General features: G+C 34.0%; 1 protein-coding gene and 3 long non-coding RNA genes across 4 annotated transcripts; all 4 read left to right on the forward strand.

Annotated features, from left to right (window-relative positions):
* The first annotated feature begins 20,653 nt into the window (after positions 1–20,653).
* LOC127849598 (uncharacterized) lies at positions 20,654–23,542 on the forward strand. Its single transcript, XR_008034945.1, has 4 exons — positions 20,654–20,707; positions 22,685–22,785; positions 23,041–23,204; positions 23,361–23,542. It is a non-coding gene; the product is annotated as an uncharacterized LOC127849598 (long non-coding RNA).
* Positions 23,543–24,024: 482 nt separating this feature from the next.
* On the forward strand, positions 24,025–26,860 carry LOC127849608 (uncharacterized). The gene is made up of 3 exons (XR_008034950.1): positions 24,025–24,310; positions 24,500–24,582; positions 25,621–26,860. It is a non-coding gene; the product is annotated as an uncharacterized LOC127849608 (long non-coding RNA).
* Positions 26,861–30,784: 3,924 nt separating this feature from the next.
* Positions 30,785–49,076, forward strand: LOC127851550 (tetraspanin-9-like). The gene is made up of 6 exons (XM_052385416.1): positions 30,785–30,880; positions 31,091–31,171; positions 32,923–33,114; positions 46,665–46,739; positions 47,038–47,157; positions 48,981–49,076. Exons 2-6 carry the CDS (start codon positions 31,115–31,117, stop codon positions 49,074–49,076), a joined length of 540 nt encoding a protein of 179 aa, XP_052241376.1. The 5' UTR covers positions 30,785–30,880; positions 31,091–31,114.
* Positions 49,077–49,964: 888 nt separating this feature from the next.
* Positions 49,965–58,762, forward strand: LOC127849602 (uncharacterized). Its single transcript, XR_008034948.1, has 3 exons — positions 49,965–50,110; positions 51,836–51,919; positions 57,239–58,762. It is a non-coding gene; the product is annotated as an uncharacterized LOC127849602 (long non-coding RNA).
* Positions 58,763–72,089: the final 13,327 nt, after the last annotated feature.

Genomic DNA, 72,089 nt, shown 5'->3' on the forward strand with positions numbered 1-72,089 from the left:
CGTTCGTTATAGACAGCTCCCTCATCTTTGCCTTGTTTATAGTATTGTTTATTTATGTATTGACGTCAACAAGGTGTTATTGGACACTGCATTGTAATGTACTACCAATCCAAAGTACATTTGGACCCCAAATACAAATATAGGTTCTCGGCGTGCACATTACATGCAGTGTTTCTATATCTATTTATTTATTGATGCAATTTTCCTCTTGTCATAAGTACATAAGATAGTCATTATTAATTGGAATCTTTAAAATTACATATATCATGGATTGTTTTACGGTACAGTTTTAGAACCAAATTAATTAATAATAGTATATAAGTTCGAGCCGGGCCCAGACGAGTGGCCATATGGACAACACCGGAGTGACCATCGTCCGAGACCCACCCGTCATTAGTACATAAAGTTGCCATTATTGATCTGAGTTTTTATTTATTTATTTATTTATTTTAATTTTTCCTATAGGGCCGGGATAATATGGTTAGGTTCAGTTCGGGCCCAGACGAGTGGCCATATGGTGCACACCGAAGTGACCATCGTCCGAGTCCCGCCCGTCATTAGTACATAAGATTGCTATTATTAATTTGAATAAATGAAGCAGTATATAACTGACGGTATGTGTTGTTATTTCTATCTACCGCTAATAGTCCAACGGAATATTATATTTTATCTAAGTAGCCCGTGTCGCGCAAAAATTTAAACACGTGCAGTCGCACAACAGGAGCGATTCCGCTTGGAGGCATCAACAGTGAGTCGCGATTAATGATAAGTGGGTTTTTGAAGGCCGCTATTACCCCTGCACTTAGTTCTAGTCTCTGTTCAGCGTGTTTAGGGCATATAAAGAAAAGATGTTCAAACGTGTTATGAATGTTGCACTGGGGGCAGAGGACAGTTTTGTAATAGTCGCCGTGCAATCTGGTCACCCTTAGGCGCATGCGCGAGTAAGCCCTGTCCTCCCTTTTAATGGGACTATAGATGTTAATCTTATGGCTAGGGTTGGTTAATATCGGTAAATTATGATCGGCGCAGTAAATTGACCATTTGTGATCCTGTTCATTATACCCTTTTTGGTTAATGATTGCAATTAGTTCGCGCGCGCTAGGCTTTAAATCAGAGGGTAGACCTTCATGGGAACCTATTCTGGCAAGTTGGTCAGCGTGTTCGTTACCCGGAATGCCTACGTGACTCGGGATCCATACGAATTGGAGAGTGATATTGTTGTTTGCTAGTTTTGTGATTCCCTTTAATGTTGCACATATAAGGTCGGGACGCGTTTTCGATGATCCTGCATTAAGTGCTTGTAAGGCGCTGAGAGAGTCGGTTAATATCGCGTAGTTTGAGCGTTCGTGGGTTTCAAGTTCATTAAGCCACTTTATGGCGCTGTTTATTATAGCTAGTTCGCAAGCAAATATAGACAGTTCTTTATTGTATTTTACCTTGCACTCATGTATAATGACATTTTTGGGTTGATACACTACAAAAGCCGCGCCTGCTATTTCAAGTTCCTCATTTTTGCTACCGTCAGTGAAAATCTGGGTGTAATCCCCATATTTATTTGTTACATAGTTTTGAGCTATAGAGCCACTGTTTGGGTCGTTGTCGGATTTTTTAATTAATGTTGTCAGATGTAAGTCAATATTTGGTTTTGATAGATTTCTTAAGCTAAAGTAAGTAGGTTCCTGAGTTTTAATGTCAATAGTCTCATAATAATTTCCTAGCTCGAGCACGTTCTGCGCGTACGGGAGACCACTCTTCTTTTTCCTTTTTTGGTAGGCCGGGTCTTCAGTAACACTAAGGTTAATTGGGAGGTGTGGTCCCATAGATAGCGTGCGCGCGCGGTATTTTAGTTGGTTAATTTGCCTTTGTTGACCCAGTTCTATCATTCCACATTCAGCGTGCAACAGAACGGTGCTTGTAGATTTACGTGTACCAGTTATAATTTTAAGTGCCGTATTTTGGATTACTTGTAATTTATTGAGTAATGTTTCACTGGCTGAATTGTACGCAATGCTTCCGTAGTTTATTTTTGCCCAGATAGTGGCTTTATAGATTATTTTACCAAGTAAAATGTTCTATTTGTAGTGCCGATGACCACCCATTGACACACTCCCATGCAGGGTTGGCACCCGGCTCGTGACACGCACATGCTGTATTGATCATGCTGCATGATGTGGAGACGTTCGACCAATCCGATCGAAGCTGATGCCTGCCGGGAGCGTTCTCCTCTTCTTCTTCCGGGTCTTGGCTCCTCTGGACCATTGTCGCACACTTGTGACTATGTACATGCGACTGTGTGTTGCAATGTGCGTGAGGTAAATATTCCCGGGAGGATAAGTGGCGTGTAGCCGACGATAGCAGACGAGTGTTTTCCTCGTAGTGTGTACTGCCGAGGACGATTTCATGACAAGGTTTCCGGTTGATGACCCGATTAGTAGTCTACGTTAGTGTGGTTACTAGTTCTTGTAATAATTGTAGACGAAACCCTCGAAGAACTAACCGGTATAAACATTACAATGGTGTCAGAAGTGGGATAAGTGAAAAATGACGGTTAGGTTAGCTTTGTAACTTTTTAATTTATATTTTATAATCTATATTATTGCGACCGTCGCATCGTATTTAATTTGCAGTTTTGCTTTCCATAAAGCGGCCTTTGCTATACACTTGTAAACGCAACATTCGTCTATTTTTAGACGTGTGACATCACAGACGACCGCGTGATCTTATGCTGAAATAATCTAGACGTTTCCCTTGTTTGCATTCCAAGGTCGCGTGATATTTGGCGCGCGTTGAGAGCATCGCAGTTCATGCACAGGTGTGGTCGAATGCTACATGAAGTAACACCTGCGGCATCACTAATGTTAACTGGGTGCCAGGATATTGGTGTTTAACGTCAAGTTAAAGCCCCATTACTAATAAAAAATCAAAGAACATTTCGTACAATATTTTGTAAAATAAAGTTAAACAATTAAAAATTAGTGTTCCTTATGGCAATTGCAACGCCAGATGTAGTCGGGTAAAATAGATGTTTAAAGATACAAAATGCTAATTTTTATTGTTTTGCATATTTAATTCCATTTTAATTTCTTGCAACGATATTCATACGACACATGGACACTAACATGGTACCATTTTGTGTTCTTGTGTCGTATGTATAGATATATTCGCGGGAAATTAAAATGGAATAGATTGTGTCACAAATAAATAAAAACGACCATTTTGTATCTTCAAAAATCTATGCAATCATGCCACATCTAGCGATGACATTGTGGCTATTGCTATACGGATCACTGATTGTTTAGGTGTTATCTTTATTTAACGAAATACTTCACGAAATTTTCGTTGATTTTGAGCGTTAAAGAGTCTTTAAAGCGGCGTGTTTTTATTTGCAGTTTTTATTGATTATTTATAGGAACAACAGCGATTGCGATTTTATTTATTGTTATTATTGGGCAATATAATTTTAATTGTTTCCGCGTAGTAGGCTGATAGCCATTTTTATTTTTGTGTGGTTTTCACTTAGTTAATGGTAATTATAATGAGTAGCGTAAGCAGTAAAAATCGTTCACCGTGTCGACAATTTATTTTGGTGAACTTCGACCCACCCCAAGCCCTTAGGGAAATTTATGGTGTAGGACCCAGATTTGCGCGGGTCATTGTCCAGCTCAGGGAGAGCGTGGTGAATCCGGACATAAGAACCCTAGAGGTAGTGATTAAACGGCCGTTGAGTTACAACGAAATGGATTTCCTGAATTCTCCTGAAAATCCGAGGCTAGTGGATGATGCTCTAGCCAGTCACAGTGAAGGTGAGTATATATATGCAGGCACACCATACCTCACCCAGGACCGCGAGGCCCAGGAAAGGGTTCAGGCCGAGCTTACCGCCGAGATATCCAACTTGGAGGCGGATATCACGGCTCGCTGCGTGGAGCGCCAGGTACGGTGGCTGAAAGAAGTCGTCCGTGGCATAGGTGTTTGCATCGGCGAGAGCACTGAGGGAGGCAACGGTAAGACTAGCGGCGTCGATGATGTAGCACCGTTGGCGCTACCAACAGTTCGCGAAGGTGTCCGTGACATTGGGGTATGCATCGACATGAGCACTGTAGGAGGAAACGATGAGACTGTTGGCCGCAGTGAAGGCACGTTCACCGAAAACGTCGATGATGCAGTTCCGTTGGCGCTACCAACAGTTCGCGAAGTTGTCCGTGACATTGGGGTGTGCACCGACATGAGCACTGTAGGAGGCAACGATGAGACTGTCGGCGGCAGTGAAGGCACGTTCACCGAAAACGTCGATGACTCAGTTCCGTTGGCGCTACCAACAGTTCGCGAAGTTGTCCGTGACATTGGGGTGTGCACCGACATATGAGCACTGTAAGAGGCAACGGTGAGACTGGCGGCGTCGGCGATAGTGAAGACACGTTAATCGAAGACGTGTATGATGAAGTTCCGTTGGCGCCGCCAACAGTGCGCGAAGTTGTCCGTGACATTGGGGTGTGCACCGACATGAGCACTAAAGGAGGCAACGGTGAGACTGGCAACGTCGGTGAAGCAACAACGATGGGAGACAACAGTGGCAAGCCGTATCTTGAGTCACAGGAGTTTTCCAGCCATGCCAGCACCGCGGTAACCAACCGAGAGGTGTCTAGTTATCGGAATCCCATTGGTAAAAGCCAGCAGAGGTTGTCCAGCTATGGGAGCACCGCGGTAAACCGCCGTGAGGTGTCCCGTTACCGGAATCCCACTGGTAACAGCCAGCAGGAGTTTTTAAGCTATGAAAGCATCGCGGTAACCAACCGAGAGGTGTCTAGTCATCGTAATCCCACGGGTAAAAGCCAGCAATGGTTGTCCAGCTATGGGAGAACCTCGGCAAACCGCCGTGAGGTGTCCAGTTACAGGGTCCCCTCTGGTAACAACCAGAGGAATCTGTCCAGTTATGGCGTCCCTATGGTAAACCGCCAGAGCGGTGCGTGCGGTTACGGAGTCGCCCCAGGTAACTCCTTGGGGAACAGGAGCGCAAAGAACGGCTAGGTTTTGCCCTAAACGTCGGGAGGATTGATCTCGAAAACCTTTTAGGCGTGGCTCTGAAGGTCGGCGACCCTCAAGCTGTCGCCGTTGGGAGCGGTCCCAGCGGTGGAAATTAGGTAAATGTCTGAGCGAGCTTTGGGATCAGAGGCATTTGTCTAGAGATAATGGTGAGAGCACGAGGAATGTACTGGCCCCGACAGTGGCAGACGCCCAAAAGTTGTACCGCGACAATTGTTAAGGAGTTGGGGTGGGTACCTTTAATAATTTATCTGTTTATATTGTTCGGTTTTATTTTAGTCATGTTTCACTCCACTTAATGTCTATGAAGTGATTTTGTTATAAATTTTTATGTTAAAACGTTGATTGAACGGACTTATGTTGTTAGCCAGCGCCAAGCCCACCATGTATTTGTAATAACCACTGAGTTCGATGGTATATATGTAGACCCGCCTAATTGGGTCACTGTTGTGTTATATGTTAAATGTCAACGCCGTTCATAAGAAACTTAAAAAGACTGCCGTTTATTATGGCAGAGAACTTCTGGAAAAGTTCACATTTGTAAGTAAATAATACAGTTAGATACAAATAGATCCAAACTATTGAGTCAACTTTTAAAATAAGATTTTGTCTTTTTTATAAACAGAGAATAGGCCAATATGTGTACCTAAGTAGTATTCGGATATATTACATTCGGCCATTGCAATGCAGAGAACGGAGGCCTTCTAATATGTAGGCTGAGCAGCAGGGGTGATGTCAGTAGATGTTAGAGTGGGTGCTCATGTCCATTTATTGGTTCGACAAGCAAATGGCAGGAGTAACCGGATATTGATTAGTAAATATTGACGTGCGACCAATCCGAACGAAGCTGATGCCTGCCGGGAGCGTTCTCGATGACCCCGGTCTCTTCCTACCCAGCCCGCTGACGTGAACGAATGTGATGCCCTTAGAGAATTGGATTATAAATAAAAACAAACATGCTAAAATGTACATTATTGCATTTTTTGTATCACATAAATGTAAAACTGTGTTATAGGCGTTAGGTTTTGTTGATGTGAATAAGCATTCGAAGTTGAAAATGTCAGTTCGGTTTTAACAAGATGTATGTTAGCGCGAAGAAGACACGTGAATTTGTAACGTAAAAAATAAAGTAAATATATTACAGTTGGTTTGTTTTGATTAACTTAAGAATTATATATAACAATTTTCTTAAAAACGTTGCATCTAATTATATGTAAAGCTTGAATGAGGAATGAGGAACTGTTCCTTATTCCTTATTCTAAAAAGGTATGAACAAGGAATTAACTTACCATCCATTCAAACCACTGACCCTTGGAATAAAAGTCTTAATCGCGCTGTAATCACTCGGTTATCTGTTCTGTTATATTTCAATATGTATTTTATACTTTTTATTAGATCCAGGTATTGTTACAAAATAAGTGTCACAAAATATTACGATACTGATAACAACAGAACTCTTCAAATTATTCAATCGTTTCGCGTTTGTAACGCTTTATAATTTTTAAGATTTTAAATCGTCAAAAGAGGCATATTAAAGATATTTTTTAGCATGGAAAATGTTTAGAATTATTGTTTCCACGCAAATAACATTACTAAAACGAAATTTTGCGAATCTGCAATATTTTTTTCAATTTTGACAAGTACCAAACAGTGAACCTCTGATCGCAACTTCATTTATTTCGCCATTTAAAAACATCCGGAATATACTTCGTGAAAAGACTTTGTTTGTAAATCTCCTTCCGGGTCTCTATTGTTTCGCTTGCGCATTCGCGACACGTGTTTTGTTAATATTCGCTAATAATTATTGAAAATGTTCACTGCTAAATTCGATCGTTTATGAAAATCAACACAAAATAACTGAAAATTCCGTCCGGACAATACTCGATAACCAAACAATTAACAATAACATGTGTAGCATAATCGACAAAGTTCTCACTCTGGATCAGCAGACGATTTATTTCATAAATCAATCTCTGGGTTAATGGTCGCCATCTTTCGAACTACTTTCAAAAGAACAACAACAACAATAACAGTAGAAGACAAGTTTAATTGCGAAAAGTTGAAAAATTTAGTACATGTGTCACGGTTGTTGAGTGAAATAGTGTTATTTTCAACTGTGTATGAAGCATGTGAACTGGTAGTGGAATAACCGAATTGTTGGTGGAAATGGAATTTAGAAATATATCTAATAACTCATCATCGTGTAGAATTATCATCAGCATCATTTCTGTGGAACATTGCACTATTCAAAATACAAGTGTTTCATAGATATGGTGCTTTTGACATAGTTCACTAACCATCAAGACTGAAATGATTCATGCATACAGGTAAAGTACATAACTGAATTTGTGCAGAATTTTTATTTTTTACAAATTATTATTTAATTTGGGTGCTGGAGGTTTCGGTAAATGACAAGTTCGGTAAATTAATTTATATAGTAAAAGCCGTGGAGGTTTCGGTAAATTGATTTTATAGAGGAGGTATACCTACAACGAGGTGTTAATGACACCTATTATCGGCTTACAATAACATTAGAGGCATTTATTTGCAAACTGTGGATTAATTTTGAGTTGAGTAATTAATGCTATGCCTAAGGTAAGGAATTAAGGGAAATGAATGAGCTACCTCTGAAAAACGAATTCTGTTAGGAAATTTTTGGTTAATTTTACGATTTAAATAACGCAATACTGTTGTTTTTTTAATTGGTGCTTTTATTTAAATAACATAATAGTAACATAATAGTAATAAGAAGTAATGATTTATGGCGGAATCAATGTAAGCTCTTCAATTAAGTTAAATGCTATTTTAAAAAGTTTCTTGTAAAATATGATTTAATAAAAATGATTTCATGTTGAATTTTATATTTATTTATAGGAGGTTTTGGGGATTCCGATAATGACGTCACGTATGCGCATGCTCAAATTTTGGCCGTCAAAACTGCGGCCATTCTGCTATTGTTTGCATTGATGAAGCGCATCGTGATAAGGTTACAAACATATTCGCGACCCTTTTGAAGAACAAAAAATACTCAGAAATTGAAATTCTTTCAGATTAAATTGAATTCCAATAAACGAACACAAATAAGGACGAAAACAAACAACAAATTGATTGATTTTATGTAATCAACATATAGAAACTGATTTGAACCTATTTGTCTGTAAAAACTTACCTTGTTAAAGATTAACTAAATCCTCTTGATAAATGTTAATGTTTTTTATTTAATTGTTCACACCAATTTGACACTCTTTGTTTCAGCAAAAACTTAACTGTTGCTTTAATAAAATATTTGAACATATTTAAAAATAGACATTTGTCTGAAATGGATTAACAGCTAGGAACTATTAAGTATATATATGAGCCAGTTTAAACATAATAATAAAGTGTTATTAACTATACATTTAAAATATTGTACACATTTACTGCTACACAGTTAACGTATTTAACGGGTACCTGCTAATGTAAACTCTGCTTTAATGTGTAAAGATCGTGCGTTACTGCAGTGTTCGAAACATCATCATGAAAACAAGCAATCGCGTTTGGTCATTATAGGGATATAAAATACTTGCGTTAAATAAATTAAATGTGTAGATTAATGGTATCATAAAATGCTAGATTTGTATCGCTCATTATAACTACAGACGAGTTTTAAATACGTGTACATGCAAAGACAGTTCAATTTGCAAAATATGCAGGTGTTTTTTCGATTTGAATGCTTAAATTTATTAATATTTTCATTCAATGTTAGCGAAACGAATATTCATTCAATGTAAAAGAAAATTAAAAATACATTTCAAGATTGAAATGTATTGAGCTATTTTAGGGCTTTGTTTTATAACTGATTCAATGCACCCCTTACACTAAATTTCAATCGCGGATGAAAAATAACACTATCGCATCCACACCACTTATAATAATATTCAAATTATTATGTTTTATTATTTTTCAAATATCATTTATTAAATTCTTATTTTAAACAAGAAATATCTTTAAAAAAGATATACGGCGTTGATTGTGGTCGATGTTTATGAACGATCAAAAGTTATCTCTATGAGATAAAAAGTAGCGGATGCCTTTTTTCTGCGCAGTTCTTAGCTACATCATAAGCAAATCAATTACGGGGTGTTGCGCCAGATTTCGTGGCTTATTTTGCTTTATGTGATATTATTACTCAGATATCTATATTTACAGAATAGAAAAACACAAGAAACATGAAAATAAACGAGTGCATATAGGTCAGCCGGCAATACTCGAATCTTATTTAATTGCATAATTATAGTATAGTGAATTATTGTGCTCATGCTTAATAAACTGGTCTAAATGGATAAATATTTCTAATTAATTTTATCAAAATTGGTCCTTATCATGCAAATGTTGAAACCATATTAAAAATCGATGATTGACATACCACAATAATATCGCCGAATATCTTTATTTAGTATCTTTCTGATCAAAACAGACTTCAAGTGCACAAAGTTTACGAGACGGCGTTTATATAAAGATTTCTGCAACTGACCGCAAACTGACCTTGATACCTTGCGGATTGGAATGCAATGCATTACAGTCACTACGTTATTGTCAGTAAGACCGGTGTAACACAATGATCGCAACCCCTTCTGCGAACTCCGGTGATGAACTGTATATAAACTCTGACTTTCACAAATGGCCGCGAATTGACCCGAAACCTCGCGAGTTGAAATGCAATGCAAGTAAGTACTAAATATGACAACATAGCCTTTAATATAAACGCTTTTGCGCTGGGTAATTCTCTGAAAATAAAAGGTGAACGCACAAACTGTATTTATGTCGAACATTGATTGTAAAACTATTCTATCTATTGAGCCTTTTCCTTAGAGATAAAATTGTTTCATGCAGTAAAACAGTGTTACAAAGACGCGGATATGTTTCCAATGTTCTGGTGTTATACTCAAATCAGCCAATGGAATAAATGAAGTGTATTCATTCGTACCTAGCCGCGGGAAATTTTATTTGAGTATTATTGGACACTTACAAAGGTCAAGTCAGGGTGAAAAGCTGGCTTAATACAGCTTACGCCGAAAAAGAATACGGGTATTTATAGTTTTGTTTTGTGAAATTGTAAGTATTAAGTCTTCCGACGACCTTTACTCTGATACAATGTAATTGGCCGAGATCAAGAAGTTGACGGCCAATCTATTTTTAGTAACGGAAAACCCCTCTTGTGACGTCACACAAAAACCTCCTATATGTTTTATTATTTCTTTCTGGTTGAGAAAAACACAAGAAAAAAAAACAATATATAAAATTTAATACGTGTACGTAATTAATAAAAAGTAATATAATGATACGCGTTATGTTTTATAATTATGTTAAGTGCGCGTGTCATTGAACGTTGAGTTAAGCGAAGAGATACACATAATTAAAAACTGATAAAAATGACATCTAACACAACGCCAGCAGAATGAATACACTGTGTAATAGCAAGCTGCTGTGATGATCATTATCTTATCAACTTAATACACAGGCACCTGGCTACTGTACTGGAACAATGGGTTTTACGGCCAAAATAACTGATATCATTTTTTGCCTAAACAAATCGGTTCAATAAAAAATAATAACTGATTTACTTTGTAATCCGTTTTATTTAGCAACAAGTATAACATAGATGCAATATATATATTTGAATATTTCATGTCATTTAAAACAATAATGAGGGAGTAATCACATATTAATAAGATACGTTTTTGACACACTACAATATTAATACGACACATTATTATCATTCAGATTTTCCGCATGCTGATTTAATTTAATTACATTTCTAATACAAATGAGATACATGTACGACACAATTCAATTTAATGTTACATTTCAACCATATCAGTCGTTCATCGTTCAAGACTCGTCGTCGTCGAGCATGTGGTGGACCGCTGTGGATGGTCCCAGGGCATTGATGTGGCTGATGATCATTTCTTATTTGACAATGACCATTATAATTTTATAATTACCCAATTACATAATAATGTTATTTTTACCACAAATAAACATCCTTTGATGTCACCACCAGTATTTTTGGTAAACATGATTAAAGAAGGAAAACGTTTGTTTATTTCACAGTTTGAAAGTTACTGGTCGTGTATGTAAAAACTCGGCCACCAGTGTTGAAGCATGTTCACGATCTAAACATACATATCTAGATTATTTTAAGAATAATACCTTATGTGCTGACCTGATTGTAGGAAAAAGAAGCAAGAAATTTATTTATATAAGAAACAAACATATTTGATCTTAGTATTTTAAACCACCGAAACTTAACCATTATATAAACATGAGGTAGTTTGCTAACATAATGAATATGTTGCCCAGCTCTTGCCAAGTGGAGGCCACCTCTTGTAAGAGCCACATTATTATATTTTTTTAACTGATACGCTTTAATTAAGGTTTTTATCAACTAATTGTTTAAAAACATATATAAAATGCAAAACGATCATGACCTAAAGATAAACTTTTAATATATAATTTACCTCCATCGATTAGAATATCAATAGGTTGCAAGCCTGGATAATTAATAATAACACTTTGCAAACATCTCTAATTTGATAAAATCAAGTCCGTACATTTAAACAGATAAATTAATTAGTGCCAAACAACTCAATTAATGTACATCAAAATTAATCCACAGTTTGCAAATAAATGCCCCTAATGTTATTGTAAGCCGATAATAGGTGTCATTAACACCTCGTTGTAGGTATACCTCCTCTATAAAATCAATTTACCGAAACCTCCACGGCTTTTACTATATAAATCAATTTACCGAACTTGTCATTTACCGAAACCTCCATAACCCTTTAATTTCACCAATTTATTTAAGATTGAGTGCACTGAAACTCAAAGTCTAAAGCTTAGTAAGACACTTAAGCCAGTTTTCTGAGAAGAAACAATACTTGTTCAGAGTATAGCAGGCTCATGCGGCCTCTGGTTTATTTACTTTGCCTCGGCCTTTAACCTGGGTCGCTTTGATTTCAGGTGTTTAGCCCCCATATCAACAAGGCTCTTGACCCTATATGTAGTTATTCATATTGTTTAAAGATTTTGAGAACCCTCACTCGGTGCCAGTGGGGATAAAACAGGGACCTTCTTATAGCTAGATGAATGCATCAAATATGCCAGCAACACTTTATAATCAATAACTTTATAATTGATGATTCTGCTCATTTAACTACATTACTAATTTACCAAAACAATGTGAAACACATTTTTATGCCCCCAAAGGAGGGCATATAGTGATCGCACTGTCCGTCTGTCTATCCGTCACACTTTGCATTTAGGTTTCGAAAAAATGCTCATAACTTCTATGTCGCTTCAGATGTAACATTCATATTTGGTATGCATGTGTATATGGACAAGGCCTTCCCATACACACACAAATTTTGACTCCTTTGACCTTGAACTTAGGGTCAGCGTTTAGGTTTTGAAAAATGCTCATAACTTCTATTAAAGCGTTTATCAGGGGCGTATGTCATCCTACGGAGACAGCTCTTGTTTTTGCTACTGTCCTCTGCACAAACCATGATATATCTGCATATATGCATCCAACCAAATCAGTAAAACTATTTGTCACTTAATTACAGTATACTTATTGCATGTTAACTTTTCAACAATATATATATACATGTATATATTATTATATATAACAGATCTTGAAAAAAACACACATCAAACTTCAAATTGATTTAGTAAATTATAGGCTTTACTTGGTATTGTGACATTGACACCACTCATGCATGCGACTATACAATTATACAACTATGGAACACATTATTTATGAGAAATTCCAATACATCAACATATCGTCTCAGATTTAAGGCAGATAATCTAATGCTTTTTTGCTGCCATTTTTACTATTACACATATTTTCAATTTATGTTATGATGCATTGATCTTGTTTCTAAATTAACCAAGCAATCATGTTAAACTTTTGAAGAAAGATGTTGTCTGATAAATATAGAAAATATAATCACTACAAAGTGAACAAAATTCAGTTGACTACTGTGACCAACAAAGATTTGCCAAAGAGCAATTCAGATCATGATTTAAATTAAATACAAGTAATATGAAAGTCTGCCTATTGGATCCCAGTTAAGACTTATTTGTCAAATCTGAACATTAATTTTCCCTTAGCCATGTAGAATTGGGGACTAAATACCATCAAGTCATGTAAAAAGGAGCAGGGTATAGCACGCTGCTATTGATCTCTTGAGCTTTCACATGAATTTTACGGGCAATTTTCATACAACAAATGATATTATATAGTGTAATGATAAAGCATTATGAGCACAAATTATATCTCTTACTAGTGGTGCAAAAATCTATTAAGTGTCATATTTCAGAAGAAAATTTATATAAAAAGGTATTATTAATTGTTAAAACGTTATAAAAGGTTATTTCAATTCACTAAAGCATTTAATTACAAGAACAAGTGCATTTTATGTCCATTACAATACATGTAACAGTATTGGCATTGTATTTATCTGCATTTGATGTATTTAATACACTTAAAAATGCAGACAAGACACACTTCTAACAGAAACAAATGTATTTTTTTCTGCATTTTTCCAGCATTAATACTCTTCAAGTGTACTTTTTATCATCCCAAATACACTTTACCAGGAAAAAGGTATGTTAAAATGCATTTTTAGTTTGTTTTAAGTATATTTTCAAATGCATTAAGACACTCTTTTCTTTTGCAAAAAATGTTGAACAAAAACTTGAAAATATTTAATATACTAAAGTGTTGTAATAATTATAGTTTTGTATGAGCATCAAAAACAGTGTCAAATTCATACCAGTGCCTATTTAGTAGCAGTAGGCCTTATATGGTCTACTTGTGGTAGAAATAATGCATTTTGTATAATACAACATACATAAATTAAAAAATATAGCTGCCCATACAGTTCAATACAATGTTCAATTAACTACACTATGCAAAGTTGAAATATGACATCAAGCTTGGAATAATCTTTTCAATAATGAATAATATGCTGTTTTAATTTATAAGTGAAATAGACACTTGCATATAAAAACTGAGTTTACATCAAAACTAAATGTTTAATTTGATTTTTAGCTCCACTGGCCAAAGGTCATGTGTCCATCGTGCATCCATGCATAAACTTTTCCTTTAAACATCTTCTCCTAAACTACTGGTCCAATTCTGATGAAATTTCTTAGGAATGTTCCTGGGGTGAACCTCTTTCAAATTTGTTCAAATTATGCCCCTGGGGTCAAATTTGACTCTGCCCTGGGGGTCACAAAATTGAAAATTTGCTTAAATAAGGCCTATTTTGTGAAAACTTTCAAAATCTCCCGTCCATAACCATTGGGCCTAGGGCTATCAAATTTGGTATGTAGAGACATCTAATAGTCCTCTACCAAATTTGTTCAAATTATACCCCTGGGATCAAATTTGACCCTGCCCCGGGGGTCACAAAATTGAACATATGCTTATATAGGGTATATTTTGTGAAAACTTTACAAATCTTCTCGTCCATAACCATTGGGCCTAGGGCTACCAAATTTGGTATGTAGTGGCATCTTATAATCCTCTACCAAGTTTGTTCAAATTATGCCCCTGGGGTCAAGTTTGACCCTGCCCCGAGGGTCACAAAATTGAACATATGCTTATATAAGGCCTATTTTGTGAAAACTTCAAAAAAATTCTTGTCCATAACAATCCGGCCTAGGGCTATCAAATTTGGTATATAGTGACATCTAATAGTCCTCTACCAAATTTGTTCAAAATTAATCCCTAGGGTCAAATTTTACCCTGCCCCGGGGGTCACAAAATTGAACATATGCTTATATAATACCTATTTTGTGATAACTTAAAAACAATCTTGTCCATAACCATTAGGCCTAGGGATACACAATTTGGTATGTAGAGACATTGTATAGTCCTCTACTTAGTTTGTTCAAATTATGCCCCAGGGGTCAAATTTGACCCTGCCCCGGGGGCCACAAAATCAATTATATGCTTATATAGTGCCTATTTTGTGAACATTTTAAAACTCTTCTTGTCCTTAACCATAATGCATAGGGCTACCAAATTTGGTATGTAGTGACATGTTATAGTTCTCTACCAAGTTTGTTCAAATTATGCCCCTTGGGTCAAATTTGATCCTGCCCGGGGTCACAAAACTGAACATACACTTATATGGGGCCTATTTTGTGAAAACTTTAAAAATCTTGTTGTCCATAACCATTGGTATGTAGTGACTTCAAAAAAATTCTTGTCCATAACAATCCGGCCTAGGGCTATCAAATTTGGTATATAGTGACATCTAATAGTCCTCTACCAAATTTGTTCAAAATTAATCCCTAGGGTCAAATTTTACCCTGCCCCGGGGGTCACAAAATTGACCAAATTTGGTATGTAGTGACATCTAATAAACCTCTACCAAATTTGTTCAAATAATGCCTCTGGGGTCAACTTTGACCCTGCCCCGGGGGGGGGGGTCACAAAATTGAATAAACGCTTTTAAAGTGCCTATTTTGTGAAATCTTTAAAATCTTCTTGTCGAAAACCATTTGGACTATGGCTACCAAATTTGGTATGCAGTAACATCTTATAGTCCTCTACCAAGTTTGTTCAAATTATGCCTTTTGGGTCAAATTTGATCCTGAACCGCATGTCACAAAATTGAACATTATATACGCTTATATCTTGCTTATTTTGTGAAAACTTAAAAAATATTCTTGTCCTTAACTCTAGGACCTAGGGCTACCACATTTTGTATGTAGTGAGATATAGTAGTCCTCTACAAAGTTTTCTCAAATTATGCCCCTGGGGTTAAATTTGACCCAGCCCAGAAGGTCACAAAAGTGTACATGTGCTTAAATAGGGCCTATATTTAAGTATTTGCACATGCAGAGAAATTTGTTTCAACCTTTTTTCAGCAGTGGAGCGATACAGTGCCATCATGGCCCTCTTGTTTAAATACTCAAAAAATGAAACCAGTTTCATGCTTGCATGAACACAGTTTATAAATGCTGTCAGAATTATAAAATATGTAAGTACTATAAATACAAATGCCAGGGAAAAGTGCTTTTTGTACTAAAAAATTTGAATGAATATTACAATAATACATTCTGAATACTTTAGTATGTAATAAACAGTTTTGTCTGAGAAAATCACTAAATTTTATATATTTATTCAAATTCACATAAATCATATTTCAAAAAAACATAATTACTTCAAATCCTTTCACACAATACTGAAAAAAATGCACAGTTTCTGATTGTTATTGATTCTTTATTAATTTATACATGTACCATTTTTAATCTTGATGCATCCTCAATTGTATAATGCTCTGGAGGTCACTGGTGTGATCCCCAGTGTGGGAGCATTCTTAAGAAATCTCCAAGAGACACCTAAGTACTGGTTCTAGGCCCAGGAAACGAACTCAAGAGCATTTTACATACATGTACGTAGTTAGTACTTTAAATTTAATCGAACTAAAAATGGGTTAAAACTAACAACTGAAACCCTTATTAATACATTTTATTTTGAATCAAGCAAATGTGCAAATTCATTAAAAATAATGAGTAAAATTTAAAAATTCTACTTTAAAGTAATCATGATAATTTAGATCTTCAGAATATTTAATGATGATAATGATACAATTATATATTCCCTAAATGATAAAAATAAAACATGTAATGTTAATTTATGAAAAAAACGTTTTAATGTTATCAATATCATGGTAATTACAACTAGATACAGGCAATTAGATCAGAAACGTGCATTAATTATATTAATGAACAACCCAGACATTTGTAGTGATTTATGGTCACTATTTGATTAACGTTCTATACATGACCTGTCATAAAAGGTATTTTTTAGCCAGTATTACAATCGGCAATGATAGTCTGTATTGCATACATATTCCAACGTCTATTATTGATTCGCTTCCTCAAACTGAACAAATATTTAATGTTTACATCGCGAAACGTAATGCATCCAGTTTCACTTTCGGTTTGGTTGGTTTTGTAAACACCGTAATTTCATCTTAAAAATTGGATGATAGGGTGATTAAATAATAATGGAAAAGTAAATCGCTTGGATAATAGGTCAAAATGCAACACAAATGAACGTTAATAGTGCTATTAATATCAAAGTTTCGGTAAAAAGTTTGGCGCTAGTTCAACGCGCATCGTATACAGCCTCATAACAATAGACTGACAACCTTTTGGGTAGTAAAGTAGTAATACAAGGCAATATGGCGACCGTTAGCCACGAGGCCTATCTTACGGAGGAATCCGAGATAGCCGATGTATCACGATTGCAAAGTTCTATCATAAGAATTTAAGAAAAGTTAGACAGTATCGAATTACGAAGTAAACATATGCTAAAGTGAAAAGATGTCCATCAGGGGAAAATTTAACAATTTAAGACTTCACTCAACATAAGCCTTTAAGGTTGCATACATAAGACTTTCACAGTTGATATAAACAACGAAATGAGAGGTCCTTACATTTATTAATGAATAGTTTAGATAATAATTACAAATTTGACCATAATAGAAAGCCACAGTTGTTTAGTTTCGACTTGTATTAAAGAACAGAATTAAATTTATTGAAAGCATGTTAAAATCACCTGTTATTGTCACCAAACATTTATTCATTTATACATAGTCATCATATGATAATATATAAATGGTTGGGAAATCGACATTAGTTATGTAGATAAGTTTTGACTTCGAACAAGAAAATGTCAGTTTTTATGTAAAAATATAATAATATTAATAACAGGATTTATATACATATGTAGTGGGTCGCACAGTATTATATTTAGTAGCCACGTAGATTTGTGGTTTTAAATATAAAAATGGCCATGTGTTTATGTACTTCAGTTCAACGCATTTTGAAATTAGCTTGTGAATCGCGGAGCAGGCCCGTAAGGGTCATGCCGCCCGCCGTAATTTTAATTATTGGACTTCAATATTTAACGATCTCGAAAGTTACTGAATGTATCTTATTTATTTGAATATTTAAGGACTTGTTAATTAGCAGAATAAAATCTAAATGAACACTTCATCGGACTTGTGTATGAATTGTAATCCCTTCGAATTACGTGACCCAAGGTTGCATATGTAATGTCCATGCATATAATAAATAAAAAATAATAATATTATAAATATTATAAAAACTAAGTTTGATTGGATGTTCTTCACATGTTTGCCATTATTTCATTTAAACGAATGAATTTATTGCAGAAAAATTGATTTGTCATTCAACTTTATATAATCAGAGGAAATGTTAATCAGACAGGGTAATTTACTTGGAATAAAATCACTTTAAAATCAATTTTAGCATGAATGAACAGGTTTTTTTCTTTCAGCTAAATGATTTTATTGAACATAAAAGGACCCATACAGAAAAGATAAGGTTTATCTTACACATAGCTTTATCCCACAGTTATTTTTAGAACATGTACATAGGGACTACCTTTTTGGCCTTTCACCCCTGGTTAAAGGCAAAATGCAGTTAAGACTTTAGCTGGAGTTTCACTTCTTTATATTGCATTGCACAACAGTTTGAAGTGTGCTGCGTGGATGCAGTAGCGTGTATCCCCGTACATATCTTCGATGTTGTTATATTTTCAGCCTTCAGAGGCTGGTGGCGGTATTGTGTTTTTATTATTTTTTATGAAACCTTGTAAAGGACCAACTAATTGTTTTTAATAAAAATTCAATACTGCTCCAGCAGCTGGAGTTTCACTTCTTTATATTGCATTGCACAACAGTTTGATGTGTGCTGCGTGGATGCAGTAGCGTGTATCCCCGTACATATCTTCGATGTTGTTATATTTTCAGCCTTCAGAGGCTGGTGGCGGTATTGTGTTTTTATTATTTTTTAAGAAACCTTGTAAAGGACCAACTAATTGTTTTTAATGAAAATTCAATACTGCTCCAGCAGCTGGAGTTTCACTTCTTTATATTGCATTGCACAACAGTTTGATGTGTGCTGCGTGGATGCAGTAGCGTGTATCCCCGTACATATCTTCGATGTTGTTATTTTTTCAGCCTTCAGAGGCTGGTGGCGGTATTGTGTTTTTATTATTTTTTAAGAAACCTTGTAAAGGACCAACTAATTGTTTTTAATGAAAATTCAATACTGCTCCAGCAGCTGAATTTTCACTTCTTTATATTGTAGACGATTTAACTTGAAAACAAATGGATCCAACGAGGGATTGAACTAGGGTCTTTCGCGTGGTAGACTGACACTGTTTGAATTCGCAAGACCATATTTTACTACACAGATGACGAAATCACTTGATTGCGTCATTCAGGTCATTCGGTACGCAGTCGTTTAACGAGTAAACGAGTGTGTGTGTCTACGATGGATTATTTAATAAAATATTATGAATGTGAATAACAGTGTTGGGATATAAAACTGGAATGAAACTGGTGAGACTACATTTTCGATTTTGTTAAAATGTCGAATGTACTCGAATAACGCGGTGTTTTGTTGAATAATTGATTGATTAAATTTAAGAAAAGTGTCAGTGAATTGTTCTTTAACTTTCCGAAGGAAATCGATGTTGAGTGAACAGGGTAATTTCTTTGATGAATACGTCGGTCCTTTGTCCGTCGATCAAAGAATGTCTATCCATAAAGAATTGCCTGCTTACACCCAGTGCTTTAAAATGGAAAAGATGGATGGCGATGAAGAAATGTGTTCAGAATTTGAACTCGTCATGGAAGCAAATTGAACTTTACGAAAATAAACATGGTTATTACACAACTTCGGTGAGTAGAACAATAACCAGTGGATGTTTTACTTGTTTAAGTCAGTAAGTAAAAAGTGTGTAAAACGAAGAATTGTTTATAGACTTAAATAAACAATATCGGCGGGGATAAATGCTGAATCATGCTTCACGTAGCTGTCTACACATTTCAATGGTAAATTTCAAAATGGCAGCCATTTTTGTTTTCGGTATTTTACAGTTGTGAAACAAGAATTGTAGTTTGAACAAAACCGCCTGTGTTCTACTTGAGTTTGTAACATTTGGAACGCTGATTAAATTTGAATCGAGGCGTATATAGCGATATTTTGTCTCGTTACTTTTCTTTGCGTGGAATTCTTAAGGACTATTGCGAGTTCCGTAAACGGGAAAGATCACAATTAATATTACTACGCAATGTTAGATTCAGTTAATTTTGTGTTTTTACGCCCTGGGGTCGAAAGCTCGGGTGAATAATGTTTTTGTCCTGTCTGTCATTGTGTGTGTGTGTGTGTGTGTGTGTGTGCGCGCGCGCGCGTGCGTGCGTGCGTGAGTTTGTAAAACCTACCAACCGGGGAAAATCGTATGAATACACACCAACAAACCGGGGAACACCTACCAACCGGGGAATTCCCCGGTTGGTTTTAGGCGAAAATCTCTATTCTACGTGTATGGAATACCAAACTGTCAATTTAAATTAGAAATCCAACGCCTTCCCCGATTAGTGGGTTTGTGGCATGCACAAAATATACACAAATCTTTACTAAATTACAATCGAGTGTGTATCCAGGCTAATAACAGTTCCCCGGTTGCGCTGTTTAAAAAGCATACATTCGGTATTTATATCATTTAGTGAAAGTAAGTTGGAAAAATGGAGTTTCGAGCGAACAAACGCATTAAACTAAGGTAAGATTTTTAATTATGTTTACAACTTTCAATTACTATTACAAAGCGTTTTTATGTAAACGTTAAAGTAATACTGGAAGACGAATTCTAAAGATCGATTTATATAAATATCATTTGATTACAAAGCTTGTTTTACGGTACATATTTCACGAATATATTTTATAAATTACGTTAAACAAAGTAGAGCTCTAGGCAGTTTTTCGTTAGTTATATATATATAGTGGAGCTATCCTACTCACTCCGGCGTCGGCGTTAGCGTGAGCGTCAGCGTGAGCGTGAGCGTTGGAATGTTAAAGTTTGCGTACCACCTCAAATATTGTCTATGTCACTTGACATATTGCTTTTATATTTAGCATACTTCTTTACCAACATGACCCCAATCTATAAACAAGAGCAGACAACTGTAACAAGCATTTTGTAAGAATTATGGCCCCTTTTCCCACTTAAAATATGCCTATTATTGATAAATCTTTGTTAAAGTTTACGTACCACCGCAAATACTGTCTATGTCCCTTGACATATTGCTTTTATATTTTGCATATTTCTTTACCAACATAACCCCAATCGATAAACAAGAGCAGACAACTGTAACAAGCATTTTGTAAGAAGTATGGCCCCTTTTCCACTTAGAATATGCATATTATTGATAAATCTTTATTAAAGTGTTTGTAACACCTCAAATGTTTTCTTTGTCCCTTGACATAAGGTTTCATATTTTGCATACTTCTTTACCAACATGACCCCAATCTATAAACAAGAGCAGACAACTGTAGAAAGCATTTTGTAAGAATTATGGCCCCTTTTTTCACTTAGAATATGCATATTATTGATTATTCTATGTTAAAGTTTGCGTACCACCTTTAATATTTTCTTTGTCCCTTGACACATTGCTTTCATATTTTGCATACTTCTTTACCAACAGGACCCCAATCTATAAACAAGAGCAGACTACTGTAAACAACATTTTGTAAGAATTATGGCCCCTTTTTCCACTTAGAATATGCATATTATTAATAATTATTTGTTTAAATTTGCGTACCACCTCAAATATTTTAATTGTCCCTTGACATACTGCTTTCATATTTTGCATACTTCTTGACCAACATGACCCCAATCTATAAACAAGAGCAGACAACTGTTACAAGCATTTTGTAAGAATTATTGCCCTTCTTCCACTTAGTAACTTTGAATATTTTGTTAAATTTTGTGTTAAAATCGACTTTACTTCTAAAGTATCAAGGCTATTGCTTTCAAACTTCAAATACCCTCTTACTATCATGAGGATACTGCACCTGGCAAGTTGATTTTTACCTTGACCTTTGACATTGAATCTGAAGGTTAAATTAATAAATTTTGATTAAACTGCCATAACTTCTTTATTTAGGATCAGATTTGATTCATACTTTGACAAAACAACACTTACCTGAAACACCACAATGGACTTCACCCAAACCATCCCACACGCCCCACCCTAGAAATCCTCCGCCCCCCCCCCAAAAAAAATGTTTTTGTTTTCCTTATTTTTTTTAACATGTTAAAAAAAGCAATTCGTTTTTTCTTAAGACCGTCCAACCATCCCACCCAAGCTATTGCTATCAAACTTGAAATACAATCTTATTAGTTTGTTTTATGTCTTTACAAATGTTCAATACATATGTTTTGTGGAAACCTGAACTCAGAATCGTCTATAATATACCACTTCTTTAAAACATAAGCGATCAATATGTTTGGTTTAAACTTATTTATTACGACATAGTCACATATCCACAAGTTACATGACATTGACATAGGATCAATATGTTTCAGTTATGGTCCTCTTCCAGTTAGAATATGACTATAGTACATTGACCTTATTGAATATGAACAATTTACCCATGGTGGCTTACTTTATACTGTCAAGCACTTGAATAGTCGAGCGCGCTGTTTTCTGACAGCTCTTGTTGTTGTTCTCATTGACATTTCCATTTTAACATTTAGTAGCCAAAAGGGTCCAAGTCCCCTTGATCTCGCAAGAACGTACTGCCAGAATTACGTTGATCCACCAGGTTTTGAAGTAAAAACCGTCAATGATGTCATAGGTACAAATATTTGTGTACATGGTTATGTTTAAAGTCGTTTAGCAATTATAAAAGAACATCGCAGCCCCTTTCCATTAAAAAGAAGAAAACAAACATGGACTATTGGGTTACTTAATACTGGGCAGAAGTATGGAAGTAGCATAAAGATTTATTGATTATTTATGAATGAAACATTATTGGCGCCTATATCTAGCCTTCAATTATATGACCAAAATGATAATAAATATAAAATGTCTACAAATATAAATATTTCAGGCGAAGGAGTCTTCGCCACTAAGCCTTTTAAAAAACGGAGACTCTCTTCTCGAATACAAAGGGGATCTGATAACACGAGCAAAACGGCAATTAGAAAAGGAGTATGAAAAGGAGGGTCATGACAGCTTCATTTACTTTTTTAAATACAGAGACAAATCTTGATGGTAACTACAAATTATCTTTACTTTGCACATCAAACGTTTAATTCACGCCATTAGAAGAAGAATTATCTTTAGTTGTTTCACCATAATAATTAAATACGGCATGCGCGTTATTTTAGTTTGAAGCACCAGAAGTGTTTATTTTAATGTCTTATTCAGCATTGACGCTACCAACGATATATTTCATGAGGGTCAAATGATAAATGATGCCGAAAATGGAGACGCAAAACAAATTTGTGTAATGAAAATAGTTGAAGTCAACCAAACTCCCCACCTATGCACTTTCGCCGACAGAGACATTGTAATTGGCGAGGAACTCCGATATGATTATGGAGTACCAACACTTCCATGGAGAAAGGTACATTCTATTGTAAAGATGTCATCTGTGATGGATTTATCACTGATATTTATCACATTTTAAATTAGCTTTAAATGTCTTTTGAATTATTAATTTTATAAATATAGCCAATCAGTTTTATGATTACATTCATGTTCATTCATTAGTTATTCATTTTAAATACAGATATTCAAATATCTTTTTGCCGTGAATTAAAATGTTTAATCATTGAACATCGTCAAGCTCTACTTTAATGCGGTCTGTCTGATAATGTGTATTTGTTATTTGAATTGTCAGAAAGGCACGGAGCAAAAATGGGTATGTTTCACAGTGTTTTGTTATTACTACACATGCATTAATACAAATGCGGTGTACTTAATGGTTTCATAACTAACGAACTTTCTAACACTGACTAGATTATGTGTAATACCAATTTTTATTGTTGTTTTGAATAGGCAACACAATGGCTACTAGATTTCCGGACAGCCAGGAACCAGGACAAACAACATCCATACACACGGAAGAAGTCAATTAGACGGTTTGTAATATTTCGCAAGGTCGAAGCTACTAAGGCGTATTTTCTAGTTGGTTTTGTCTTCAGTGAAATGGGCGTAATTTTGCCTTACTAAGGCGTATTTTCTGGTTAAATACCTTTTAGCCGTGAATTAAAATGGTTTATCATTGAACGTCGTCAAGCTCTACTTGAAATGCGTTCTGTCTGATAATGTGTATTTGTTTTTTGCATTTTCAGAAATGTACGGAACAAAAAAGGGTGTTTTTCACATTGATTTTGTTATTACTACACATGCCTAAAATCATATTATGACCATCATGAAATTATTGTAATTGTTGTACAAGGAATTAATGCCAATGTGTTGTACTAAATGGTTTCATGAATAACGAATTTTTTAACTCTGACTAAATTATATGTTATACCATTTTTTATTGTTGTTTTGAATAGGCAACACAATGACTACTATATCTACGGACAGCCAGGAACCAGGACAAACAACATCCGTAGACACGAAAGAAGTCGATGAGACGGTTTGTAATATTTCACTATGTCGAAGCTACTAAGGCGTATTTTCTGGTTTGGTTTAGTCTTCAGTGAAATGGGCGTAATTTTGCCTTAAATTATATTGTGCCAATATTTATTCCGGGTAATGCTAATTGGTATTTGAGCTTAACAGAACACGTATGTCGATGATCATTATATTAACATGTTATAGCACACGTTATGCGAATTTTAAAAGAATAAAATATTGTTTACCAGTTGTAGTGACTATGAACTACTTGTCTATCACAATCTTCATATACACACAGAATTTAGAATTTACAATAAAACTGGTGAGCATGTTTATTAACCACTGTAGTCTATAAACATCGACTTCATCATAATCACAAAAACGTTAATTATCGCTTATCCAAGAAGTGTGATATCATTAATTTTAATTTTCAGTATAAGACTTATACGCTGCCAATTACTGTGTATGAAACTCTGAGACATTAGGAAATTTAACTTGCGTGTTACATATGGACATTGGTTGATATTTTATCTTAACGACAAAAAAACAATAGCGTCTACTCGATATTTTACTATACGATACATTCTGACATGGGTAAGAAAATATAGTTCATTTTATACCCACCACCGCACAATACATACAGGATTTACCGTGAACCACAGTCCGTTCACCAGTTCTTTTTTCTTCCAACACATTTGTCCAGAGAAGTACAATACCTTTCATTTAACCGTGCATTCATTTTGTCTTATTAGTATCTGTAAAAAATATTCATTGTATACTTTTTCGAACTTTGATAACATGTTTGGAACAACCTGGTTTTATTTATGACATGCTACGTCAGCCAGTCTTTAAAAAAGTAATTGTATGATTCATTAGGCAAAATAATGTTTCCAAATTTGTCGTGTGACATCGATGACATTATCAGGTGCCGTAAGTACCTGGACGCTTTTGTCGTAATTTTGCTATGAAAAATTGTACTGAAGTATATATATTTAATATGAATATCTTACACATGGCAGTTAGCGACGTCATATGGTGTTTTATTATCCATGTACAGAAAAGGGTACTTCAAATACCAGGAGAACAAAACAAGCAGCCAAAAAGCAATGGAGTGAAAACGAAAAAGGAGCTGTTCACAGACACTTAGATCGTTTTTTGATAATCGGTAAATTACCAGGGAAAAAAGAAATACTTGCATGTTTTGAAAGTGAGAATGACCTTCACAACAGAAGTTGGAAAAATGTCAAAGACTCTTGCAGAAATTTAATTGAAACAAAAAAGCGACGGGGACTTTTAACTTAAAAAAATATTACACAAATAATGCACGTTTAGGAAAATACGTTAAAGGATGAAGTTGCCACATGTGTTTTGTGTGTTTTCTTGTTCTATATACTCTTTTCGAAAACGATATATGTGTGCTTATTGTATTTGAATGTTTTATTAATACGGTTCAGTCAAAAACGATATTTGTTCATAATCATATCGCCGAACAAATTAGGATTGGTATATAGTTCGGCCAAAGAGTGTTTCTTTGTACTTTCTATTACGAGTTTCTACGAGTTACTCACTTTACAAGTTATCTTTTACCCTAAACTTGGTGAATATGAATGAATATAGCAAACATGATAAAAAACGTTCAGAGAAGGCACACAAAAATTCAGTCGGATAAATTGAAACAAACGTTTTGTTCAAGCATAACAAACAAACACTTTTAGATGTAATAAGATAAATGTAAATAACATAAAAAACTACTGCTAAACTACTGTTACAATATGAAGAATACAAATGAATATTTTGTCAATTTTACAAAATTTGTTTTGAATGACAGGTGTCTGACTTGCAGTTGAGTACTTAATAGTTATTTTAAAGTAAACATTTACCAAAATGTAAATTATTGCGTAAATATCGCACTAGAATTGATTAAATAGTTGTTAAATATTACAATAATTTCCTACACAGATTTTTGTTCATTTGTTTTGCGTGTAGATATTCACATTAGCTATCAATTCACATATTTGCTTTGTGTATATAATTGGTATGTTTATATGTTTTTCATATCAAAATTGCTTGATCTACAAAAATTCGCGAGGAGTTATGCATTTTTTCCCATGTTTTTAATTGAAGTTTATAATTCAACGACGATGAAAAATACTAAGATGCCAGATTTAGTTATGTTTTTGTCTCATTTATGGTTAAAGATCAATTAACATACCAATTTCCCAGACTAAGATATTGTTAAAACAATTTATCGCGTTTGCGACTGACCTCTTTTATGCATTCTAACACAAGCTATTTACTTGTTTTTTTGAATACTCTTCATATACACACACTTGAACAAGATGTAGATTACCTAGAACAAAACATATTTGAAACATATATGTATATGTGATATGTAAATGCATGCACAAAGCTAATAATTTATCATGTTTATACACTTTGCGATATGATGCTGTAATGTCGGTTGTTTTAAGTGATTAATCATTATGTTAACCTTGTTATATGCCATCTTGAATGTAATTAAGTGTTTTGACATGTATGCGAAATTGATCTTGTTCGAGTTGGTGCTGTATATTCAGAATTTAGTCACACTGTTATAATTTTCCTGTTGGTACATATTATTTTCAAGTTGGCACCAACAAGGGTCTAACAATTGATCCACATGTGCACTCCCAGTAAGTATATATACTATAATGTAAGTGATTTAAAATAATATTAAACTACGTGTTTGATAAGTGTTTGCTTTGGTTCATATTTAATTATTAGTGTTTTTATATAATGATAATGCTGTCAAAGTCAGCGGTGATTATACGTGTATAACAACATTAATTATAACTTTTATATTGTTTTCAACAAATAATATATGGATGACGCATCGGCATAACTTTTCAGTGCTTAAAATACACTCTTTCTATTATATTTTATGCAAAAATTAGGTACATAAGTTGGTTTACATAAAGGTAGTTTGAACAAAATACGTGAATTCAAATCTTAAAAAAGGTGTTTGGTTTGCAAGGGAAAACAAAGCGATTGCCAGTGACTATTTTCCTTAAAATATAATCTGTTATTTCGACAGGTAGAATTAAATGTAAGTTCATTATTAACGTTAACCCGTTTTTGGCATTCTCTACTCAAACAAGTGCATACATACTGTATTTTTTTAAGACAGCACATGTGTAATGGTATCACAGTTGTAGAATTGGAATACATATATTATAAGAATAAATACTGATCATTGTTCAGATTGACCTACCGCCGTAGACTTAGTCACTGGCGCATCAAAATGCATTGTTATCAAGTCGTTTTGCTAGTTAACTAAACTATTTAGTTTCTCAGGCCTCGCCACATTCGTTGTGAAACGTTCATGATTGTTTAAAGTTACAGATTTTATTATTTTTGAAAATGCAATAAATGTATATAAGACAATTTAAGTTAAGTGGAAGTTGTCATGCGTGTGAATGAATTATCTGATGTTTACCTGTTTCAGGGGATTAAATGCATGAGTTATTTTATAATGTCAGAGTAAGGACAAAGTAAATTTACACTACTCAATCTACATGCATATGGGCAGTTCTACTTTAAGGATAAAAAACTTCATAGTACGTGAAAATCGTGAATGCTTTTTTCTGATGAAAAAAGGGAATTAAACAAATAAGCCGCCTCCCCCTTTTCTTCATTCGGTTTGACAAATAGCGTGGCCTGAAAAAAATAACATTATTTTTTTAGTTTTAAGAACGAATTGTATTCATTTGTTGATTAATTGCACCATGATTGTTATGGTATAATGCAGCACTTGCATGCTTGTAGTCGGCTTATAGCTAATGAAGTCATAAATGTATTGCTTGATTTGCGTTTTGTCTCTTATGCTTATTTTGATGTGAATAATATTTGAGTCAATCAAATAAGGCATTTTTGTATAACTTATATAAGGTCATATGATAAACATATTTAATTTAAATATTGTTTCATACATATTCTTTTCAATTTTTGTACTAACTTAAATATTATCCATGAACGTGCACGCCACGTTACACACAATTACCCCTGTTGGTAAACGCAAATTACCCGTTGGACATTATTGAAGTTCCACGGTGATAGCGCGCTTAAGTTTCTCTCTTGGTTAACACAATTCCCCTGTTGGCACACATAAAAGTTCCACGGTTGGTACGCACATAGTACACAGTTGGAACACATTGAAGTGCCACAGTTGGAACGCACTTAGTTCCCCTGTTGGTATACACCATTCTCCTGTTGGTACACATTGAAGTTCCACAGTTGGTACGCACTTAGTACCCCTGTTGGTATACACCGTTCCCCAGTTGGCACACATCGCAGTTCCTCATTTGGTACGCACATAATTCCCCGTTGTGCATGTAAAATTTTCTTTGATTTATTACCCTATTTATCATAATTTTTATGTCAAAATCGTATTTTAGGTTCGAACCTTGTCTGTTCTTTATCACTTTCAGCTTTCTAGAATATGTGGAAATGGTGGTCCCCGGTTGGTAGGTTTAGAACACATTTCCCCGGTTGGAAGGTTTTACAAGTATGTGTGTGTGTGTGTGTGTGTGTGTGCGTGTGTGTTTGCGTGTGTGTGTGTGTGTGTGTGTGTCTGTCCCAAAACTTTAAACTTGGTCATAATTTTTGCAATATTGAAGATAGTAACTTGATATTTGGCATGCATGTGTATCTCATGGAGCCGCACATTTTGAGTGGTGAAAGGTCAAGGTCATTCATCAAGGTAAAAGGTTTAAAAACAAATCGAAGGGAAGTACTAAGCTTTAAAGGGAGATACTTATCTGTACCTGCCAAATGATAAAAAATAATAAACCAAAGCGGCGCAGTAGGGGGTATTGTGTTTCTGACAGACACATCTCGTGTTGCTTTTATTTTATCAATTAAAGACTGCTATTATGATTGCATCAGGAATACATTAAATAAAAAAATATTGTAGGATAAATAGAATACTATGTCAGTGTGGTTGAGTACCAAAATTTGTCCGACTCGTCTCAGAAAGTCTTACAAGGCTCGTCAAGCCTCGCCATGTAACCCTTTCTTCACTCGTGGGATAAATGTTTGTACACAACCACCAAGGTATCTATACCACGTGACTTTTTCGGCTATGTATGGGACCATCGGTAGTCAACAAAACATCGCTTCAGGTAACGTTTTTGATAATTTCTTCATTAAGTCAAAACCATTTATAAAAAAAACAACAAAGATGAGTGCCCGGCCATTGTCAAAATACACAACTTTGTTAAGTTTGCGCAACATTAATTAAGTAGTTTTCCAAAAAAGTGCAATCGCGTGTTTGAAAACACACGAAGTGAAATGCTATATGTGGTATATTTTTTTTATTCAATCAACAAAAACGCTCATTATAATATTGTCGAAGGTTTCAAAAAATAGGGCGGGCATTGTAATTCTTCATAGAGAAGCTATGTACATTGTATGTTTGCACAAATACACCTGATTCGGAGTGTGTGTAAAAATGTAATAATGCTATGTGTGAGACACATTTTTGAAAAGCTATGTGTGGTATACAGACTAAACTAGAGAATCGAAAGATTGACATAAATGTCAATCATATTTTAAGTCAGTCTAAATAACAAAAGTTGATCAAAGGTTGATACTGTTTTGTGCGCTTAAAATATGAAAATCACGACGTTCATGTTACTCAAAATTATCATGATTGTCGAGAATTTATATTCATATTTTGTTTACTTGTAGAATGCCATTTGTTTGCGAACAGTATGGTAGAGAGGCAAAAAAACAGTCGGGGATCTCAAAACACAAAGCCACCAACGCACGGACAGGAAAATATTTATGTTGACTAACTCGGGATCTCGAGATGACGAAAATTCTCTCCTCTTTTATTTAATGCGCTCTGCCTTTATTTACTGCACCGCTCTTTTTTTAATTGTACGCCGCTTTTATTTAGTTTTGCACTCCTGTTTTTTCATTCTCGTGGCCACGACATAGCTAACTCGTGGCCACGAAAAAGAAAAAAAGAGGAGAGCAGTTTTAAAAAGAGAAGTGAATGTCACCTCTAAGCCACCGTACATTTATCACACTAAAATACATCATTCTATACATAAATGGTGACGTCACTACGTTATTGTCAGTAAGACCGGTGTGACACAATGTAAAATACATAGTATTATTAATTCATCCAGGTAAAAACGACTGGTTCCCGTCCTTCAGTCGACTGGCGTGTTAACATAAAATTTAGTCGTATCCTAGTCAAGTAACTTCTGCGTTTAATCATCACATCAGTTTGAATAGTAGAAATTATGTTTAATTTTCAGTACGCTAAGGCAGTAAGTAACGCTTTTTACAAAATAAAACAGTAAGTTTTTCGTATAAATAGTTAATTAACAATTTATACATGCACACATGTATTACATTTGTGAGTTCATTTTGGAGATATACAAATTACAATCAGTTGGAGTATTTACCTGTAGCTTGCCTATATCATTTCTGAGGTGGGTGGGGTACCGGTATGTTTTAATATCATTTTTCTATTTCAGCTGTAAAGACAAGGATCAATAATCATGGTGTCCAAGAAAGCGTGTAAAGCATTCCTGCTGATGATAAATGTGTTACTATTCGTAAGTAGTTTGCACTTTTCATTTAATTAAGTGTGCACATGCTCAATTAACTTAAGTTGGCAAGTATCATTCTTTGATTAAGATGTCACTTGATATGTCTATTATGATGTATGCATATTCTGTTCCGTTTGTTATAACATACAGACTAAACTAATGTTACTGAAGTGGTCAGTTATAATTATTGAAAGGATGAGGGAATTTCATTTAAACCTAGACAGTTCATGATCAGTGTTAAAGTCACTTGGTTAGTATTTAACAAACAGGTGTGTAAATGTTTATACATACTGTTATCATGTCTGTACCCAGGCCATGGGCCCTGGGGCCCGGCCCCCAGCTGGCTGTTGAGTAAGGATTTTTATTTAATAATAGGCCTTCTTCTGTCATAAAACAGCAAACAAAACACATTCCTTCAATACAAAATAGCAGATGTGTTTTTATTTTCCCTGATAAACAAGTGGATTAGCGTTTGCCAGTGGAGATACGCCACAAGGCAATGTTTTCTTATCGCCTTTTAATCACTCCCCCCACCAGTCAATTACCCCTTGTGATCCTGAATGCTTCATCTATCGATGGTTGATGTAACGAAAATCATGCTTCATTTGTAAGTAATGTAGATAGACTCACACACTAAATACCAGGTCAATATCTTAAAGCTTTTTAAAAATAGTTCCTAAAAATGAAATGCCGGATGGACAAATTGACGGAGAGTCCAACTGCTTTTTGCCATTCTATCGGGCGCATCAAAACCAGCTCAATGTATGAAAGAGTTGCGTAAAAAGCCTCGGGAAAAACGGTTATTGTAAATGAAATTAAAAAATCCAAGGCCCATAACTTCGCCAAAAATCAATGGACCGGAACGAATTTCACACTTCATCTGTAGGTCATGTAGGTAGACTCACATACCAAAAATTAGCTAAATATCTGAAAGCATTGCATAAAAACACTCCGGAAAACGGTTATTATATAGAAATTTCATAATTTCTGAGTCCAATCTAATGTAGGAGTTGTAGACGATTATGATGGTGTATCTGTGTTGATGATGGTGAAAATAAAATGCGTAGTAGATGGTTAACATTTTTTAGGAATTTGCTTTTAAACTGTAGAGGAGGTTCGCATTCAAAGAGATAATACTATTTTTTATAAAGGTTTTTTATTAAGTGTGTTTTCCTTCTTCACCAAACATCATACGTTTCTGAAATCTAAAGCTTTACACATAATTGTGAATTTCACACAAATGTTATAAGCTTGTAAAATTGTATCACAAAATAAGTTTTTTAAGAATTAAAATTCACATTGAAAAGTGCCAAATTAAAAAAAAAATCGGTGGGGAGACCCCTCGTGCACCCCTCCTGGTTTGGCCCCGGTCAAAAATTTCTGCGTACGGCCCTGGTAATTTACACAATACACATCCAGATTTAATTTTAATCATAACACTGGATTTAAGAAAGGAATCATCCTAACCATCTGTTTTCAGCAATAACTTGACTCTTATAAAATTAAATTGAAATTAACAGATTTTTGGTGAGGTGAGCAACAAGTTTATAGTGATTATCTTTGTTTCTTGTTCATTCCGACACAAATGATGCAAAAATGGCGTTTTAGCATTCAGTAACCAAATTGAAGATGATCATATATAGGATTACAGCTGCATTCAGTTTTGGCTGAGTATGACCCTTTGTCTAAGACTCGTGTGTCTCCGGTATAATTATTATAACTCTATCAAAATTTAATGTATATTTTGCTGGTTACAGATTTGTGGAGCCATTATACTGGGAATTGGAATCTGGGCTATATCCCAACAAATCTTCATATCAAATATTATAGGGAGATCTCTGATCAACTCTGCATCCTACATCATGTTGGTAGTAGGAGCGTGTATTATAGTGACAACATTTATTGGATTTGGTGGCGCAGTGGTCAGCAACAAATGCATGGTTACCGCGGTAAGTTTACAAAAAAAAATGTTTGTTCTGACATGTCAATCGCATTTGTTATAACCGACACATCAATTCAATATTGTCTTATTGGACAGTACATTATATAGCATGATATTTTGTTTTATTTTATGTTTTTCGGTGGTTTATAGAGAAATATCAGTGAATTAAAACTGATGATTACACGGTTTCAAACAGTGAAAATTAACAGTGAAAATTATAGATCACTGTTTACTGTGAAATGACCTCATTTTTGACGAAATGAGGTCATTATCCCAGCAAAATTCTTTAGGTTAACTCTTTAACAATGTATATAAACTGTGAAAAAAGCATAACAGAAAATTTGTTGGAATCGGTAGAATATCGATTTAAATTCACTCGTGATCATAGAAAAAATATTTTTTTTCAATGATCACTCGTGAATTCAAGTCGATAATCCACCGAATCTAACAAATATCCTCTATTTAATGTACTAGTACATATGTTCATTTAGAAAATATTACAATCTACACAGCCCTAGTACTTGTTACCTCTTATGCTTCACACATGTTAGTGTTAATTTGGCGCCATCAACATTTAAGAATAGAAGTCCAAAGTTTGTTTTCTTACAAATGAGAGTATAAAATTACTTTTACAACAAAACATAGGCTTAGTTACATAATGTTAATTAACAATGCGGTTGCATGATTTTCACATTATTAATATAAACAAGGGGTCGTTCGTACATTGAAGTAAATTGACATTCAATTTCATAAAAATAAAGGATACTTTAATGACGCAAACAATTCAATTCGTCAACAACTGTCTCAACAAATTCATCATGTTGTGGTTGAATCGCGATTTTTATTTCCGCTCGTTAGAAAAGAATGTTGTTATGGGAACAATACATACTTTTTTATACATTGTTCTTGTACTTATTGTACATCGTAACAAACACTTTGGCTTCGGTTCGATTTGTTGTAAGCATGAAATAAAAACACACACACATAATAAAAATATATATGAACGATAGTTGTCTATATGTCTATAAGCGTTAAACTAGGACAGTTTTCGTGCTTATTGACAAAAAGTATTACTGTCTCTAAAGCAACTCACAATTCAATCTATTTACCGACGTTACTATATTAATTTTAGCGGGAAGGGAGTTAATTTCATAAACTTTGCGATTGAGTTACCAATAAGCAAACAACTGAGAGTAATGCGTTACTTATAAACACTGTAACAGCTGATAAATCGCAGTTTCAGAATAGAACTTTGTTATAAATAAATAGGATATGCAAATGAGATTTTAAGCGGCATGATTAAACCTAACAAAAGTAATTTGGTTTTGAACCGAAATCTTGTGTTGTAACTAAAGTGCAGTTATATCTCTCAAAGAATACTTAATTAATATTATTTGATAGTAATGTCATCTTCTTGTATTAGTTAACAATAGAGAACAAAAAAGTTCAATGACCGGTACTGGGTGGTCATATGTGGGTCTTCAATATCATTAGAGGTGTGTATATTTTTATTTACTGCATTACCACATATACTAACATACTAAATATCAGACTGCATACATCGGAAAGCATGCCATAAACAGATATATGAGTATTTTATTATCAATTGTAAACGTTTATGTTATTTATATTCAATAAATATATGTATCCATTTTTTTAATATAATGAAAGGCATAGTAGATTTAGTGGTATGCACGCAATGTCTATATTGATACGATAATAATATATATCAAATAAAAAACATTAAAAAACGGTAAATAAAATAAAATACATTTACAACATTAATATTTATTCGATTCCAAAAATACTTTGTCGCTTGCGAATATTGCCGAACGAATTAAATGAACAAATGCTTGTCTGCTGCTTAAACACTCATGCGATCAATCACTTAATTACAAACTACACAATTACAAAAATAATCAAAGCGCTGTAGGCACTGAAGGCCTGGGGCTAGATTTAGTGTGACGTAAAATGCATTTAGGAAGTATTGTCCGAATTTCTCCCTTTGTCCGATTTTATACGGATTGACCCTAGCGGTTGAGTGCAGAAACTCAGAGACGGTAAGAAAAGAAAATATTTGTGTATATACTAAAGTGTTACAAATACGGTGGAGGACTACACGATACTGGTGGTGGGAAGGTTAACCTTTTGTTCAACTCTACAAATCTGTTAGAGGTTCGTCTACATAGGCGGTGAAGATAAACAACATCTACAACAACATGGTCGCAAAAAACTGTTATTGTTGGCGTCAAATAAATCACTTTCAATAGCCTATAAAAATCGCTTTTTATTACGTTATAAACAGATTAGGAAAACACTCATACTTCCTTTGTAATGTGTATACAAAAGAAAATCCACTTACCCTGATAAAGAACGATGTACAGATTGTGTACTTTGTCTCACGTAGAACTTTTCGCGCTCGATCTGCGCAGTGAAATACCATATCCGGATACTTCGACTGTTTCCGAGAATGATCGTGAATATTTATTTTTGTCATTTTCTTATTTCTGGAATGTCTTGTTAACGCAAAAAATACAATATTTTAAAATATGTGTATTAATACCAAATATAATGTCTTCAAAAATGTCTAAGAAAAAACTCTTCTAACTGTCTCCGTAAACACTCGTATCTTTTCGGCCTAGGCCGTCAAGTGAGGAACTTATTCTCGCATGAATATGCAAACAATAAAAACTATGTCGTAGCCAATGCTTAGCAATTTTGCTTCAATATATTTTTTACATGTTTATGACACTGTCATGTTATATAGCGATGTTCTGTATTTACAAGGCGGGTTATTGAGATCTGCGAATAACTTAATTAGTGAGCATGAATTAAGTGGTTAATCGGATTTTTGTCCTACCTGTGATCTCTGGTTTATGCCTGGTTTTGCAGTGTTGACCTTTATACAATTTATCATGGGCCAACAATGAAAAACCTGTTTACATATTACTCGTTTCCTTTAAAGAGGCATGTTCACAAACTGTATTGAAAAGAAAAAAAGAGTCTAACAAAGGGTGCGAAATATGGAGAAATGATCACACTTTACAAACATCGTAGGTAAATTTATTCTTATTAATGCCCGCATGTCATTAATTAAGACAAGTAACCAGTTGCCCATTGTGTAAATGGCAATGAGTAAAGAACGACATGCAATATAAACGAGGAATTTGTGAAAACCAAACAAACGTTGCGTCTATTTTATTGTTGTAGTTGTCGTAATAATTGGGATATTTACGGTATATATGTTTGGAAGCATTTCTTCCTTGGGGACAAATAGAAACAACACAGAAATAAACAGTTTAGAACTGATATTTATCACGACGTGTTCTTATGACATCGTTATTCTTAACCATTTTATATTAAACATATCAAAAAGGTCATGCGAAAAGAAAGTGATAATACAGTAATAAATCGTATACATAATACAATTTACACGCAGACACCTCGCTTCTCATGTGTTTAAAGATACAGTTTAATTCTGTCAAATAAATGTTGACAATACATCATGTATAACATATGAATGTCAATACATACGTATAATTATGCTAAATATATTAGCATATATTATATAATTAAACACATTAGACATCTAAGATTATAAATATAACATCGAACTAACAATAACACCTTCTTTTTTTTATATTTTTCGTCCTACAAATCGAAACATGTAAAACTAAAGATATTACTTCGTATTTCGATTATTGATTAACGAAAACAAAATATTGCAGAAATATAAATGTTTCTTTATATTTTGTAACGATCTAATAATGATTATATCGTTATGAAACCAAAACAAATTTTTACAAATTAGAAATAAAGTTTGTATTCTCGTTTAACATTTTTTAATTTCATAAAACGGAGACACGAAGGGCGCTTCTGTTAAGATAGATCATGATTTAACGTAAAGAGCAGACCACGGTGCCTATACCACGTGTTTTTTTTTAAGATCTGTTTGGGGAGTAAAATATCAATCAAAGTACTGACAGTACTGGTGTGACGATGCTTTTGAGGGGATGGATATAAAAGCATCAAGTTAAGTTTATCTACATCACCACAATTGTGTATGTTGGTACGAAAAAAAAAATTGGTTCACAAATTTTGCGAAAAAAATTTGGGTATGAAAACAAATTTGGGTACGAAAAAATATTTATTTGGGAACAAAAAATTGGGACCGAAAAAATTTAGAATACGAAAAAAAAATTGGGGATGAAAAAAAAAATTGGGTACGAAAAAAAAATTGGATAAGAAAAAAAAATTGGGTACAAAAAATTTTAGGTACGGAAAAAAAATTGGGGGAACGGGAAAGTAGTACCTGTGGGGAACTTGACCCACACTCGCACATTTTCGGCCCTTTCCGTCAAACATCAGATAAGTTCCTCGAAGGCAATAGTATGAATACACATTTCAGAAGCGGTAATGCGGTCCTACAAACGCGCGTCAAAATGTAAGCGAAATATGTACACAAGTCTGTCAGGAATGATTGAATTAACGAAGAAAATCGTGTATTGATGTAAGTTTTTTTAAAGAAATGTGCAGAAAATATATTAAACAAGAGCTGTGTTTGTGAAACACAATGCCCCCTGCTGCGCAGCTTTGAAGCCATTTATTTTACCTTTGACCTTGAAGGATGACCTTGACCTTTCATCACTCAAAATGTGCAGCTCCATGACATACACATGCATGCCGAATATGGAGTTGCTATCTTCAATATTGCAAAATTTGACCTTTGACCTTGACCTTGAAGGATGACCTTGACCTTTCACCAATCAATATGTGCAGCTCTATGAGATACGCATGCACGCCAATATTGAAAAAAGTTATGGCCAATGTTAAAGTTTTCGGACAGACAGACAGACGCTTTATATTTGACATTTGACCTTGAAGGATGACCTTCACCTTCATCTTTCACAACTGAAAATGTGCAGCTCCATGAGATGCACATGTATGCCAAATATCAAGTTGCTATGTTCAATATTAAAAAAGTTATGGCCATTAAAGTTTTCGGACGGACGGACAGACTGACACACTGACTGACTGACTGACTGACTGACTGACAGTTCAACTGATATAGGCCACCCTACCGGGGGCATAAAAAGCAATGGCGATATTTTTCTCAGCCACATAATTGTTAATAGTTTGATATCACAAAATGAAAGTGAAAGTAGAACTGTCAAAAATGACAACCTGTCAACGTGTTGTTTTTGCTGGCACGAGAGGGCGATTACACTCAATGTGTTAACATTTTGACCATAGGCTTTGTCAATGACCTTTATAGTATGGGTAGCTTTGATATTATTTATTGCTATCCTGTAACTGCATGATTGTGTATATGTTTACAATACACAAAGAATAAATAATGATATAAATAGACTGATTGAGCTTATAATAATCTGAGAACTATAGCCAGGTCAATTAAGGACTTAAAATAAAATTTTGTGTCCTGATTTCATGAAGAAATGACCATGCATGTCCTAGATTTCAAATTCAAGGCCCTGGTGTGACACATTGGTAGCATTACCGTTAAACTGTTACCAGGCTTATGAAATTAGTTTTTATTGAACTATCTAAGGAAATCTAAATCAGGCACTGATTTTTCTTGTTTTAATACAGTCATAGATCAGTTGTGGCCTCTCGGTAACGACAAATTTTTGCTTACTTGTCACACCCTTAAAACTTTTCACACGTCTATAATAGCAAATCTATATTAAGGTGATCTTCAATGGTAAATTTAAACTTTAGCTCTGTTACACGAGTGCTGGTAAAGTCCAGTCACATATTCAAATCTAGGCCATGTCAAAATCAAAGTGTCAAAGACAAATGAAAGATGCGTTCATTAATTATTGTCCAGTTGTTTACTACTGCTGTACGTTTTTATATAATATGACCGATGAACATCATGTGAGAGAAAATTCACATTATCATTGTATATCAGGTATAGCAGCCTTTTAGATATCAAAGTATGCTAGTTTTCAATGTCGCTTCTGGGGATCAAACCCGTAGGGCTTTTAGGAAGATTCTGAAATTTTCGATCCCTCGAGAGCAACCAAACCAAAAATTAAGTCAAATATTGCCGACTCGGTTTTTTGAGTCGGTTCATGAGGGATAATGAAACTTGATTGGTCAGTGTCGGCTCTGGTACTACTTACATGTACCATGGGTACTCTTAAGTATACTTACATGTACCCTGTGTAATCTAAGTATACTTACATGTACCCCAGGTACGGTAAATAAACATAATTGTACTCGGTCCATATTAGACTGTACCCGAGTTGTATTCGCGCCCAAAATCCGATGTCGTAAAACGCGCAACCGATTATCTTAAACACACTTCTCTTCAAAAAACACTGCATCAACATGCTTTTTGGGTATGTGTTCCGATAATATAGAGGTCATTCTGCAGAAAATTGACATAAATGTGTATATATAATTATTACAAAAAAATAATTTCCCGGGTACATTTTAGTATATTTACCGTACCCGGGATACATGTAAGTATACTTAAGAGTACCCGGGGTACATGTACGTAGTACCCGAGCCGACAATGAACAATCGAGCGAAACTGGAAGGTGCAACATCTCTCACGCCCCCTAGCATCGCCTTTAGCAGTATTCAATTCTCAACAGGAAAGTGCTGGAGTCATTGATCCCGAGGGACAAGAAAAACAATTGATTAATGTTCGAAATAAATAATTTGATTAATGACAATTCTATTATTTGAGCCAGGTCACAGGAAAAGCGCAGTCAAATCAGTATCCAATTAAATTATTTGTTATTGTCAAAAAAAACGCTTGTAAGCAAACAGCTTTCAAGCGACTGCAGGCTGATCTAGATCCAAACTGGCCACAATCGCCTTAATGTCTCTTTTACTGTGACACAGTTCATTTAACTTTAAAATGATAAAAAAGTACTAACACTAAGAAATAGTACAGACCAGTAAAGAGTTTGAAATCAATGTTGAATTTCAGGACAGCTCGGTGATCTGCAGATCCCCGATAAAATGTTGATATCGGGTATCATAGTCATTCAATAAGTCGCAAAATGCTCGAATACAATTTATAAAGCACAATGTGACTTATATTGATAACTGAAAATACCAGTATGCCAGTTTTGCCGTGTCAAGCTGTTACGATCCAGAAAGTCCTTCATTCACATCGAGTATATATCCTTCGAATTCCAACTATTGTTGTCATAAGCGGAGATTTAGTGAATAAATAATTCATATATCCTAAATGACAGCTTCTAAATAGCGAAACAAGCCAATTTATGCAGTAAGAAAGTTTTGAATCGAGACTCTCACGGGGGCGGCCATTGTTGAATGTTGAAACACGAACAGCAACTCTGCTAGGAGAATGTTATCAATGACGAGCAATCTCCTACGCAGTGGCGAATGCAAAAGGGAAGTAACCTAAAAAATCGAGTTATCTCAATCGGACTGGATCGGTCTTTTACATAGGTCGCCATTGTGAATTTTTTTTAGATGGTTATGAAACCTTGGACGATGCTGTTCCAGCATCGTCAACAAAAGCGCGACGTAGGTAACATTTTTAAGGATTACTTTTTAAATATTTCACCATTTTAAATGGAATCATGTGGAGAGCCCGCGCATTCATGAGAGTTTTCTATAGGTATCATGATTTTTATAAAGTATTTTTTCTGTAAAGTGCAACCGCGCGTTTGAACGGTTAGAAAAGGGTGGGATCAGTGCGGTATTTTTTCAGTAAAGTGCAACCGCGCGTTTTTGAAATATCTCAATAATCGTCAAATCGTTGGTAATTAAAAAATAACGAACGCGTGTCCTCTGATACTAACATATTTGAAATAGCGTGTTAACGCATTGAAATGTCACGTGAATAAAATAGTTTTTTCTCAGGATGCCTACCATCTCAGAAGGCATGGGGCCTCAAAGCACGAAGGACCCAAATACCACTTGTGTGTACAGTGCGGCAGGAGCTTTGCGGAAAAGTACCTACTCGCGGCTCACGAGAAAAGTTAAAAAAAGAGAGATTGGTGAAGTGTGACCAGTGTGGGTTGGCAGTTGGGAATGAGAATGGCCTCAAAGAGCACGTCGAGACCCACATGCCTGACAAGTGTTACATGTGTGAGGAGTTTTTCAAAACGTACAAACGCAAAACAAACCTTTCTCGACACGCGATGATCTCACATAAATCCGTGAATACTGGTTAATTAATAATCATAATAATGTACATTTAGTCTGTGACACTTGATTATCGTTTTACGTTATTTTATTCGTTGTTTTATTTTAACTGTACGTTTCAAAATAATTCTAAAGTTATCCGAATTTGATTAGTTTTTATGTTTCGTTTAGTTCGTTTGTGTGTTTCTTTTGAAATCATTCTCAAATAATTGTGCAATAATTTGGATTTAAGTTATTCATTTAAATATCGCATCTGTGATTTGTGTTATCGAATCTGTGATTCTTTTTAATTATAACTTGATTAAAGTTTTGCGATGTTTTTTCGTCGATTTCAATTTTATATACCGCTGTCACGAGCTAGTTCAATAATCATAAGCAGCCAGGTTTCCTAATAGTAGTGATTTTCACGATTGAGTTACATAATTAACTGCCTGCTGATACTTATTCTAGCCCGTGGTAATTGACAGTAAACAATGTGTGCATTGAGGTTGTGTATACAAACCAATACTCCTTAATTCGAAATATGTCTTGACATTCCTCACAGCTGCATCCCATCACAACACAAGGGGAGAATCGTACATATATACTCATTAAATATAATATTTTTACAATTTCTTCTTATATTCTCTTCAAAATAATTAATGCTAAATATAAGCATGCACGTGGTACACTGAATAAAACGACATACATGACATTAACACCAACACATGGCGAATGATTGTCAATCACTATACTACGTAATAAATTAATGCAACAATATGAATTCCACATATGAAAATTGAACACATTCACACACATATATATATATGTTTCTACTATGACCATTATTTTATTTTTAGTAAATCATACCGGTTACCTTAAACTGTAAATAACATCAAATAGAAAATAATGTCGACAATATAACATTTTTTGTCGTTATAAGTTTCCTCAAAATGATGCAAGGCACTTTGAAATCCATGACAAACCAATACGTATGGTGGATTCTTTTTTATGATATGCACGCTAATGCATTCTTTAAAATATGTTAAAATTTCAATTTTGTTCGTCTATCCCCATTTTATTGTTGGCAACAGTTTGCTATCGTTTCGCAGGGGTTTTTCTGCCTATTTTGTGAAAAGGAGTCTGACCAAATTGAGAATTTTTTATCGACACAATTGTCCATTTTGGGAATTTTTGCTTCGATGAAACGGCTCATTTTGGGAAAACATTGAAAATTTATCATGCTTAAATAAGTCAGTGGTTTACAAATAAATTTGTTTTTATTTGTTATTTTGTCTTTTTATATAAACACATGCAATGTTGGGCATGTTCAACATTTTCAAGTACTGCAATTTTGTCTTTCAGTTTCAGTTACACTCTGAGATAAGAACTGTACAGTCAAAAACTTATAGCGGATATTTTTTACCAAAACAAACACTTGTTAGTCACACATGTTACAGCATAAGTACTGCAATTTAGTCTTTCAGTTTCAGTTACACTCTGAGATAAGAACTGTACAGTCAAAAACTTATAGCGGATATTTTTTACCAAAACAAACATTGGTTAGTCACACAAGTTACAGCATAATTTTTCTCCCCTTTCTGTCTTTGAAAGCATCACACAGCTCTTCCAATGTTTTGTCATTCATCTCTAGGACCTTCAATGCAGGTACAAAGTGTACGCATCAGATGAGTAAGTTTGGTTTGTGTGGTAATGTGGAGCACAGCAGGTTAATAATAATTTAATAATCATAAGTCATAAGACACTTCTTTCTCATAATCTAATAATTATAAGTCATAAGACACTTCTTTCTAAAAAAAAGTGGTTTTTTTTTAAATTGGGATATATTTGTTTTCGGTTTGGGGTCGGGTCCGTTTCCTTTGGGAATGCCTCCGTTTTCCGGAGGCGCAGACAGTTCTGAAAAAACCCTGTTTTGTCTCGCCTGCTCCCACCTTACTCCTTGTGTCCCCTTCTGTATAGCATTCCTGTCTCGTGAAACTGTTTCCTCTTTTTTCCCTAAACACTTTTCCGTTCACTAGTGTCAAATAGGTGGTAACTGAAATGAATCAATTTGTAAATAATAATAATAGATCTGCTGCTACTACTCCTACTACTAAAACAACAACAACAACAACTTATACTAGTAGTAGACGTAGTAGAAGTAGTAGACGTAGTAGTAGTAGACGTAGTAGTAGTAGTAGTAGTAGTAGTAGTAGTAGTAGTAGTAGTAGTAGTAGTAGTAGTAGTAGTAGTAGTAGTAGTAGTAGTAGTAGTAGTAGTAGTAGTAGTAGTAGAAGTAGTAGTCGTAGTAGTAGTAGTAGTAGTAGTAGTAGTAGTAGTAGTAGTAGTAGTAGTAGTAATAGTAGTAGTAATAGTAGTCGTAGTAGTAGTTGTATTGAAAAAATTGAAATTAAATTCAAATATATATATATGGTCGTTATTATTTCAATTATAGCAACACGGATACCACACAGATCCTTCTAAACACGTATACCACACAGATCATATTACTGTAAGAATATTTTTCTTGATTTTTTACCCCATAAATATATCAAAGAAACCTGAAAAGGAATGCAAAATGATACTGTGTGAGCTCCGCTCATAAAATTTATTGTATAATTTCACCAGAGGTGATGTTTCTGTGTCAAAATAAAATAATGTCCCCACACTGAACCTACCTTTTTCTAACCGTTCAAACGCGCGGTTGCACTTTACTGTAAACATACTTATCTGTATTATAAAGTCATGATACCTATAGAAAACACTCATGAACGAGCGGGCTCTCAACTTTATCGGATTAAAAATGGTGAAATATTAAAAAAGTTATCCTTAAAAATGTTACCTGCGTCGCGCTTTTGTTGATATTTTACTCCCCACACATATCTTTAAAAGCCACGTGGTATAGGCTCCGTGCAGACTATCTTTGAAATTTTAGGCCATACTTTCAAGGATTGAAAACAGTTGTTTCATGAAAACTCGTTGAAAAAGAATAATTAATACATAATGTTGATGTTTTTAGATAATTTTAAACGAGTTTACAATGAATGAATAAATCATACAATACTGTAACATTCGTGTGTTCATGATGTCTACGAACAATATTGACAATTATTTATTCGTCACAACAAATTTATCTTTCCAAAAGCAGCATTTTTCCCAAGCTCATGTGCACACATTTACGTTGTTTTAACAGGCCTAATGTGTAAATACTACTTTTAAACAAAGGTAAAACGTACTTTTACCGCTCCTTGATCGAAACCTGTCACTCGATTTGTGAATAGACACAATTAAAGTAGATTGACGTGCAGAAGTCTTCTATTATATTATTTAGCTATGGACTGAATTGCGAAAACAATTATTTTGTTTCAACTCGGTTTCAAAAGTACAAAAAAAGAAGCTGTTAATTTGCAAATAATTTTGAACGAGTAATGAATATGAGTCGCGCTCTGTGAAAAGAACTCCGCCATGGCCGGTCCCAAGCCCGGATGAGAAAGGAGAAGGGTTTGGCGTAGGGCCAGAACCCCAACCCTGTAAAACACACACACCGCTACAGACATGTCAACAACTAACAACCAACAACTCATCGTCGTGAGAGATAAAGGGACTTCAACAAGAAGACTTATGACGCCAGGTGGGAAAAGCCAAAAGGACACCACAGGGCTGACACCCCTTCTGTCAAACAGGATAATTAATGTCGGAACATGGAACGTAAGGAACATGTATGAGACAGGAAGGACAGCGCAAGTTGCAGCAGAGCTGAGAAACTATCAACTCGCTCTGCTAGGAATCAGCGAAACGAGATGGATTCAATCTGGACAGAAAAGACTGATGACTGGAGAGTTGCTACTCTACTCAGGCCATGAGGAAGATAACGCACCCCACACACAAGGAGTAGGACTCATGTTGTCAGGACAAGCACAAAAAGCGCTGATAGGATGGGAAGCACATGAACCAAGGATTATCACAGCCACATTCAAAACAAAGAAAAGAAAGATTAATGTGAATGTCATCCAATGCTACTCGCTAACCAATGATAAAGAAGAGAAAGAAAAGGAATAGTTTCACAACAAACTGCAAGGCATTCTTGAGAAATATGCAGAGAAAGATATGACAATCTTGATGGGGGACTTTAATGCGAAGATAGGAACGGATAATACAGGATATGAGGAAGTGATGGGAACACATGGACAAGGACAACATAATGACAATGGAGAGAGGTTTCTGGAGACTTGTGCGATGAATAATCAAGTAATAGGAGGGAGCATACTCCCACAAGAGGATCCACAAGGCCACCTGGGTTTCGCCAGATCATGTGACCGAAAACCAGATATATCATTTTTTTGCATTTCAAAGAGATTTAGGAGATCATTACAGGATGCTAAAGTAAAGAGAGGGGCGGATGTTGCATCTGACCACCATGCAGTTTATGTTCATGCGTTGTAAGGCCTGAACAAAAAATGGCGTGTTTCAGGTTGTTATGTTAGAAAATTACAATGCTTAAGTTTTTGTCAGAATTAAGTGCAAAATCATTATTTTTACAAATCAATACTTTTTAGTATCAAACATAAGTGAGTTGTTATTACGTTTTAAGGACAACGTAAATAAGGCATACATAATGTAAGATGATGTTATTTGGTGAAGTCAATTTAATTCTTGTCGCACTAGTAGTGTGATTGTAGTGTATAATGATTTGGCATAAATGCATGAAGAAAATCAATTTAGTTACTATTTCAAGGTTTGATAATAGAAAGAAGTGTGTGAACTTGATCCACAGCATATTCATGGTGTATTGGACATTAATGATGGGAAAAATAACTGATTGTGGTACATCAGATCTGCATTGTAGTTTTATTGATTAGGGTGCAGAATCAACAGGGTTTCAGGGGTTTACACACGGGCTGGACAGAATGTAAACAAACCATTAAGAACTTTTTTTTGCAAATATCTCAAGAAATTCAAATTTATTTGCAAACATCTGTAGTATAATAAGAGACAGTGTTTCCCGTAGTTTGTGCTGATATTTTAAGGTATAAAAATAAATCCTTTAATACATCTGAAATCGGTGACAAAATTTCACGTTGCGTGAAGCATAACGGTATGATTGAATGCAGTACGCATAGAATTTTTGAACAAGAACACATTCTTATTAAATAAGGTAATATATTGCCATAAGCAGCATTAACATGCACCCTGAATAGAGGCATACAAATCGTCAAATTTTCATTTCACTATAGTAAATTTATGTCTCGCATACATTTAAAAAAACAAAAAGCTACCTACCAACCCATATTTTTCAGGAATGTTTAAAGAAATAAATCTTCGCTTTGTAATATTTTAGCCTAATGACTCTTGTACTAACAAGGAACATAGGGTTGAATAAGTTTGACTATGCTTTGAATTACTGTCAATGTTTTTTAATTTCAGTTTGTAGCAGTGATTGGGTTGATGTTTGTGCTCCATTTTGGAGCCGCCATTTCGGCTGCTGTCTTAAGGGAAAATGTAAGTGAGGCTCTTGTACGGCTCCTGAAGTGTCAGGGTTTTGGAGTAATGTTTGTGTTACAAACAGTGTGTTCAATCAATTATAGCTGGTTAATGTATGCCCCTTTTGTAAGCCGTTTACAGCTCTTTGAAATAATTGATCGTTTGAGATATTAACATGTACTAAGAACAATGCTTTCTGGTAAAAAAAAACGCCACAACATGAACTCAGTTTTACATCATTTCTCACACTAATTTTATGAGTATTAATTTTTGAAGGTTTCTGTTTTTGTTGACCATTATATGTTATGCTTGTCAGGTTGAAGACAACATTAAAGAGGACATGAAGTATGGCATCATAACTCAGTACGGCGACAATCTTCATAGAGACGATAGTAACAAGGATATAACAGAGTCCTGGGATATGTTGCAACAACGGGTAAATTGGAAAGGACTATACTTTTTCCCAATGTCCCAGTTTTATTTGTTGCAATGGGTGCTACAATTATAAATTTTACAGATAAATCTCATACACTTTAACTTTCTATGTCTCCCACTTTACATAACTTCTAGGTTTGTTCATGAAAAAATGTTGACATGTTTTAACAATTGTCATTGGCTGTGACAGAAGTGTACACAATAGTAAGTTGTACATTTATGTCCTCCATTAACCATAATGTTAATACATATACATAATATTTTTTCCTTTATTGGCCATAGTATGCTGTGAAGCGGAATCGTATCCATGTTTGGTACAGGACCCTCCAAGGAACACTTTTGTAAAATATCATGACGTTTAGCAAAGACAATTTGTAATTATGAGAGGAATAAAAACGTTTCTTACTTAGTTTACAAAATTAGTATAGACTGGGGGACAAACAATTTCACACACATGTTATTTAAGTAGGATTTTTTGGCAAAAGGTTCCTACTTAAATAATATTTGTGTTGACTTATTTGCAAATTTAACAATAAGGTAATGAAAAAATGTATAAAATGGTTGTTTGAACTTAAAATCGATTATTTGAATGGTGCCATTTCACTGAAAAATGGCTGCTTAAGCTTAAAAAAGGCATGATTAAAAACTGTTTTCGTCTTATCAAACAATTTAATACGCATTTATATTTGTTGGTCGTTTGCAAACATCGTCCAGAAAGGTTCGCTTCCATTGCACAAAATACCAGCTTGAGCTAAAAATGGAATGTGTGTCACAAAAATAGGCAACACAATATTTTATAGTAGTCTGATGCTAATCTTAGCCGCTAGATATTCAAATACGTTTTTTTTTTCAAATAATTGTATGTGTATGTTTATAAGGTTCATTACAAGCTTTTTGAAGCATCTCTACTTAACAAGACAGTAGCTCAAGATTATAGATTATATATGGTGAGTTCCAAGATGGAGAGACTTTATCGAGTGATGCTTATACAAAGAAATTAGGGCGAGCTTTAGCGAGTCCTATTTCCTTTCCGGACCGAACCAGATAAACTTTCTCCATATCTGCACTAACCATGTATTTGATTTATCCTGCTTCATTTTAAATTATGTCTTCCACATAGTGTTATTTTGTTCGATTTAATGATATTTCATTGAAAAATAAAATCAAATGCAAACCACCGAAAATAAGTGTGAATTTGTGGAGTGTTACCTTTCTATTTATATAAATTTACGCCGTATATTAGGTTATGAGTAAATAAATTTAAAGGCGAAATGGATAACTTCATTGACATATGTTTACTTAAATCCAATACACATTTATCACTTTCACTATCTTTTTTTTTACTAAACATTTTGCAGGAACTTGGCATGTACATTTTGTAAAAGGTCAAACATGTTAATCGGCGCGTAGGAATACGAACTAACGATTAGATCGTGGTCACGCGAGTTACTGCTGGAAATCAACTATTTTTTACCGTACTTTATTAGGTCAGTGTTTGCAACAGAGAAAGGATAAAAACATTGTTCATCCCTTTAACATACCGAACATCAAACTCCCGTACCTTTCTCAAACCATGTACATGTACCCTCATTGGCAATATAACATATAAAAAATTTGTTGGGTGCATATAGATTACAGATTTTAATTCATTACTTGCACAATATTCTAATCTAGACTATATGTATTTTCATAACCTCAACTACAACATATTTTCCCCCTTAAACATAGACACAGTATATTCAAAAACATATATATGCTGAAGCATGCCATGTTTAATTTTTTATACAGCAGATTACCAACTTTATCCCAATGTAATTGTTCCAGTTGCGATGCTGCGCTGTCAATGATGAGGGCTGGGGTCTGTACCAGGAGTCCAACTGGTTCTACGAGCATTCTCATATTCAAAGTGCGCGTGTATAAGGGTGTATTTGATGATATTTTAATGTGTCAGATTTCCATCATATGCATTGTATATGACATGATTTATTTCAATATAAATTTAAGCATACATCTGTTTGAAAAACAGATGTGGGGGATGGGGGCAGGTGGGCGAAGGGAAATATTTTTCTGGAGCATAACTTTGTCTAGCATGGTTTGTGTTTGAAATGACTTGGCATAAATTATCAGCAAGATGGTCCCTAGGTCCAATGTCAAGGTTACAATGCAGGTATACGCTTTAACCACCTTGGTCCAATGTCAATGGTCAAATTGTGGAAATAACCTTATCCAGCATGGCTGGATTTTCAAAAACGTTAAAAAGCAAAATTGATCAACAAGATGAGGCGGAATGTCAGGTGTAAACCCAGGTAAATAGGTCTAATGTCAACATCACAAATACGATAATTACATTGATCAAATTAAGGATTTTGAAATGCAGGAATTTAATTTCTTTAAAATAACTTTGCAAAAGTTACAAGCACACTGAACTGCACACACTACAACCAAGTCCGTAGGTAGAAGGTAAAGGTCACAATTTAAGGTCAAACAAACAATAAGAGAAATTTATTGAGACTTTCTCTATTCTTTACCTGAAATTTTTTAGTGACTGGTTTATTTTTGTAACAACGAAGTTTTGTTCTGAATCGCAAATGTGGAAAGTTCTTGGATTGTATCATTTTTAATTCACTATGATTGCTATGTATGTTTAGATATTCATATATAAAAACGAACTCTCTTCTAGTAATTTTTCATACTGAGTCAAGTGAGATTTCCATAAATATTGCTCATGTTTCACTTGTTTATTGCTCATGTTTCACTTGTTTATTGCTCATGTTTCACTTGTTTATTACTCATATTTCATTTGTTTTAATTTTGCAGGGGAATTTGTGCCACCCAGTTGCTGTGTATATGAAAACAGACTGGGCCAGTATCTGGACCTGCAAAAATGTCAGTCATTCGCATTTGGCCCACCAAGAATGCAAACTGGGGCGCAGAATAACGCTCTTCATTACAGGGTAAATAAAGCCTAGCTCTGGAAAAAAAGCGGCATAATGACTGTGTAAAGTGTCGTCCCAGATTAGCCGGTGCAGTCTGTATACTTTAAGCGAACAATACCAAATAAGCGGAAAGTGTTGAACCTGGTTAGCCTGTGCAAGCTTCACAAGCTTATCAGCGACGACACTACAAACATGCACTAATCCCAGTTTTCCCAGAGTGAGGTTCAACTATTGTGAGATTAACCATGTCCCAAGTCCTTGATCACATTGATAACTTCAATGTTACTTATCACAACTCCAGCTCAAGGTTTTGTCACGTTTGAAAGAGTTCTTGCATGATAAAGGTCATAAGACATTGTGGAGCTTATACCTTTTTACCCATACGATTTAACGTAGGAAAAATAAATTCAAAGTCAAGCGGTCATTTACATAATTATTTAAATGCATGTAGTAATACATTTTATTAAAAAACTGATCGGGCAGCTTATGTAATCCACACAAGCTATCTTAAATTACTTTATTTTCTATAGAGAGTACATATATGAGCAACATTTTTCGAAGTAAACTTCAGTCAACAATGAGCTTGCATTGACATCTTTCATGTTCAGTAAAAAGTAAGTGAAAGCACGTATTATATACAAAATACTGCAGTACAATTGCATAAACCAACAAAAAATCTATTCATAAAAATATAACCATTTTTGTATGTAAAATATTGAATGTTTAAAGTCTATATGCATATTGGGTAAATGAGTAAAATGTTATATAGCTACATAATGTAAGTTTTAATGGGTCATTGTTAATTTTTTGTTGGGGCTGTTTATGCTACAGTTGAGTCATATCGCTTACCACAAAATTGTGTTCGTTCGTTCACTCATTAAGTCAAGCAATTACATTAATAATAAATTTCATGATTTTATTTTATAAAAACCGCTTTATTGTTGTTTTGTAATACAATAAGTTAAATAATTTACTTTTCTAATGAAAACTTTTGTCATATGTTTGTGGTGGCATCGTCGATGAGGTAAATTACTGCTAATAATATTAAATTCAGAATAAACTAAAACGACGTTAACTGGTCAAGTTTTTACATCAAATTCTCATCTTGATGCTTGTTGCTTATAAACACTTTATTTCCCAAACTATCAGTGTTGGATATTGTTAAACAAAACATCAATATAAGCTGTCCAACGTCTCAACTGATTTGTATCTTGAGTTAAATAAATGAGTCCATTATGTCCATGCTAAAAGGCCCCTCTCCCTGCTGTTTGCAACTTAAATGTTTGCGAGTAAAACAAAACAATATTGTCAATCATCAAAACATATCCTTTGTTTGTAATTATAAAGGTGCTGATTTATTGCTTTATTACTGTGTTGACACGTTATTTATTGCCGTCGTTGGTGTGTAATGTTTTAATTAGACGCCAGCATAAGTCGGCATAATGTTGCACTAGAAAAGTAAAATCGAACTACTTATCCATGACAAAAAAAATATGTCAACTTTTACTAAAACAATGAAACCGATCGTTTTGGTAGATTAAACAGTTAACTCATTATCCCTTTTTGTATGCATGGTTTCATAGTTTATGTTTTAGTTTGACTTAAGAAAAGACGAGCTATTCTACTTACCCTGGGGTCCATAGGCCAAGTTTGTTTAAGAAAGTTTAGCTGTTGTTTATTGTTAAATTGTGTGTGTGTACGTTTTGGTAAATGCATAAATCGCAACTTATGTCTCCATTTCAGGGTTGTTACTCTGCTGCAAGAGAGATTGTCATTAAACAGGCAAACCTTGTTATCGGCATCGTATTCTCGTTCTGCGTATTTCTGGTAAGAAATCGCAATAATAAAACATAATGAGCCACTCTCTAAAGAAAAAGGAGCTAAATGCATCTGCATAAAGCGTTGTCCCAGTCGACATTATTCTGCTTGAACTTTTTTTTGCTGAGAAGAGACTTCCTTCAAACAAACAATGTCAAAAAAGCAGAATGTTTTTGCCCTGAGCCTTTGCAGACTGCTCGGGCTAATCTAGGACGGCAATTGATGCACATATGCATTAAGCCCCGTTTTCCCACAGCGAGGTTCATATGTTATATTGCCATACATTGCCGTTCATGCGATGGCAGAATTCAATATTAGAATCAACGCTTTAATATGTTAGGGAAGTAAAGATAAACATTATTTGGATAAATTTGAGTTGAGTTAGATATCTGATTATATTTTGAATTGATGTTTTTCCCTTCCCAAAGTATTTTAGCACAGGAATTGTCACTTTTGATAAAAAAAAGAATGCAAAACGATACTGACAAGATAATGGCCATACTGTCAATGTTAAGTTGATAATGTGAAGTGGTTAAAATGTTTATAATTCAATACGTTTTGATTTTTGTTGTTGTTAAAAAGTTGAACAGTTTTAGTTACTTAAAAACTGTTTACTTGGTATGTATGATAGAAAGCGAATTCATGTTGGGGCTTGAAAATTGCATTTGTTTGCTTGTCCTGTAAGTTATCATACCGCTACATTGATATGTGTCTGATATAAAGCTGCCTGATATCAGTTCAACAGGAAGTTGTTATATCTGTCAATGTTTGGAGGTAGATATCAGTTCAACAGGAAGTTGTTATATCTGTCAATGTTTGGAGGTAGATATCAGTTCAACAGGAAGTTGTTATATCTGTCAATGTTTGGAGGTAGATATTAGTTCAACAGGAAGTTGTTATATCTGTCAATGTTTGGAGGTAGATATCAGTTCAACAGGAATTTGTTACATCTGTCAACGTTTGGAGGTAGATATCAGTTCAACAGGAAGTTGTTATATCTGTCAATGTTTGGAGGTAGATATCAGTTCAACAGGAAGTTGTTATATCTGTCAATGTTTGGAGGTAGATATCAGTTCAACAGGAAGTTGTTATATCTGTCAATGTTTGGAGGTAGATATCAGTTCAACAGGAAGTTGTTATATCTGTCAATGTTTGGAGGTAGATATCAGTTCAACAGGAAGTTGTTATATCTGTCAATGTTTGGAGGTAGATATCAGTTCTACAGGAAGTTGTTATATCTGTCAATGTTTGGAGGTAGATATCAGTTCAACAGGAAGTTGTTATATCTGTCAATGTTTGGAGGTAGTTCATATTAATCAGAATCACCTATAAAGTTATATTTTTTGTTTAGATAGAATCATATTCAACAGGACAAACAATTCGATACCAAGATGTTATATATTTTATACAAAAAAGCAACATAAAAATAAAATAGCATAAACAACATATTTTACAAATATTCAGCGTAAGTACTCATTATGTCATTGTTAACACACCAAATGTCAATAATCATAATCATTCCCGCAAAAAATGCAGTGTCTTAGCGATAATTTACTTAAGAAATAATTCGTGTACTTTATAGTTTGTTGTCGAATAACCCACGGCCGGAAGTTTAGATGCGTAGGGATTAAATCACGAGTGCGAAGCACGAGTGATTTGAAACCACGCATCTAAACTTCCGGCCGTGGGTTATTCGACAACAAACTATAACGTACACGAATTATTTCGATTCTAACACGATTTTTACGAAAGATTTATAGAATGTATCTTATTTTTCTTGCATACTTTTTTATGTGAAGCTCCACCCATAAAAAATAGCTTTCGGCTGTTCTGTCGATCAGATCTCCGCCCTCAATAACAGCCAAACTGGATGGAAAAAACCCATTTCATTTCACACGTTTGGTTAAATAAGAACAACAACAACTTGCGTTAACTAACATGTTTTAATTGTACACTTTAAATTAACGCAAGAGTGTTACATCTACAAGAAAATCCGCGATAAGAGCACATTGCTCCGATTCGAACTTCAGCCATTTTAGTATCGAAGCAGCAGACGAACACCGTGGGAAATTGGGTCAATTTTACGCATTTCTGTTCATAGCGTAGTATTTTGTCACGTGACTTTCATTCATAAAATACCGGATTATAACGCTGGTGAAAAATGTATCGGCATGTTTTGTTTTGCTACAGCGCGTGCTTTCAGTGTATAAGCTCCGCCCATAAGTTATTGCAGAATAACCCACGCTTGATTTTCCTTCTTTGTCTATAGAAAACAAGTCACGTGCCGTGTTAGAATTTTTCTTATACAATGGAGGGACGTAGAGGTATGATAAACAGAAAAACATATTACTGCCTGATCTTTTGTAATTTATCAGGCTCGGCAAGAATAAAATAACGGATTGCCAAGCCTCGCCATCATCTGTATTTTAAGCCTTGCCTGAAATATTACAAAACGATCAGAAGTTACCTGTTGTTCTCTTTTAATTATGTTCCAGGACGAGCTTAATATTAATGTTTGCTCAATAACATGGAAAATCACCTGTCAATCGCACTATAAAATAATTATTGAATTTTCTTGGAAATAAGTAAAATCTATAAAAAAAAATTATAGGTATTAAACTTATCAAATTTTTGGAAAAAGTTACAATATTTCATTTAAGTATCTTAAAATTCTTGTTTTAAGGCAGTTTAAATGAAAGATAAGATTAGCACTACTAATATGGCTTTTAGTTAACTGTACAGTTGTTTCATTTATGAATGCATTATGTATATACTCTATTCAGTAATTCAGTAATCATGTTGTTGAAATGTCAGATACATCTACATATATCAAGATAAAACATTTATATTGCATACATAGGTTTAATGGCAGTTGATCTACCAATACACTAGGTTACAAACAAGACAATTGAATTAAAACATACTCATTATTCTCATCTTAGGTTGTCAACCACTGGCTTTGTCACTGAATAAAACGTAATTCATTATAGCTCAATTAACCCTCTACTGCCATTACTAGCTTATACTCAACAGCTTTACATCTACCTACACTCACTCACTCACTCACTCACTCACTCACTCACTCACTCACTCACTCACTCACTCACTCATTCACGCATATTCATATCACCTACTAAGCCCCACTCATACAACTCTAATTCACACAATAACACTCACTCATTCACTCACGAAATACATGTACTATCTTTTACCATTAATGTGTTATCTGTATTATATTTAGACTTTTTTATAGTCTTTTATAATCAAAATTTGAATGGCCATTTACAGATGTTGTTATACATGTGTTTTATGTCTTGTAAATAATATGTTGTACATGTAAATGGATGAGACTGAAATAAAATTAAAATACATATCATGTTCACTATGCAAACTGTATAAACCAATGACTTTATGTCGCATGTCTCGTTTTCTATTCATCAATTTATTATTGTTGGGGTGATAATTGCAAACAATTGGAATTTGACACTTGTCTATTTTGTTATAACTATTATGTTGTTGTGGTTATGAGATTAATTATGAGATTTGCTGTACTAGTTTATTAAACATATTTAAAGCCTTTATTTCCATTGTATAATTATGTTAATAATTAAGATGCTTAAATACATAATACTTGAAATAATAAATAATTTTTACTCAAAGTAATTGTATATATATATATATATATATATATATATATATATATATATATATATATATATATATATATATATATATATATATATATATATATATATATTTGGATCTAAAGTTATATGTGATTATTTCATATAATAACCAAAAAAGAGATGTGGGATTCGCTTAACTAACCATCTTATTCTGATAGAAGTTTTCTGAGTTTTCTCTTGAGTGCTTTCTTTATGAAAAGAAAGTTCGGGTACTTGGCACTATTTGTACTATTTTTTTCTTCATCTTTCTTACACATAGTAATTTCTGAAATAATGCTTTGCCTCTGTCTGGTTTTAAAACAGTAGTTTAATTTATACATAACTGTATTTGGGGAAATGTTAGAATAATTGGACCAAATTTCATTTTTTAGAAATCATCTACCATTTATACTTTTTATAAAATTCACACCCTGACTTACACTGTTATATCTCTTTAAAATTGAAAACAACTCTGTTTTTGTAAATGTGTTTTGTACAAATAATGTTTCTCAGACAGATTACAACAAACATTCATATAAAAAACACCACAGGTATTAACCCTTTGCATGCTGGGAAATTTGTAGTCTGCTAAAATGTCGTCTGCTGAATTTCTAAAATTAGCATTTTCCTCGATTTTTTTCAAAGAATACAATCAGAATAGCAAACAGTTTGGATTCTGATGCCACGTTCCAAACTGTTTGCAAAGGCCTTCAAAATTCGGTTCCAGTACTGAAAGAGTTAAGTTTACAACTCATTTGAAAACTGAAGGGGCTCGTTTTGTAAATTTCAAGTAATCCCCCTTTCATTGATAGAAGATGTGTTTATTTTTCTTTAGTAATATTTTTTGTTGTAAAATAGTCTCATAGAAAGACTCTACTATTGTCACAAAATGGCGAAAAATAATAATTTTTAGTCTCTCTTATATGAATATTGGAACTATATACGTGTATGCACTGCTATCATTGGTCTATCTGTATTATTGTTATTGAAATGAAATACCTGTTTTAACTAGACATTTGAAGGTTATGCATTAGTATGTATTATAATCCATAAAATTGATACACATCAATAGCAACAACGCACTCAAGTGAAATTTACAAGTAACAAGGATTTTGTATAGTTTTGAAAATGTGTATTTGTCAAAACACAAGTGTAAAACCACAATTTATACAAGATGCCATTTATCATTTTATACTGTAATTGTTAATGAATGCTGTATTTTTAGACGGAGGCCTTTATTTACATGATATCTAATAAATCTTGAAATCCTGTTTAATACGTATGTAATAAATTGAACTTGAACTTTTTCTTTACAGTTTATTTATGTCATTTTCGATGCTAGTGTATCGGTAACTGATCATTTTAGCTTTGTTCTTGAAAAAACAGTGCTTCATGCATGTGCGCAAAAGGTCAACCGAGATTAGCCTTGGCAATAAAGGACAACACTTTCCGCCTAGACTGGATTTTTATAAGAAAATACGTAAAACAAAAAATCCGTGAAAGTCTAAGTGTTATCCCTGATAAGCATGTGTAGACTGCGCAGATTATATGTCATGACACTTTTAATGCACATGGATTAAGCCCTGTTTTCCCAGTGAACCAGGCTTTATATTTTATGCATCAACAGCAGAATGTTATATTGTGATTTGTATATCTTTTTCAGATTACTGGTGTTGTGGTTGGAGTTTTGTTTATCCGTAAGTTGGGTGAGACAGGGGAAATGGAATACTAAGTATGATGGTGAATGCTTTTCTTTCATATTGCTGGTATTGTGATGGGCGTTATATTTATATTGAAGTTGAAAGAAAGTGACCAAGGGGATTATAACGTGGGTATGGCTGACAGAGAATAATAATAATTTGTATCACCATAATAATAATAGATATCACAATAGAAGTAGAACGAAAAAGGAATTTGTTAGAAAAATGGAATATGTTTTAATTGAAGCAATCTGTTTGTTGTAACCAATTGCTCTAAGATTTGAAGATTAAATACAAATTGATTTATTTCAGAATTATGATACAAACCATTTAGAAATTTGAAAAAAAGGGTTTTTATTTGGAATCAATGTAAAGAGTTACAGCCTTTTTTAAAAGCTTTTTATTCTGAGTGAAACAGCGAGTGATGGAAAATCCATGCATTGGGAGTTTCCTACTGCAATTAAGTTTTGTGTGACCTCAATTTCTGGCAGCAATATTTTAAGCATACACATGCAAAATTAAACATTCCATACAAATCTATTTGCATGTGTTTATATATGTTACAGTACACCAAGGGCTTAAGCAATGTGCTGTTTTAAGCACAAATAGTTTTAAAAAATTTCAGGAGTATATTCTGGATTTTGCATACGAAAGCCTCCAGATAGCTTACCAGTGCTGGGGCGATAGAAGAACAATACGATTTCTAATTCGAAATTTACGAATATTTTTGCTCCAACTTGATGGTAAAATACTGGAAAAAAATGTATAATACTATACGTGACTAGACAGAATACTTATTACAACATAGAAACATATCAAAATTGAACTCTTAAACACTTTATGACTAGACATATTAATGCTTATCCTGTCGGAAAATATACTGAATTACGAAGACAGTAATTAATGAGTAATATATACTTTTACTTTGAAAAAGTATACAACATTCTATGTTAAATCTGAACTAAAGCAATCTTAATAAACAAGAAATTCTAATAAAGCTAGGTACGAGAATGACAGAGTGCGAATGATTCGCCAAAACTAAAATGACGGGATTGTACACAGTAGGAGTGATGACAGAAAAAAATATACTATTGTAAAGTAGGGAATTATACAAAATAACGAAAACGACCAAAACTCACACCATAATTGGCGATAAACGAAAAACAATTGTGAATAGTGTTGAGCAATCGCCATACGGTGTAACGAACACGAAGGCGAGGCCAAACCGCCCAAAGCAGTTTAAGTAACGATAAGTAATGAGCGGAAAGTGAAGAGACGAAGCGCCTCCCGAAAGGGTTCTAGATAAGGAACACCGAACATCACAGAGTATGCATTATGTTTTATAAATCTAGTGTTCAAAATGTTCATCATTCAAAACATGTTTCGTGTTGACATGAATGTTCATTATAAGTATGCATGCCTTAGTTGTCTATGTTAGGTTCATTGATTTCGTAATGTTACTCCATGGGAAGTTTGTTTTAATGATCAGTCTATTATTTAATAGATTTTTATTTTACAATAGCAAGACTCAACTATTTGAAAGTCCTAAATTGACTCACATGTTCTTTAAAATTTTTAAAGAACATGTGAGTCAATTTAGGACTTTCAAATAGTTGAGTCTTGCTATTGTAAAATAGGGCTCAATAAAAGTGTGTGAAGTGTGACAGTCATCTTTGCTTAGCCTGTGCTGTCCATACAGGCTTTTAAGGGACAACACTTTCTGCATTGACTGGATATGTGTTTATACGAGACTTTTATTAAACGAATATTCCTAAAGCAGCAAATGGTCTTCCTGTCAGATTGACCTTTGCGTACAGCATGGCTAATAAGGGAGAACACTACAAACATGCATTGGGCCCCGTTTTCCTAGAGCAAGGCCCATTTTAGTGTTGATATTGGGCCTAATTCACATTGTACACGGCAAATATTGTGTGCCTTTTTGGAGGAAATAGCTCATGTTTATATTGATATGGCTGCATTCCATTACAGATATATTGATTAATTACACAAAGTGATTTTTTAAAGAAATATTACAATTTAATAGTGGCAAATATTCCAGTGCAGTTTTGGTTGACTCATATCTTTAATACAGTAGAAACATATTTTTTATGGAACAATATTTTTATTAAAATTCGATAAAGGTATTTTTAAACATGTTATTTTACTTTTTCACTATTTTATTGAATAATGGGCTTGAATATTTCTCATATGTTCACATCATAATACAAAAGAATGATTTGAGATTGGATATTCACGTATGTAAGTTTGTTGGAATTTTCATTTTAATATCATTTGTGATTTCTTTCTATGTGGTTGCTTATAGTTAACATTGTATTTGTATTTATTTTGTCTTTTTATTCAATATAATGTATGTATATGTGTGAAATGCACAAACAAAACTATTTAGATTTTTAATTTAGCATTTTTAGTGGTTTTGAGATTTCTTTTTTAATAATTAAAGGACAATAGTTACCTTAAATACTGGTATAACAATTGTATGATATTAAACGCGAAAAGTTACTTGTATTATTGCAATAACTACTTATTTTTTACAGTAAAAAGTGGTTAAGTACCAAAATTTAATAATAACAATTGTTTCATATTGTAAAGCAGTACCATTTAAAGAGTAGAAAAACAGGTTATATTCATACATGTATAAATATTTTTTAACTTTTACAGATATATTAGGTAATATGTTTAATATTCTTATGCATGTATAATGTAAATTATTACCATTAACCATTGCTATTATTTATAAGATGTTATATGGTGATGCAATAAATAAATTAAAACACAAAAGTTATTTTAACATATCATAACTGAACACATATTATATTGTGCCATGTATGGAAACAGCTTTTTTCAAAAACATTTTGTGTGTGAATAAAGCATTTGTGCATGATTTGTATTTTAGTGTTTATTAGATAATTGCATTTCGTGATTGCTGTAAAAACGGTTCTAGGATATGTGAGTGCACTCAGGACTGAAGATATGTTTAGGAAACAAGTACGACCTGGATATTGTTAATTTTCTTGTCATATGTAAATTGTGTATTTTTAAAGTATGTTAACTTCAGAACAGGCTTACAATTTGATTTAACTTTGAGAACATTTTGTTCTGAACATAAGTTGCATTGAATGATACATTTCAAGTATGGAAAGTTTAACATCATGTTGTTTAATGCTTTGTCCTGTTGATTGTATTTAATTGCATGTATTATCCTGGTTCCATTGAATGCATTCCATACACTTACTTTTTTCTGTGGTTTTGGTCCTAGTTGAAATTCAAAGGTTGTGTATGACTATTATTTTTTAGAAGCTAATGATTTAAAATGCTCTCTTTTAGATGTGTAGAACAATATCCGCAAAGAAGAAGATGTTTGGAACTTATTTTAGTTTATTTTAGTGCCTTTAATTGAAGGATATTGATTTTTATTGAATTATGTGGTCCTTCTGAGTTTCCTGTATTGAGACACATAGAGTTCATATATATAATAAAAAATGGAAAGTATTTTTATTAGATCTTTGATCAAGTTTTGTCTGTGAACATGACCATAGAGATTAACACCAAACTCCATTATTTTAGTGAACTTTTGACTAGTGTATTTTTGTATAGGTATATATGTGTATGTATGTATAGGTTTACACTTGTAGTCTTTTATGTAAATGCTTCATTTATATTATCATGTTTTTACCTTTTACTTTTGAATACCGGTATATTGTGAATAAATAGCCAATATGTGGTTGTGATCGGTTTAATGCAAGTTTGCAATCATTTGCACCAGTGAGAAATCTTGTACTGTGCTGTACGTGCAATATATGTAAAAAATCACGTCTATTATCCCAGATAAAGGATATGTAATTGAAAAGAACACAAGTTCATTATGACTTCCGATTCTGATTGGATCTTTACAAAGCAATGCAATTGGATTAAAAAAAGATCTCCTCTGGGTACTTGTGAGAAATGCACGCTCTTAACATATTTAATTGTTGAGCTGAACTCCACCTCAATGAATTTAGAGATATGGAAGTCTATAGAAACACAATTTAAAATTCGCAAGGCACAAACTATTGAGTTAGTTACGTGTTAGGACTGATAAGCTTCCAATATTAATAAAGTACATCCACTGACACGTGCAGTGCCCGGACCTAGAACACAAATAAAAGGCCTCCACTTTAACTATTAGAACTGTGTATTGATTTTTCTACTATCTCCCAATTGCATCCAACACAATATATATGCAGTTTTATCTGGACGGAAATACATTGCGATACAACACGTTCAGAATAATTGCAGCCAATGCCATCCAAACATCTAGCATAAATCAGAGATATGAGTGTATTAGTTTACTTATGTAATACTAGTTTAATATACATGAACTGCATGTATTTCCAATAGAATTTGAACATAAACTAATACTTACATGTGAGTGAAGTTACCCAGAAATGTTTCAAGTTTGTTATACTAAACTTTGCTTAAACAGAAGAATTCATCGATATCTCAGTTATGAAAAAAAAATACTATACAATAAATAAGCTTATAAAAGTCGCTAACCTTCTAATGACGACCAAAATCAAACAACACGTACATTACTTACGAACGAACTGACCGGAACGTGTAAATTACTTGACATGTAATTCATTTACTGATTTTTTTTACATGTTTGTGTGTGTACTTCAAATTGTTTATTTTAACAAACTTTTTTCTTTATTGGGCTGGTATTTACTCGGTGAGGGGTAAGCACGGAACAGACAAGATGGAGACGACAATTCTGAGCCAGTTATTTCTGTAACAAATTTTTCATGCCATTTTCATGTTTCAATATACACAAATTAGTAGATTCCATGTATTCAAGAAGTCCCATCAAAATGTTAACGGATTTCAATTTTTTAAAGTCTCATAACTTGGTCAAGATTCATTGAGTTCCGGTCAGAAGTTTTTGAATTTCGCTACTGCAAATATGTACAGGTATAGGTGTGAGAAATATGTAGTTTATGTCAAGTTTTCAATTGGACGTACATCGTTATTGGGATACAATTTTATAAGTGTTCATATTTATTTGGTATAAACATAAACGCGCATATTGTCGTTCGATTAGGGTAGTAATTTGTCAAGATTGCAAAACGGAAGAAATATTCCAAACTTGAAGACTGTCGTTCAAAATGCCTATTTTGACAATCTTCGGCATTAAAAAAAATCTGTGTTACGGTATCGGCACCCCTTTTGTCAAACACCTCGCAACAGTTACGTACCCTGAAGTGGTTACTGCAGTGAGAAGTTAATTCCTGTAAAATCTTTAGGATTTTGATTATCAGTGTGTTCCTGTATAATATAAAATCAGTTTAATTTTCTTCATTAATTTTCATTTTATATACATCATTCACAGCCAATCTCGAAAAAAGAGAAAATAACTATAAACAAACAATATTTACCTTCTCATAAACGTTTTTTGAAAAGTATGGTTAAGTCACAGTTAATGTAAAGGGACATTTTCGCAGATTTAAGAATTTGTTATTAAATGCTTTCAATTGGTATATGTAAGCATTGGAACTAAAGCGTTGCAATATATATCAAAAATAAAATTAAAGAACGTAAAAAAATATTCCACACCTGGTCTCGAATAACTTCCTCTTTTAGTAAAATTGTAGCGCGCAAACCAATCGGCCAACCGTTCTGACTCGCATGTATTTTATACTTTATATAAGCAATCTTCGTAATGCCACCAAATATAAAAATGAATGAACTTTCCAAATTATTCAATCGTTTCGCGATTGTAACGCTTTATAATGTTTCGGTTTTTAAATCGTCAAAAGATTGCATATCATGGATATATTTAAAGCGAGATTAAACGATTTTGTCAAATATTCATGAATTTATATAAAATGTGTAAAAAAATATACATATATGTATATTATAGGCATTTTGAACGACAGTCTTCAAGTTTGGAATATTTCTTCCGTTTTGCAATCTTGACGAATTATATATATATCAATATAAATTAAAATAAAACTTAAGAAGAACCTATGTCGAAAAATGCTTAATAAGCCAGATATTTAATTTTGAAATCGAAAATGCCTGTACAGTCGAAATCGCCAGCATGTATATCATGCATGAACGATGTGATTCAATATTTAGTTTAACGGTTCATTTTAAATTCTTGCAACGACATATTTTCATACGACACACGAACACTAACTCTGATACTAATAAAAAGACGAATGCTTCGGTTATAGTAGGAAAATATGTACCAAATATCTTCGTCACAATCGGCTCGGGGCGCTAATTTGTCTTTGCTGCATTTTATGAAATTCGTCTTCAATGTATAATTTTTCAAATTATTCAATCGTTTCGCGTTGCAACGCTTTATAATTTTCAGGTTTTTAAATCGTAAAAAAGATGCATTTAATGGCTATATTAGAGCATGGTAAATGTTCAGTATTACTGTTCCTCACAAATATCATAACTAAATCGAAAATTTGCGAATCTGAAACAACTTTTTTAAATTTTGTCAATTTACCAAAACGTAAAAAGGTCCCTTTAATAACAAAACCAGATTACTTGCTGGTAAAATAGAAACACGCGCCTATCCGTAACATTGGAATGGAATAAATATTCGCTATCAAGAAAAGAACATCCAGGATGCATGCCCGTAGCCAGGGTTTTCAAAAGGGGGGTGCGAATTTTTGCCATCGACGATTGTTTTTGACCAACAAAGTGGCGAAGGAGGAATGTGCGGGAGGAAATGTCCCCCTCCTGCACTCGGGGGCTTTGGAGGTCCTCCCCTAGAACATTTTGAAAATGAAACGTTAACTATTGCATTCTGATCACTTTTTAACTGTATTTAGAGACTGAAGTTACAGAGCATTTTTATATGAAATTTCACTTTCAATGACCATACTCAGTGACTGATCGACATGAATATGATATAACATACTTGTTTTCCCCCCACGTTTTTCAATAACCACCTTTTTTGATCAGTCGCGGATATACATAATTTTATACGGTGTTTAACCAGACACTAGTATGCGCGCACACACTTTGTTTACCTATGCAACAACACATTTATAGAATGTTTATTCAAACAATAAGAACGGCATAAAATATCATTATTTATTGGAATCTTGATAAAATTGGTGTGTTTCACCATTCCAACATTCTACCATTCATAAATCGAGCAAATTAAATGTAAATATTTGACTTTTTTCAAAACAATTTTTTCTGCTACTATGGATAGTACCAGAGGGTTAGCATTGCTCTAAACGTGCTAATAGTGTATTGTACAACAGACACTGATTTACAAAACTGGGTCTTCTCTAATCTGCATCAATACTAAAAAGAAATCAAAATGGTATGACTGGTTTCTTTAATTTGTTTTAAACTATTTTTAACAACTAAGTTATCTTTTTCTAAACGCATTTTAGTAAAATATAACACTTAAGGCTTCATTAAGACACTATAACCACAAACTACTGGCCCTATGGGATCAAAGTCATTAACAATGTATACCAGGACTTCGAAGAAAAAAAAAGTACTTATTTGCCGAAGATCCGTCACAGTTGATGGACATTAAACGTTAACGTCCACCTGATCATATGTTTTAACGTGTTAAATTCATTATAACAACTGTTTGAGAGTAGGACATTCCTAGTGTAAAGTTTGACATAATTAAACATTGTGGAAAGTTATGTATGTGAAGCAGAACAAATGTCATTAAGTATTGGTAAACTACAAAAAAAGCTACACTGCTTTGTAGAAATGATTTGTTTTCTTGTCATTCAACAACATTGGCCTGTTTTGAGCATAGCTGATATTTTTGTTGCTGTAAAACCATTTAGGAGATCCGAAAATGGTTGTACGGGGATATAACAAAAACAACGCAGTCTGCCGAAAATGCTGTGCACAATGTGTAATTGTTATAAGTCGTGGCTTCATCATTTTGTTATGATATATATTAAAGTTATGGCTTTAACAGACATTAATAAAGATGACCAAAGTTACAGAACAATAATTTAGTATCAAATATCTGTAAATAAGTATCGATTTTATACGGATTAGAGTGCCAGGTTAATAATTATGCATTATACAGAAAACAAATATCCATTTATAACAAAGATTCCAATTCCATTTTGCGGGGACCGGCTTTCTAGATCTTCTCAAATTTTGCCGTCAAAACTTCTGTTGATTTTAAAAATTCTACGGTTAAAAATTGTAAATAAAAATCACGCGCTATCTTGGGAATGAATTAATCGAGAAGTTAATTTTATGGTGACCTGTCGATTGCATATTGAATACAACATTATGTTAACGCTTAAATACGAAGACTCACTTGGTTCCTGAAAAAATAAATAACCGTTTTTGCATCAAATAAAGTTGGTTGCAACTTATAGTACTTTTTTTACTCGTCAAAAAAGATTGGGTGCGAACGCACCCAACGCCCCCCCCCCCCCCGGGTATGGGATGTGTGATATTAACATTTTATGATTGAATCTTCTAAACGTATAAATTTACCGGTAATATAAACGTTCATACTAAGTTGTGCGTATATCTCCGGTCAGAAAACCTATATTTAATAATATAACAATACACAATTGAGCACGTAATAAATTCGAATGCGAGCGTTTACAGGTTTTTATTTTCTTAAGTACAGCTCAGACGAGTCGAACCCGTTCTTCGGGTCGGGTCGGCGGGAAAATAAAAGTAATACAAATCGGATCGAGTTTGATCTAGAACCAAATCAGTTATACCCAGATTCCAATAGCGTATGATATCTTCAACTGTGTTTCACATCAGAAATAAGGCTTTTTAATATTATAAAAAGTAAAAATAATGAATTTATGAGATAAAAATTGAACACATTATAACTATAAATATAAATCATATTCTAAAAAGAAATCCGCTAACGTAAGAATTAAATAGCAAAAAGGTCAATATTTTGAATGTAATGTTTTAGCTGGAATGACCGAAAACACGCACGTCGTAACCTTTTAAAACAAACACAAACGCTCTCTTACTTTTCGATGAAGAAGTCACATTCTTTGTTTAATTCTGAATGCCATTTAAAACGTTTTATACGCACTTTTTAGAAATGCGTCTTGCGTTTGAAAAAAATGTATACCATTTGCAGATTTTAATGAAAGATGAAAAACACTTGGACTTACATGCGTTGACATGTATGTTATCTTAATTTATGTTGATTTAGAATTTAACAGTGATAAAAATTATTTTGAAAACACATTCAATGAACTTGTAAATATATTGACAATATTTAATCCTGATTATTTCCGTTAATTAACTAGCGACCGACTTCATCGTTAGTGAAAACTGTAAACGTTGAGCCGGATTCTCTTGTTTTCAACCTACGAATTTGAATATTTCCGGGTTCCCGTTGAAGCCCTTATTGTTACCTGAATGTTATTCATTATTTACATGCTTTACAATTTAAACAAATGTTCGCGGATCTATTGGGAATTTAAAAGCATTGGTTGCTCGTGCAAATATGGATAAGCACGGCCTAATCGCGCAAATATGAGTGTAAAATAAAGATGATACGTTGAAAAATATATAGCTATCCTTCTTCGCATGTAGGCTTTTTCTCAAAATATTATAGGGTTTCCCCACACTCCAACAGTGGTTTCACTGACTTAAATCTTTCTTGATGTTTTTACATTTTATTGTTGATTTACAATATGCACGCCTTTTTTAAACATCCAACTATGATCTCACAAAAACTGCTTATATAGCTTTTCATATATTGGTTAATTATTATTTTTTGCATCTTCTTCTTGTGTTGTTTGATGGTTTGCGCATTCGCAGTTGCGGAGGGGCGACCTTGTCATAAGGTCTGTGAGTATCGCAATTTCGTTTGAATATCAGGTATTGCACATCTAGTTAAAACGTTAATATTTGTTAGAATAACTTCTTAAGCAATGCATTAATTACATACAATTTAAGTCAATGCATGATCGCATGCAGATATTTTGTTTTAACTACGATGCTTCGATCGCATTTTATGTTATATTAAAAAAAAATCATTCATCTATCGGATATGTTATTGAATAGTTTTTTCACGTTTTGGGAAATCGTCAAAATTAAAACAAAATGTTTCAGATTCGCAAATTGTCGTTGTAGTAATGATATTTGTGAGGAAACAGTAATACTGAACATTAACCATGCTTTAAAGTATCCATTATATGCATCTTTTGACGATGCAAAAACCTGAAAATCATAAAGCGTTGCAACGAAAAACGATTGAATAATTTGGACAGTTCTGTTGTTGTCGTATATTTTGTGACACTACGAGGATTGCTTATATAAAGTATAACATACAGCAATAATGTATAAGCACGGATGGCCGAATGGTCTAAGCGATAGACTTTTACTCCAGTGGTTAGTGGTTCTAGCCCAGTTGATGGTAACTTTTTTAGTTCTTTTATTTGTGTGCAGAATTCTGTTCTTAGAGAAGTTAACTCACAAGGTAAACTTGGGAATATTTTTCAAGACCTTTGTGTGGTGCCTTGAATAAAGATAAGAGTGCAGCCATCATGTCGATGCCGTTTGCTTGTGTATATTTTATTAATTGTCCTACAGGTCCGGCACATGACTGATATTTCTGACCCAAACCCATATCGATCTCTCACGAATTGTATTAGTCAAGTTTAATTTGGAGTCACACTTGCAACATGTATTTAACTGCTTAACAATATATGCAAGCTCTACGATTAATCTTCTCAATGGTACGGATGTTTCAGCAGAAGACTCAATTATAACTGTCTCTGACACTAGTTCAAGTTCTTCCTCGATATTACTTATTGTATCCTAAATAATAATATCCGAAACTGTTTCATTATGTTGGACTGTGTCCGTTGTTGGTCTACTATCTGTCAACAAGGTCTTCAGGCGATCGTATGGAAAAACTTCTAGTTTTAAACGTTTTTGCGCTACAAATTTGCCAATTCTGCGTGGCATCATTAAAAGGTCACGTACAAATAAACTCAAGAAAATGTATACAGTTTAAGATCGAAAATCCGAATCAATCTCTTGCACGACGGTTACATTCAATTCACCTCTGTGTTGGGCTCAGAACGGACTATTGTTATGAAAGCGTCTCATTCATGTAATGATCATACCAAGCGTTCATCATTGAGGTTACAGTATACTAAACAATCTCTTGCACGACGGTTACATTGTATTCACTGCATTAAAGAAAACCATCTCATACCATGATATCTTATATCAGTCTTAATTCATTACTATAAAATTGATATGTTTTTTTGATGTTAAGAAACCAACATACATACACACGTCGAAGCAATTCCTAACGTCACTCAATAAACATTATGTTCAATTATTTACATATGTAAAGTGCGTGGAATGATTCCATCTGCGTAAATGGGCAATAAAATAGTTCCAAAGAGTTGCATTAAAACTCGCAAGTACTTGCACGATTTATCGTACCTTTAAAAGTCATATTTCTTAATTTAATGCATGCGATCTTAAATATCCAATCAAATATACATTGAATGCGTTTGTTCGGTTTTAGCTATTTTATAGACAAAATGGCGTGCTGAGCCTTTCGCAGAGTTGTATGTGAGAGCAAGGAACGACAACTCTGCGTGGAGATTGAATCCGAATATGTATCAAGTACAAACAAATGTCGCGTTGTGATAATAGCGATGCGGTGTTGCTACAAATATATCCTTGGTTTAATAAACTGCCGCAACATTCCTTAATGACAAACTTCAATTCATGCCGGAATCTGTTAAAAGGCTCATTTAATTATCATTTTACAAAGCTGTGAGTACCCTGAACTAAATAATGTTTTGCTCTGCTATACATCTTTGCTCTGTTTTTCTCAGCAATACTATTTTGCTCTGCTTTACCATTTTGCTTTGCTATTATGTTTATCTCTGCAATACTGTTTTGCTCTGCCATCCTGTTTTCCTCTGCAATACTGTTTTGTTCGGCTAAACCATTTTGCTATGCTATTCTGGTTTTTGTCTTTGATGACTTTTTGTTCTGCAATGATTGTTTGCTCTGCTATACCATTTTGCTATGCTATTCTATTTTGTCCTGATATTCTGTTTTGGTCTACTTTAATGTTTTGCTCTGGTAAACTGGTTTGCTCTGCAATTATGTATTGATCTGCTTTACTGTTTTTGCTCTGCTTTACTGTTTTTCTCTGCTAAACTGCTTTGCTCTGCAATACCGTATTGTTTTGCTTTACTGTTTTGCTCTGCTATACTGTTTTGCTTTGCAAGTATGTTTTGCTCTGCTAAACTGTTTTTCTCTATCATTCTGTTTTGCTCTAATATACTGTTTTCTCTGCTATACTGTTTTCTCTGCTATACTGTTTTCCTCTGCTATAGTGTTTTGCCCTGTTATACTGTTTTGCTCTGTTTTTCTGTTTTGCTCTGCCATACTGTTTTACTCTTCTATACTGATTTGCTCTTCTATACTGTTTTGCTCTGCTATACTGTTTTGCTCTGCTATTCTGTTTTGCTCTGTTATACTGTTTTGCTCTGCTATACTGTTTTCTCTTTTATACTGTTTTGCTCTATTATACTGTTTTTGCTCTGATTAACTGGTTTGCTATGCAATCATGTATTAATGCTTTACTGTTTTGCTCTGAAATACTGTTTTGATCTGCATGTATTTTTGTTCTGATATACTGTTTCGCTCTTCTTTACTGTTTTTCTCTGCTAAACAGTTTTTCTCTGCAATACTGTATTGTTCTGCTTTACTGTTTGCTCTGCTATACTGTTTTGCTCTTCAAGTATGTTTTACTCAGCTAAACTGTTTTGCTTTGGTGTACTGCTTGCTCTGCTATACTGTTTTGCTGTACTATTCTGCTTTGCTCTGCAATGATGTATTGATCTGCTTTACTGTTTTGCTTTTCTATACTGTTTTTGCTCTGCATGTATGTTTTGCTCTGCTATACTGTTTTGCTCTGCTATACTGTTTTGCTCTGCTAAACGGATTTGCTCTGCAATACTTTTTTTCTCTGCAAGTTTGTTTTGCTCTGCTAAACTGTTTTCTATGTTATACTGTTTTGGTCTGCTATACTGTGTTGCTGTGCTTTACTGTTTTGCTCTGCTGTACTGTTGTGCTCTGCTATACTGTTGTGCTTTGATATACTTTTTTTCTCGGCTAAACTGTTTTGCTCTTAAATACTTTTTGCTATGCTTTACAGTTTTTGTTTATTGTTCACGGTTTTAAACGCACTTTGATAGCGCAAAAAATTTGCTTTACCGCCAATCTACTTTTTGTTGTTGAACAAAATGCTTTTCCTTGCAAATACCTTGCAAATGTTTCGCAGAAAGAAGACATACTACATGTTATTACAAACAATGTTTGTTTAAAAGGCATAACACTATTACATTCATCCGGTATTGGAAGCGTCTGTCATTTTTTCTTTAAAATGTACTTTTAAGAAAAATTTCTTCTTTACCGGATACATACACATATGATTATTGACCGACCGTAGGGATTATCCTAGCAAAACTGCGTATGCATTTTAAATTAGTGAGGCATCTTTGGTTCAATTCTGCAGGGCAACTATCAACCAAAGAAACGGCGCGTTATTACATAGAAACATGTGGTTTTTATTTTTATTTTATTGAGTTATAGAATATGCGATATACATATGGGTATACAAATGATTAAAATGGGTAAAATAACAACAATAATAAAACATGAACGCGGTGCATGGTCGCTTTGTCACAATATCCATAATCCATACAAATGATCTTTGCTTCCCATACTTAATTCACAGGATTAAAAAGTAAAACGTTAACGCATTTCTTTTGCTCACACATACCCGGTATTCATTAAAATGAAATTGTGTCAACCATGCTTCCCACGGAACACAATGAAATAATGGAGTAATTAACGTTGATTTGACAACACTTTGGCTGAATGAATCAGTATAATCTGAATATAATGTTTTTTTGCAGCTACCACGACTATTATTACTACCACGACTAATACGACTACTACAACTCAGCCTCCAACTACTGCTACTGAATTTTCTGAAACAGTTACCGAAATCACGGAGCTTAGTCCGCCTTAACATCCAGTTGGTTTTCTAGTCAGTCACTGATCAATAATTAACTACCTGAATTTTTTTCCGTTCTATTTTGTTTATTTGCCTCGTCAATAGGTATTAGTATATATATATTCAGTATGTCTATGTCTATGTCTATGTCTAGTATTATTTATTTTTATTCCTTTTGTTTTGGGATTTGTCCTGAGTTTCAGAGACAATATTTCGGCGCATAAAATAAATATATAACAACTGAGGGGATCACCTTGACGACATCCGCGTTGTATTTGGAAAAAAAATGATAACACCCGACACTGCGTTACTGCTGAGATGCCATCCTTATATAAAACATTCAACTATTTGCTTATGTCAGGTCCAAATTTAAATAAGGAATGTGTTTTGTAAACAAACCTCCATGACAGGGAATCATAGGTCTTTTCAAAATCTATTAGAAGGAGTAGACCGGGAATATTATTTTCCTCCGTGTATTTAAATATGTCATATATTAGTCTAGTGTTTTCACTTATGAACCTGCCTTTTATAAAACCCGTTTGGTCATTATTAATGAGCTTGTTAATATACTTCTTAAATCTATTGGCAATACTTCCATGAACAATTTTTATAAACAGTGTTTAACAATGTAATTGGGCGCCATTTGTTTTAGAAATTGTCGGGGTTTATCGCCCGTAGGTATAAAAATAATACTTCCCTGACATTGAGTTATGGACAATTTTCCGCTTTCAAAAACGTGATGTAAAGCTCTACAAACAAAA

The sequence above is a fragment of the Dreissena polymorpha genome, chromosome 1 (assembly GCF_020536995.1).
Source record: "Dreissena polymorpha isolate Duluth1 chromosome 1, UMN_Dpol_1.0, whole genome shotgun sequence".
Lineage (NCBI taxonomy): Eukaryota > Metazoa > Mollusca > Bivalvia > Myida > Dreissenidae > Dreissena > Dreissena polymorpha.

Excerpts from the sequence above, each read along its gene's own strand:
- LOC127851550 (XM_052385416.1), top strand. The coding sequence starts at position 31,115 with ATGGTGTCCAAGAAAGCGTGTAAAGCATTCCTGCTGATGATAAATGTG. Across the intron at positions 31,172-32,922 it reads TGATAAATGTGTTACTATTC|ATTTGTGGAGCCATTATACT; the intron begins GTAAGTAGTTTG and ends TGCTGGTTACAG. Across the intron at positions 47,158-48,980 it reads GGGATATGTTGCAACAACGG|TTGCGATGCTGCGCTGTCAA; the intron begins GTAAATTGGAAA and ends TAATTGTTCCAG.